Raw genomic sequence first — 59,719 nt, 5'->3', positions numbered from 1 at the left:
TCCCTCGCGGTTGGCTACGTACGGCGCGAAAGAAGTTCAACAAACTGTGCATACGAATCCGTTCGGTGTTTTTGCTCACGATTATTAAGTTCGCCATAACTCGCAACGGTGGTTGCCTGAGACCAAATCCGATTTTGGAAACTAAGCAGAGTCTAAGCCTGCTTAGTACTTGGATGGAAGTCCGCCTGGGAGGAATACCAGGCAGGTGTTGTAGTTTTTAAATCCTTTATATTAAGTTCACTTGCTTGCTTGCTTGCGCACTTACGACCGTGCAAATCTTTCGGTCGTTTTTTAACCCACTTCTCGTGATCCAATCGAGCTGACATTTGCACACAGACTCGTTGTGCGTGACAATTTATTTTCGTGAAAAATGTTTTCCTAAATTTTACACTTTTTAGAAAAAAATAAATTATATTTAATTACCAATTGCTTAATGGTGGCAGGCAATCATCTGACCCATAGGTGGCAGCCATCTCAAGCCAGAGGACGAGAGGACTCTAGCCGCCACGCATATAAAGGATTTATAGTGAAAAACTTTGTTTTTACGGGTTAATTTGTTTTGCGTCTCAAAGCGGCGCTATTCAGCCCGCTTCTCTCTCACACTCCGGGATGAATTGGCGTTTTCACGTCTGTAGAGGGTACTGTTTACCACTTCATTTGTTTTGCAGCCCTCTGTCAATTCACTGCTGGCTGAAAGCTTCCAAAAACAACGTCAGATATGCGTGTTTTGACCACACTTGGGCACGCTGTTCAGTGCGGGGTTGGTAACCCGAGTTATATTCCCGCCTCGGTCCAACATGTCAATGTATTATTACTATCCTTGTTTACCCAGAAAAACATCACTGAGTCTCATGACTTTCGCAGAAGGGAGAATTATTGATACGTGGAATCTGAATTCATTAATTTCTAACTTGGGGTTCGCAATCGCAACTCGCCCATTTTTATTTTTAAAGCGAATCGGTTGAACGATGAGATGGAATCTTCTTGGTTCTTTCGGTAAAGTCACGTAGAGGGGAAATAATAAAATGGAGCGTTGTCTTTCAGACAGCTCTGTCTTCACCTGAGGACGGCTGCTTGTGTTGTGGCCGAAACGTCGTGAGAATTTGATTTTATTTTATTATTTTATTATTTCCCTTCTACGTGACTTTACCGAAAGAACCAAGAAGTTGAATCCCCGCAGTCACGAAAGCTTTAAATCGAGATGAATTGGAAATTAACAGCATAAGATACATTTCGCATTTAGTTCGCATGACTTGGTGAAATTGTACATCATCCTTGCCATCGTCTGTTTTATATAAATTCAAGATAAATCCGGATTGCGCCTATTGCTGTTAATTTTAATTCGCAATTGTACGCAACAAAAATCTGGGTAATTGTGAACCCCAAGTTAGAAATTACTCAAATGTGATTACGCATTGCAATCATTGTCGATTGCTGAGCTTTTTCAGAGTAAATCAGCATAATCGTAAAAACGATGTTGGGCTTCGTGAAATGGATCGCTGAGCCGGGAATCTAACTCAGGTCACCAACCCGCAATGACAGCTTGGTCATAACACGTGGTTTTTGGAAGCTTTCATCCAGCAGTGGATTGACACGGAGGGCTGCAAAAAAGTTAAGTGCCCCCTACAGACGTGAAAACGCCAATTCATCTCGGAGTGTGACAGACGCGGGATTAAAACGGCGCCCCCTTGAGACACAAAAAAGCCTACAACACCTGGTATTCCCAGGCGGTCTCCCATCCAAGTACTAACCAAGCTCGACCCTGCTTAGCTTCCGAGATCGGACGAGATCGGGCGTATTCAGGGTGATATGGTCGTAGGCAATGCTTGCAGAGATCGAACGCGTATTTATAGCTGAACGAAACGAACATTTCTTCACGAATGTTTTTGGGGTTTTTTGTCGACGCGGTATCGCCAAATGTTGTATTTGTTGGAAAGATTGTTGCTTCACAAAGACCGTGGGCGACTGCGACCTGAGGAAGTGTTAATCCAGCAGCGGAGAGATCGCGGCTGGCTAAGAACAATAAACTCGCAGTGCACGAGCAACGCACGTGTTGCTGTTTACAACGAACGACCCGCGGCCTCGTCCTCGACTGGATTCTCAAGCCGCCTCGAGGCGCTTGGAACCCGGCAAAGCCTTCTAGGCAAGCACGGGGGGACGGCAAAGGCCTTGTGGGCCTAACTTTTTTTTGCTGAGGCCAGGGGGGCATGTGGTCATGTTTCCGCTTTGGCAAGCATCTGATCGAGGTGGGGGGGGGTAAATTAATGTTTCCTGCAGCTCGCCTGTCCAGAGAGATAAGTCGCACTGGAAGATAAAGCCTCCATGCCGGCAAAGGTTTGTCTCAAAGTTTCTGATTGCGTGCGAAGTCGATCCACACGCCCCGCTTTACGATTCCGCGTGTCGATTCTATTAAATAATCGATTCCCTCGTTTTGGGTTCCACGAGGGGCGCTGTGGATGTCTCGGTGCGCGTGGGCTGCGTTTGTACCTGGACTCCTCCACTTACGAACACTCGACTTACGAACTCTCAGAGATACGAACAAACCCTGTCCTGTATGGTCAGTTGCAGCGGGTTCACGATGCTATTGCCTGTTACAAGTTGACTTACGAAAATATGAAGATAGCAGCTGTGCAGACATATATTGGAAAGTCTTTCAAGGGAGCAGAGAGGAAACGCGAGCACCAAAGGGAATTAGCATCTACAGAACGTGAATAACCAGTGGCATCTACATCTGCAGAACGTGAATAACCAGTGGCATCTACATCTGCAGAACGTGAAGAACCAGTGGCATCTACATCTGCAGAACGTGAAGAACCAGTGGCATCTGCAGAATGTGAAGAACCAGTGGCATCGACATCTGCAGAACGTGAAGAACCAGTGGCATCGACATCTGTAAGACGTGAAGAACCAGTGGCATCGATATCTGCAGAACGTGAAGAACCAGTAGCATCTACATCTGCAGAACGTGAAGAACCAGTGGCAACTACATCTGCAGAACGTGAAGAACCAGTAGCATCGACATCTGCAGAACGTGAAGAACCAGTGGCATCTACATCTGCAGAACGTGAAGAACCAGTAGCATCGACATCTGCAGAACGTGAAGAACCAGTGGCATCCACATCTGCAGAACGTGAAGAACCAGTAGCATCTACATCTGCAGAACGTGAAGAACCAGCGGCATCGACATCTGCAGAATGTGAAGAACCAGTGGCATCTACATCTGCAGAACGTGAAGAACCAGTGGCATCTACATCTGCAGAACGTGAAGAACCAGTGGCATCTACATCTGCAGAACGTGAAGAACCAGTGGCATCTACATCTGCAGAACGTGAAGAACCAGTGGCATCTGCATCTGCAGAACGCGACGAACCAATGGCATTTACATCTGCAGAACATGAAGAACCAGTGGTATCTCCATCTGCAGAACGTGAAGAACCGGTAGCATCTACATCTTCAGTAGATTATACAACTTTTAAAGCCATTCCCCGTGTTTAGTGTACATGCCGTACAACATGTTTGGAATCGACAGGAGTAAAGTTGGACTTACGAACAAATCGACTTACGAACAGACCTCTGGAACCGAACTCGTTCATACATAGAGGAGTCTCTGCACTCTGTATCGGGTTTTTTAACGTAATAGCCTCAAGTAAACACGAGCACAAATGTGAATGAATACAGTATGTAATCGATTTCTACAAGAATCTCAAGGCTACGCATCATAAATGACAGCAGCACCATAAATAACACCATCAATACTGACATCACTCCACTGCCAATCAACAGCAGAATCCTCAATAGCACCATTCCCAACATCTTATCTAGGATTTTATATAAAATAATTATAAACGGTACATTAGTATCGGCTGATGGGAAGAAAGGGATGGGGTTTGAGTGTTGGGGAGGGGACATCAAATCAATAACACCACCTCGATTAACATCAGCAGGATACATTGTTCCTTGGTATGTGAACTCCTGCAGATCCCCAAAGCCAGAAACAGAGATCAATACTTTTATACATTTTATTGTTTTTCACTTGAATGAGTATCCAATTTACTCTTTTAGTGCGCTGCTTGGTGTGGGCGGAAAACGAGAGGTCTGATAATTGTTTTTTTACCCTTTTATCTGGCAACAAAACTGACACCTTTTTTACGAGGAGTCATGTTTGCATTGACCACAATACCTGCGGTCGGAATGCAAACAATAAACACAACTCTGCTAATGTATGCACTGTCCTTGAAATTGATTGGTCCACACCCAAGGCAGCTTTTCTTAGAGCCTAGTCTCACATGGGTTGGACCAGATGACGCCAAAAGGCACACAACTCAAAGACAATGCACCATCAGAGTATGAGAGCTCGGGGTAAGCATTTACACCATTGGAACCTCCTTTTGCTACTGGCAAAGGAGGTTCCAATGGTGTCAACGAGAGGTCTCTTTGAGAAGAGACGCCACGCATGCCGAGGGGATAACGCTCGCTCAGGTTGAGCCTCCCAGAAATTTGGTAGCATTAACTTAGTGGTCGCTGGCGCGTTTGTTTTCATGTGATTTATTAATTTGTTAAAAACTAAATAACATTGGCATTTATAGTAAATATGGAGTGTCATTTTTGAAGTAGGAAATATCAACATCGATAACACTGTGAGCGGCATGTAATCATAGTACTTAAGACAACGAACGCGACTCAGCACTGCTTTAAAGAAAAACACAACCTCCAAACGAAAACGCTCATGTAAAAATATCCTGTTGAGCGCAACGTGATCATTCATATAAAAAAACACATGTAAACCAATAGTAATGCCTGGGCTGAGTGGGTACCACACAGTGAAGGCCTGTACAGCTCTTGTGTCAATACACTGCAGGAGTAGGACCTTCCTTCATCGCGCTGGTGAATGTGCGGTGGCGAACGGCCGCAGCGTAGAGATGACAGCGTACAAGTACAGGGCCAGCGATGTTGCTGCACAGCCCTCTACCGCATAAGCCCCATCCCAACATATCTGGACTGAACTCTGCCTGACACCTGAGATCTAATGCATTGTGTCATTTGGTCATCGGCCAAATCGAATCTATTAAGGTTTATATCGGGTGGGGGGAAAGAAGCCGTGGCGTCGTGGTTCGCACATTTCGCTATAAACTACCAGGGTTCAATTCCCGGTTAACTTCCTTCACCAAACCCGCAATGACCAGTCTGGTCTTACAATCCCCATGAACGACTTGGTGTGGGAGGCCTTCATCCAGCGGTGAATTGATAAAGGGTTGTACGCATAGGCAACTTTAATAAGCCCATCTTTCATTGAAAATGAGTCACACACTTAAGAGCATGGCTTTAAAACACAGTATAGCATTATTCACCGTTCCTGCCTGACAGCAGGCACTTGTTTAAATATACACCATGCTGATGGGACTCAGCAAAATCTAAGCAGGTCCAGGGATGTTGTTGTTGCTGCTGCTGTGAAACACTAATTCACACGGCCGATGGTGCCGATGGATTTAAATGTAACTTTGTTTAAGTTCTTTCAGATTATAAACATCTCGGCATGTTGAAATTTACATATACTACCGTACAGCGTTGCATATCCACCCTAACCAATTAACCGCTCGTACCCACTGGTATTTGGCCATGGTTTGAGTGTTATTTTCTATACACGTTCACAAATGTGACCTTTTCTCGAATATTCTTACACCTCGGTCCCCAGCGAGTCAGATATGCGACACTAACATTAGTTTTATTTTTTTAACACGGTAATACTATCAAGATGGATTTGCTCTAATATTGAACTTTGTTTCTGAAAACATCCCAACGTGGAAGAAATAATGAGCATGCAAAATAAATATTTTTAATTATCACGTGTTAAGTAACTTTTGAGTCCTTTGCCAGATTTTACACAGGCAGAAACATTAAAAAAAACTAAACAAAAAAAACATATCATCAATAATACTGTAATGGCAATTTAACACTGTAAAAGGTAAGTAAATGCAATCATTCACCTTGGCTACCAAACACGCTACGAACGAATATAATTCATCATGAAATAATTCTCCCTTTTAGTGGTGGCTGGGTGGCCCTTCCTGTACACATCTTCTTCATAAGTCCATCACACCTCATCACAAAAATCCCCCTGCCACACTTCTCACCCATAAACGAGTCACCCCAATGCTCCCCGTTGCTCCACTGACTTCTAAACCAGTGCCAAATCAATTTCAAGATCTCACCGTCTTCAAAGATCCTCCGCAGACGCAACCCTGCCTACCTCTCCCCTTATCGCTACAGAACTCACCTCAACGCACTCTCTGCTCCACCAACGAAGGCTTTGTCCGTCAAAGTCCCCAGTTAACCTTCGCTCAGGGGTCGGCAACCAACATTAGAAGAGGAGCCGCAATGCATGTGCATAAGAGACAGTGGCCCTCAATAAATAACGGCACAAAGGAGTCCTTAAAGAGCCGCATGTGGCTACAGAGCCGCAGGTTGACGACCCCTGGTCTAGTACTTTCTTCTCCCATCCATCCACGCTGTCGACTCCATTCAAATGCAGGGTCAAGATTTTCCTTTTTTTCCCCCAGCCTATCCATCTGGAAAATAGATATGCTCACGGCTACCGTACAGCGTCTTGCGATGCGGTCACATTCAGACGTAAATTAATCCACATTTGATCGTATAATCTCACAGGTGCCCTGCGGCCACCATGGTTAACACTGCCTGTGAGTTAACCAGATATATGCGCTGCCCGCTTCACAGCGGACGTTAAAGATCGTGCGACATTCGAAAGCGGCACAACCCAAATTTCCCGAATTCGAACAAAAAATCGCCCGCAAATTACGTGATTGTGAGAAAACCACGTAACAACATCCTATAACTAGCAGCCTATGCCCGTTTGCAGGATGGTTCTGTGTTCATGTTGTGCTGTGCAGAGATGGTTACCACCGGTGGTCCGCTACGCTTGACTACCGCAAGGCAATGACATGGCTGAGGTGAGACGTGAGGCCAAGAGCTTTCAGCTGCTGAGGCACGTAAGCACCCTGTAAATGCAATTCACACGTGGCCACCTCCATCATTTCTTATTCGAGGACGGTGCGATGAAGGCGCTGGGCTGGAGCAGCTCACGCCTTGATGAGGTCAACGTGGCACTCATCTCGTGCCGTTTGGTGCGGGTGGCATCTCCCGGACGTGTGCGACGCTTGGATCCGACAGCGCTGACAAATACAATGCGCGTGAGTTTGTGTACAAAGGTACAAAATACTTGGTATAAAAGATCATCATAAAACGTCTGCAATGTCCATCCTATTTTTTTTTTCAAGGAGGCATTCCGCTTCACAGTCGAGCGGGAGGGGGGCGGTCGTGGCGCTGTCTTAGACGCGCAAACTTCCACGGTTGACGCTCTCGCCCTGTGGAGTGGTGGGGGTGGGTGGGGTGGGGGAGAGTGGTGAAAAAATAAACATCAAGATCCTCATCGTCATCGTCATCGGCGTTATTGCAAATGATCAACGTTGCCACCGCCGTTATACTCATCGCCGTTTTCATCATCACCACCATCTACCCACAGTGCAATCATCATATCTACATCACCATCTACAGTGGCATTGTGATGTTATTAAAAGTCAGTGTGTACGGGGAGCTCACGTTTTTCCCCTCCTATTATGAGGCAAGGCAATCAGTGAACTCAGTAAATATTTATAGATATGGCTAATTACCTTTTTGGGTCTTCTTCAATGTGCTGCTGTCTCTCAAGAAAACTTCTGAAACTACCTTCTTCTACGTCTTCAGTGAGACCAGCTAATTTTTATCTCATCAAAGCCATGCTTTGGTGGGCGACCGTAGCCACGGCCAATCAACGTCGCTGGATATTTCGATTTAAAGCTTTCGTGACTGCAGGGATTCATCTTCTTGGTTCTTTCGGTAAAGTCACGTAGAATGGAAATAATAAAATAAGAAAAATAAAACATAATACAATATTTTATTACGTTTTATTTTTATTATTTTAGAACCAAGAAGATGAGTCGCCGGATATCTTCGACGCTAATTCCGGCGAGCGATATTCCCGCACGCTCACCGCGTTGAGCCTCCGGGGACCGGCTCGCGCCGACGACGAGCGAGATCCCTGGTTGTGGTGCGGCACGGGCGGCGAGTACGGAGGCAGCGACCCCTCCCCGGGCTCCGCCGACGCCGCCGCCGCCGCCACGCGGTAGCTGGGCGGCCTCTCCTCGCGCGCCCCGTGACCCCTGCTGTGCGACCCCCGACCCGCGCGGACCGAACCCGATCCCGGGTCGCCAGCCCCCCCCCCTCGTCCCCGCCACCTGGGGGGAGTGGGGAGAGGGGTCCCGCTCGAGGTCCCTTTCTGACCCGCGCACGGATCGGGGCCGAGCGGGCTGCTCGCGATCGCCGCCGCCGCCGCCCCGGTGGCGGCCGTCGCGATGCTGCTGCCGGTAGCTTCCATCGCCGCCCCTGCCGGACGACTTGCCACCGGCGACCCCGTCGTGGTGGTGGTGGCGGCGGTGGTCGTCGTCGTCGGAGTGCCGCACCAGGTAGGAGTTTGTGCGGTAGCCGCGCGGCTCGCGGTTGCTCTCCCGGCGACTCCGCTCTCGCTCGTAAGCGCCGCTTCTGTCCCGACGGGGAGATTTTTCACCACGCAGAGGCAAACGCAATAATGCTGATCATCATTATCATCTCGTTTTTAGTTTTGTTTTACGAGGATGCTGCCATGGTGCGATGGTTAGCACACTGGATGGTTAAATTCGATCTCCTGGCAGTTGAAAAATTGGAGCAATTTTCCCAAGACCAAGGTTGAATGTGTTTATGTATTCCCGTTTCAGTCTGTCTGTCTCTAACAGAGGGGCACTCTTAATGCTCATGGAGGTAGAGGTGCAGGCCTGTATGCTTGCTCTGGTGTTGTAAGATCCCCTCCACTACGAAGGAGTTCAAGAGAGCCCCTCTAAGGGATATCTTGGCCTACTCTTCCACACTGGCAAAACGTCTTGGAACAGGTGGGAGCACCCACACTGCCATAACTTTTAAAATCATTGCTAAGGTTGCAATATACAACGCTCGTAACGCACAGGCCTGCCAGAACAGTGACGTCGCGTAACGAGGACGCTGTCAAATTAACTGGGAAGACAGTTTCACAAAGCATTGAATGCATGGGCCACGTGTTGGCGGTGCACGACGCAGTCCCCGTACATGTCCGTGGTTGAGTCCAGGTCGGAGTCGAGGCAGTCCCGCGAGCGTGAGCGGTGCCGGTTGGCCTGGCGACGACTGCCCGAGTAGGGGCTGGGGTCCTTATCGGAGTCCGGCTCCCGGTCCAGGAACTCGCGGCCGTCCCAGCGCTGCCCAATTTGATCGCGACAGGACCACCTACGAAACGAATAAAAACAACAATCAATAATTATCATCGCCGTATTGGGGGGGGGGGGGGGGTGGGGGGGGAAGGGGTGACCCAGATAAAATAAAACACGAATAATGCGAAACGTTTGTACAATAGGCTTGACAAACAAATGTATTGTTTACCTGTGTAAAATAGGTGGGGTCAAGACGTAGAATGTGTCACCCGTCTTTATTTATTTTGAAAGTAACGGTTTACACGCAGACACGTTTGCAATCACGGGCGCCCAAGTCGAATTTTCGCAGAGTTTCTGTTCCCCTCCATCACCGATGGGCGTATTGTACCGGGCTCGCATTTTGTTGTAATTAAAACATTTGTAAAAAAAAAAGAGTAGGCCATTGATCGACGGCGTCACGGATATAAATTTTCCACGTTCAGAAAAACGAAAACCCAATGAAAACCCAATTGGAATTATACATGGCAATCATCGCCCCCCCCCCCCCCCCCACGATAACTGTGAAAAATTGTTGGCAGGATCCTCCTGAACAATAGTCACGAGACTCTGTGTGACTTTCCTGGGTAAACGAGAGAAATAAAAATAACGATAACCACTGCAGCAGCAACGCAGTAGCAACGGCGGTGGTGACAACGGCGGTGACGGCAGCGGTGACAGTGGTGACAGTGACGGCGGTAGTGGCGGCGGTGGTGACAACGGCGGTGGCAGTGGCGGCAGTGACGGCAACGGTGACGGTGGAGGCAGTGACGGTGGTGGCAGTGGTGACAGTAACGGCGGTAGTGGCGGTGGCAGCGGCGGTAGTGGTGGCGGTGGTGACAATGGCGGTAGCAGTGGCGGCGGTGACGGCGGTGGCAGTGGTGACAGTGGCGGCGGCAATAGCGGCGGTGACAGCGGCGATCTTACCCGTGCCGGCTCGAGTCCCTGTACCCTCCCGCGGCCCCGTCGCGCTCGCGGCCCCGGGACGCGGCGTGCACCGAGTTGCGGGAGGCGGCCCCAGCGCCCGAGCCGAGGCTGAGGCCCTCGCCGAGGTCGCTGATGGGAGGCAGCGCCCGCAACTTGGCGTGGCGCAGCGCCTCCCGTAGGTCGCCGGCGCCGTTGTCGTCGTGCAGGGAGGTCAGCTCGCTCATGCTGCTCGCTGCGTCAGAGCGCACGTGTCCGCGCGTGCGTGTGTGGGGAGCGGTGGCGTAGTGGTTAGCGCGCTGCGCTACGAACCCGGCGAACTCGACTACAATCCCCGCTTATCGCCAACACCGGTGACGATTATCTGAACCGGTCCTAGGCCTCCCCTAGGTCGACTCAGCCTCAAATGAGCACCTGGTGCGTGGTGCTGGCCACCAACCCGCCTCGTGCGCCGTGCTGGCTTTGATAGGTGCTCGCTTACAGCACTCGCCCCAACAGCATGTTAAGGCTATACGGGGGATCTTTGTCTTTGTGTTCAAACCAAGTGGGGAGAGGTGGCATAGTGGTTAGCGCACTGCACTACGAGCCCTGAAGCCTGGGTACGATTACTGGGTGCTCGCTAACTGCACTTGCCCAAGCAGCCTGTTAAATATTACACATTGTAATCATTGTCTTTGCCGAAACCAAACCTGCTAAAGGGGTCAGAGTGCTTGGCTGCTAGAAATTTCCACGTGATAAACGGCTTTGTTTGAGCTATCATTTGTGGCCCAGTCGCTTATGAAAAAAAAAGCTGTATGGCTCAGTGGGCCTTACCTGGTAAAATATATTTTTAAAAACACTTTTGAGTTTAAATTTCGATTTAAAGCTTTCGTGACTGCAGGGATTCATCTTCTTGGTTCTTTCGGTAAAGTCACGTAGAAGGGAAATAATAAAATAATACAATTTAAACATAATAAAATAATTCTCACGACGTTTCGGCCACAACGCAAGCAGCCGTCCTCAGGTGTCTTTCCGACAGACCTGTTCTTCACCTGAGGACGGCTGCTTGCGTTGTGGCCGAAACGTCGTGAGAATTATTTCATTATGTTTTCTTTTTATTATTTTATTATTTCCCTTCTACGTGACTTTACCAAAAGAACCAAGGAGACTTTTGAGTTTATTCCGTTTCCCGCTGAAATGAATGTTTCGACAACACGTGGAGCGAGAGCCCACGGGGACCCCCTCTCACCTTTCTCCACCGTGTGGAGGCGCGACGGGTCGAGCTTGGCGAGCTCCTTCTCCACGTAGTAGAGCACCTTCATGGAGGAGCTGGAGCGATCGGCTTGCACGCGGTAGCCACTCCGCACTGCCGTGACACCACGCAGAGACAAAAGACGAAGATTCCCCCCCCACCCCCCCCCCCCCGACTGTGTCGCCTTTACAGACTCAGAATATTTATTTATTCTGGAGGAATCCGACGAGCTGTAAAACTCTTTTTTACAGATGTCCAGGAGGGGCGGGTAAGAACGTTACAACAACAAACAGTACAAAATCATGATGGTAGTGCAGAGTACAGGAAATGTAAACAAATCACCCAAACACATACAAATGAAACTAAACCATCCCCATCCTACCAGCCAAAGCCCACTGAGGCATTATCTTATTTTTCAAAAGCAACCTGGCCACAAATGCTAGCTCAACAAACTGGCTTATCATTTGGACATTTATCGCAGCAAAACAATCTGAATAGTTTTAACGCATGTTTCTACATGTGGAGGGAAAAACCGGAGGACCCGGAGAAAAAATCCACGCGACCACGGGGAGAACATGCAAACACCCGACCTCCTGCATACCAGGCAAGGAAGATAACATCACACCACCGTGGCAAAGACTGTTGGGGCAAGTGCTGTTAGCGAGTAGCACCTATGAAGGACGGCACGGCACACGAGGGGATGGGTGGCCAGCACCACGCCCGACTGCCCTTGTCTTCCCAATGGTCACGATCATACCCCACGTTTTCTGCATCGATCTCCCGACACAGCAGTTGAAACAATGGGGCAGATTTCTTAAATCCCACCCCCCTGCCTCTGTCCACCCAGCAACGATATAAACTGATATACTGCAATCAGCCGTAACTGTGATAAAATCGTGGGTCTTGGTTTGTGTGGAGTGGACCACGTGATACCGCGCTTAAGCCACCCGCGTCTGTCGCGTATCAACCCTCAACCCATCACAACTCCATTCGCACTCGTTCCGGCACCGGCGGTACCGGACTACACCACTCAGGGACGGCAATGCCCCCCATGAACACTGAGGGTCAGGGTGTGCACAGCGCTTGGACCAGGCTGCACCAGTGAAGCCACTTTTCCTAGTCTCGGTGGTGGCTGGTGGCTCAGATTTTCGGTTGCCCGGGTAAGGCTTGTGGGTATAAATAAAAATTGTAAAATGTGTATATCCAACTACTGACAAAGATCCCCCGTATAGACTTAACAGACTGTTAGGGGCAAGTGCCGTTAGTGAGCACCTATGAAGGCCGGCACAGCACGCGAGGGGGTGGGTGGCCAGCACTACGCCCGGCCGCCTTCGTCTCCTGAGTGGCGACGACGGCCACTCATTCGAGGCTGAGTCGACCCAGCAGAGGCCCGGGACCGGTTGAGTAAATCGTCAGCGGTGTTGGCCGTGAGAGGAGGATTCAAAGTCGGCACGCCGGGTTTTTCGCGGCGCCAACGGCTGCCCGCTCACACTCGCTCCTCCGTGATCACCTGACGCGTCGTGCTGCGAGCGCTGCGAGCGCGTGTTCGTGGGGACGTGGTAGAGCGAGAGGGGCTCGCGCGCGGCGTGGAGGCCGGACAGGCTCGGGGCATCGCTGGCGTAGCCGTACGTGGCCGCCTTGCCCGCCTCGTACACTGCGGACGGAAGGCGCGTCGGTCAGGGCCGATGGGCGATGGTCTTATCGGCGAAAATTCTTAGGTCGGCTTTATTTTCTGATCCGCTTCGCACGGTTAGGGTATCACGCTCTGCTTACCCCATCCAGCAGCGCCCTTCCCAGCGAACATGGAACATTTGGCAAACGTTGGGCCAACGGTTACAGCCAAATTGCAACATTGTTTGCTGGGTTATCACTACATTGCCGTGATATGGTGAAACTATGACGTCGAAGACATTAAATACACTTTAATGTAGCATTGTCCCTTTTGCAAATAGTGTGAATCATTTGTGCGTCCCGTTTTATCTTCAAACCGTATTCTTTCTCAGATTTCAGCAACAAAGCCGGACCCATGACTCGCTGGAACGATACATCGACGAATCTCCGTTCTTGAGCTCACAACAAATTACATCACATATGTCAGAAGCCACGCTTTTCTTTATCGGTATACATTGCTTGTCATCAGTTCACGTGACCCCTGCAGCCACTCGGGGTGCTAACATTCACCGCAATGTAAAAAAAGGAATTAATTATCGAATAAAAATCACGAGACCCGAATTCTGACAAATCAAGGAATTGTCAAACGAAGTTGCATTTGTCAATCCACTGCTGGATGAATGCCTCCCCAAGCCGCATCGGTCATAGCCGGTTGCGTGACCATACTTCACCACGATGGTCAGTGTGGGTTGGTGAAGGGGGCCGGAAACAGTTGAGACATCACTCGCTACTGATGTTAGCTGTGGCCGGGAATCAAACTCTTCATTGGGTTCATAGCGCAGCGAGCCAACAAATATTTGCAAATAATTACCGACATTCAAAATGTATAATTAATTGATCCTCACACCACCTGGAGAACCAGATTTTAGCTGGGACAGTTGGGAACCCGGAATCAAACCGAGGACCTCACCAGTGTGGGTCTCAGCAGCCCAGAGCTCAACTCTGGGCCACCCGGAGGTTCCTGGAGGCCATGGGCCGAGCTATAGGCCCGTGGCTCGCAGAACTCCTAGTGGGGCCCCTTATACCTTTGCAATTTAATTTTAAAAAATAGTGCCGTTGTGTGGCCCTCTTTTGTGTGAGGCCTGACCCATTCGCGATCCCCGCCCCCACATCCCACTGGGGTGCCCTGGCCGTACTCACGTGCCCTGGGGCAGCAGCATCGGCGGGGGCAGCAGGGGCAGCGCACGTAGCAGCAGCACGTGTGCGGGCAGCACTGGCACCAGCACACGGCGAGCAGAATGATGAGCAGCAGGCCACCCAGCACGACGAGCAGCACGAAGAGCCAGTCTGGGGGGAGGAGACACGCGGGGTGCGGTGAGGAGGAGGCACACGCAGGCACCTACCCAGAGGCACAGCCTCATAACAACATTGTCCACCCCACGTCATCATGTGGTTACTCACTCAACGTGCACGTGACTCTCAGTGTCTCGCTTGTGCCCACGTGTCTCTCAATGTGCCCACGTGTCTCACCGGGCCATGAACTGTATCTGTTGTTGCTCAATGTTAGGTTCTGACCACGTGCCCCTACTCGACATCTGTGAAAAAGAGCTTCATAGCTCGTCGGATTCCTCCAGTATGACTACATATTAAGATTCTTTGTGATCCTCAGTGTCGTGTCGATTCAGTCTCCTCACATCGATTAAGGTCCTTATGTCTCTTATCTTTGAGTCCCTCAATGTCTACGTGACAACTGATAGTTCTTTGAGTTTCGCAATTGTTCTGATGTCCAACCTTTGCATTTCAACTCGTCATCCTGCCATACCCTAGTGTCTACTTCCCAACTCGGCTTTCTCGTGTCGCTCGCTCCCCAATACATCACGCAATGGGTGCGTGTCTGCGCGTGTGCGTGGCCATTTCAATAATTTAACTCCAATTCTCATCTTGCATAGATGACCGAAATGTGCCCAATTCTGCCAAAACTTAATTGTAAAAAGGGATGATGATGATGTTGTTGTTGATTTTGTTAGCAAAAGCAAGGTTCATCTGGTAGTCAACCTTTGCTCATCTCAATAACGGTCTTTATTATTGCTTGTCGTTGTATTTTAATTCGTGAAGGATTTCATTGATGAGCAACATTTGCAGATGAATGAGGTCACATTGCCTGTTAAGAAGACTAATTGGGCTTGGGCAGGACGCGTCGCGAGGAGGAATGAGGGTCGGTGGAGGTGAAAGTTTGTTAAGAGTAGCAGCAAGGAAAGTAAAGGGCCCTAGGGTTACGTCCATCACGGAGATGGAGCAATGCAATCAGCCGGCACACAGGAGGAGCTCAGCGGATCGTTATATCGCAGCACGGCGAGAGACGGCGATGGCTTGGGGAGGGCCTTCGTCCAGCAGCGGATTGATCGTGGCTCATGATGATCATGATGATGATGAAGACGATGTCGATTAGCGTCTCGCACTATAACAAACATATGAAACAGAGAGTGTGTGCACACCGATCAATGTCTCCGCACGGCCGACACGCTGCAGGCAAGTCCTTGACCGAGCAATGCAGATGGAGACATTGTTCCCTGGCCAGCCTTTGTTTTCGTTCCCTGAAACTTTAGTCAAGTTCGTTGGAAACACACTAAAAAAAAACCACTACAATGCCCCCCTTACCAAGGGGAAGTGATAAAAGCTAAGCTTTCTGACATCGTTTACTTTAACCCCTGCCGGCAGATTCAACAGCGCACGGATCGGGAAGAAAGGGATAACGACTTCAAACGCGAGCTTTTCAGTGGGAAAACAGGAGCCAAAGATATTCAATGGTGTCCCCGGGCCAAATACAGCCCGCCCCGCTCACTTACAGCGCTCCGAGTTTGAGTTATTTCCACTGCGTAGGGTTTTACAGTTGTGCTGCACACACCCTCTGGTGTGTCTGCGGGGTTTGGACCGCGTGTTGTTGTTCGGCACGATTGTCTCACGTTTTGCCCCAGGAACAGAAGAAATTCAGTTGCTCAGAAAAATGAAGATCCTGTTCAGGAGCAACAGTGCTGAACAATTCAAATCTCGATTTAAAGCTTTCGATAAAGTCACGTAGAAGGGAAGTAATAAAATAATAAAAATAAAAAATAATAAAATAATTCTCACGACGTTTCGGCCACAACGCAAGCAGCCGTCCTCAGGTGAAGACCAGGTCTGTCTCCCCGACACCTGAGGACGGCTGCTTGCATTGTGGCCGAAACGTCGTGAGAATTATTTCATTGTGTTTTATTTTATTATTTTATTATTTCCCTTCTACGTGACTCTACCGAACAATTCAGTTCCTGAAGAGGCTCCCAGCATGCGGAGCAAAACGTCACAGGCATCATGCCGAAAAAACACGCGGCACAACACGAAAGCGAGTCGGTGAGCAGCCCTAGTTGTCGTTCGACAAGGCCGCATTTGGCAATCTGAACTCGGGTTTCAACAGCAAGCAGGCGCTGTAGGAGGCTGCTGCGTTTGCTCGCCCGTGTGTATTTTCTTTAATTTGCCGCAGCAGATCCCACTTATGAAAAACGCATTCCGGAGCGGCACACACATGGCTTCAATCGAGTCTGGCATGAGACTTGACTTTGTACCAGGTGCCTCCTCCTGCCTGAATAACGTGACATTATTTAGCATTCATCATCATCGGCCGTGTGTATATCCACTGCTGGAGGAAGGTCTCTGTTACCGTCCCGTAGAGCCCAGTGCTGCTACCATCCAACTCAGGCATGCACATGAACTGATATCGCCGTTCCATCTCCACGGTGGTCATCCTCGTAGACGCATTTTCTCCTTTGGCTGCCATTCCGTCACCAGTCTCGTCCATCAGCCATCATCCCATCACGCAATGTGTCCTGACCAACTCAATTTAGTTTTCTTAATTATCGATATGATGTCTCTGTTTGTGTCTGTTCAATTATCCATATGTTCCTCTTACTGTCTCTCAGTGTAATTCAAAGAGTGTATGTCTACACGCCTTTTTCTGCACTCTTCAACTTTTGTTCCATTTTATTTATCCAGTTTATCTGGCCAAAGACACTAAATCCTGCTCTTGTTCTCAATATTTAATTGTTTGGATCACGATCCATCTGCAATAACCGTCTTCCTAGACAAACAATAACTGCCACTTTTTCACTGGCACATGCGAACTGAGCCAGCATGGGGCCCTCATGGCACAGGTGGGTTTTTCCACTGGCTATTTTACATGCCGAGTCATAACCAATCCCTTATTCCTGCTGCCCTCACAATAAGAGGTCTGAATCTGGCTCAGGGCCAAGCAGGGCCAGGGGAGACATTGTCGGTTTTTCAAATGGTGTTTTTTTTCCGTTTTGTGTTTTTTTCTTACAAATTGGGATGTGCTTTCTGCTGTGCTGCACTTACAGTATTTAAATTCAGGTCTCTCTGGGAAAATATCTTGATGGTCTTACAACTCATCATTTCATCATTTGCCTTAATCTAATCTGCTTATGTATTCCATCATCTCAAGATTCATTGTGTGCATGTGTTAGATTCGAACTCACATATTTTACTGTTACCTGCAATAATCATAATCATTGTAATGGTCTCAATGTTAGCATGTGTGGTGGGAACTCCAAATAACCTGACAACATTGACAGTGAATAACAGGATGTTCAACGAATCACCATGATCATAGTTGTCATAAAAAAACACAATTTTTGATCAATTGTGGTAATTTCACTCTGCTAAATAACCTCGTGTAACTCCGTCATGGCAACTGGGTAAAACGCAAATGTGAAGCCCTGCAATTGCATGCTCACGCAACTACTGGCAAAATGGCCTCCGTTTGCCAGCAGTGGCCAGACGTCTTGGAAAAGGTGGAAGTGACCACACTTTAACCCCACCACATGTGACCTGCCACGCTTGTGGTGCAACCCGTTTATGCTGCTGGGTGGACAGAGGCAGGGGGGAAACTTCAGAAACTTGAATCATGGTTTAGAACTGCCGGCGACCTCTGGATTGCAAGTCCAGTGTGCTGACCATTTGGCCGCGGTAGCATCACGGAGCAAATGTCTACAGCAGCGTTACCGATCGTGTGCGAATTCATTTGGCGATGTTTTCTTTTACGCAGTTGTTGATTCGGTGAATAAGGTAGGATTTGGGGGTGTCAGGTGAGGGGGTGTGTGGGGGCATGGGAGTGAGGGGAGGAGGGAGCGGTTGCTCAATATGAAAGCTTTGTAAATCATCGAGCAGGGCAAGAGGCGGAGGGGAGGGAGCGTGAGGCAGTTGGTCAGTGCGATTCAGACAGATACCTGGCAGGTTTGCTATCTGAAAGCCTGGCAAGAGTTCAACCTTCTCAATTGTTTTCCCTACAACACACAGAGAGAGAGAAGAGAGCGCAACAGCAGAAGTTACTACCGCAGACTCCAGCCACCACCACCACCACAACAGAGGTGCCAAGCCCTCGTGTCGCCAACACTGTATTTTCTGTTTTAGCTAAAACATTGCCCAGGTCTCCCTTTTGCACGAGCGGCTGTGTTAGGGAAAGAAGCAACACAAAGAGCCAAAAACCTTGAGATTACCGGGTGGTTCAAAAGTCAGAGCGCTGAGCCGACACCGATGAGACCATGGGTTTGAATCTGGGTTTCAGCCACCTGTGATTAAACCGGCTTCTCAAGTGTTGTGAGAGTTTGTCACTGAATGACTGCACAAAAGAACCATCACGTAAAATTTGGTTTTGCACTTAATTCGCCTAAATTCCTAAGGATTACGAATATTGGTTTGAAAGTTACGAGCTGAACATTTCTCTCTGTAGCAGGACGGGTAGGAAAGTGATGCCCCCAACTGTATGGACCTAAGGTCACTTGCAAGTATCTCAGAAGTAGTTATGTGATATCCGCCTTCTTGCGCCATTCTCTAATATGGAGGGGGTGCACTTCCCCGCGAGTTTCATGAATGGATTCTTCATTGCATGACGCCGATAGCACAATTAGGGCCGTACAACAATGAGCTTCATGCTCAATTGATACAAAATAAAATAAAGTGAAGACACGTCCTTATGACACCCAGTGACAATAATCTGAAGTTACTCCCGTGTTTTTTTTATGCATACGCAGTCACGTTACCAAAGTGCTATTTATGGCAGTGTGTTCCATCCATGACTTCAGCTTTTTTTCTTCTCTTTAACGGAGTTTACAATTCACGTGGGACAGCCCAGTACCTACAGCCTGGGTGCGTCGCCAAAGTCGTTTTTTGGGGGGGGCGAGATCTTCGACGCAACTCAAATCCCATAAACGTCTGGAATTTTGGTTCACTCGGGATTACCAGGCAGGTGACACGGACGATCCTGTCGTGAGTTCGCCACTGGCTGCAGAGGTTCCCGATTCAAGCCCGGTGGCCGCTCTGTTTAACGCGACCAAAAATATTACCCGCCGTCTGCTTCTCAGTGAAGGATGTGAGTGTCGCGTGCCGTTATTCGAAAAAGGATTTCGCCATCTGTGCCAACGGGGTATGGTCCCACATTTTGGCGAATTTGAAAAAGGCCTGTACATTGCTTAATTGGCTAAAACCTAATCCGGTAGTAACTTCGCCCGTTTCTGGCAAACTACACCCGTGGGTGAAACAGAGCACGTTCGCGATAGCCATTACGCTCTGAGAATGGCATGAATACGGATGGGTGTTATTCGTCATTATGTTAAAATCAGATAAGTCCCACCTTGATGTGAATTAGTATTTAAGCCGAGTCGAGGTTTTCCCGCCTGCGTCATTCATAAATCAAACTTGTAACTTATAGTGAACACAGTACTGTACCTCTCAGCCATAAATCACACCCACATGGCAACTCGTCATGAAAATTTTAACAAAATTGCACAAACATCCATACGCAGGACCCTCTTGAGACTCGATGAGAAATTTGTATAATCAGAAAAAAAAATTGTTATTTGTGTAAATTGAATGAGCTCTCTCAAGCATTAAGCAAAACGAAATTTTCGAATATATTGCCCAACTATGCCAAAGCAGGACCCTCGCGAGTAAGAGACCTGAGACTCGGGGAGGTTTTTTTTTGGATAAGTAAAGAACATCATCATCATCATTATTATTGTGTATCAATAAAATGTAGCGTATGTCTATGAGCAAATCACTTTGAATGCACCCCAATCGCGTCAGATCTCAGAACTTAAGCAGGGTGCAGCCTGGGTAGTGCTTTAATGGGTGACCACCATGCACAACAGGTGTTACAGGCTGCTGCGGGCCTACATTATGGGGCAGCAGAGAGCAACGCAGCAAAATCCATAGTTGTACTGTGCGTCTATGGTCCCACATCTGCGCTCCAAACCGTCGCCAACAAATCGTTTGACCAGAACGGCGTGGGGAGAGGCCCTCGTCGAGCCAAAGATTGGCAACGTGCGGGCTGCCGCTACACGTGTGTAGATGTGTCACGCGTGTGGAAAGCTACAGTGCAGTATCAACAAAACACTGGTGCACTTTGCCACCACCGCACCCACACCCGTGGGAGTGGAGACACATTTCAGTGGCCAGGAAGGAACTCACATGGTATTGGAATGTCGGATAAGTGTTCCGTAAAAAAAAACAAGTTTTAATTGAACGCGATAATAGATCCCCGGTTTACATGAGCGAGACGGGACACCGCGATATGGGGGCAGGCCGTGCTGGAGCTGCTACGGGACAGCCCATAACAATCTCGAGATTCATCATCATAAGCTATGATCTATCCCACTCTGCTGGATGTATGCAGGTCAGGCTTACTGCGGTCCGCTATATATTAAGGTGTTATCGGCCAATTAATGAGTGTTTACATGTGGGAGAAAACCAGAGCACCTGGAGAAATCCATACGTGTAAGTGGGGGACACTCTATCCCACACAGATGGAACAGGTGGTGGAGTCCACATTTGCTGTACCGCCTTCTCTTGGCCAGCCAGGGAACGACATCTCAATGTCGAATTTCGCAACATTTGCGTGATCCACCAAACCCTCGCCTCTACAGTTCCATGACCAACCATGCCAAGTAGAAGCCCTGCTAGCCAGGGAATGCCCTACCCAAGTACTCTTCCTAAAAGTCAACATGATGTCATTAACTCGTGGATATTATCTCATTCATGTCGTTGTTCCTCCCGTCTCTCCGTGTGAGATCACAGTAAATAAATATCATATCAGTTTACATCGTTAATTTTTACCATATCACTTTTGTTTTAATCGTTGACAAGCTGAGTTGTGCTCTTGGGTAATTTGTTATTGATGTCTTGTATTTATTTGATAGAAATGGTTATTGGTTATTATGAATCAGTTCAATTCCTGGTGAGAAATATCCAAACCGATCCAATTATCTTTCTTAACAATCAATAGGATGACTCTAACCTGCGTATGCTCTCTTATCCAAATGTACCTCTCGTTGTCTCTCGGCGTATTTTCAAGGATGTGCCTGTCCATGCTTTTTCCCGGTGCACTTTGCAGCTTTTGTTGCATTTTCTCTGTCAATGTCGACGTTTCTTATTCACGTCACAACCTGTTTATAAACTGACGTCTTCAGGCACATTGGAATTGTTGACTTAATCATTAAGCTTCGGCTTTCCAAAAGAACGTACAACCTGCTCTTGTCTGCTTCTTTATTCCATCATTTCGATCCCGGTCCACCTTCAATAACTGTCCGAGGGTGGACACACCCTGACGTCATTTCCTGTTGTGTCCCTCTGCCAGATATCTCCTTTGTCATTCTCTCCATGTTTGTAATATGAATCGGCGACCCGATGTTATCGCCTTGGTTATGTTAGGGTTGGAATGCTGCCATGGTGTAATGGTCAGCACACTGTATGTATCTGTAGGCATGTACAGTGTGTTGAACTTCTTTTGCACCGTACGTAGCCAACCGTGCTCATCGAAGGTGCGAGGGAAGGACAACAAACTAAACACACAAAGCAGTTCTAAAGAAAGTAGTTTTCAATATAGATTTAAAAGTGGCTTCCTAATATCGGAAGGAAGAGCTTTCCAGACGGCCACAGAAATGCATCTGAAAGCGCACGATGCAAGAGGTCGCCAGTTCTATTCGATCTCCCGTTGTGGCAGTTTAAACTATGGACAAGTTTCTCAAATCCCCCCGCTGTATGAATGGGTAAACAACAGCAAATTTATCGTCAGGTCACATGTGGTGGGGTAAAATGTGGGTATTTCCACCTCTAGGTGTCATTTTATTGTTTGTTGCGGTTGCACCCAAATCAAGAGCCGAATGGCTCACAGGGTAAACCCTAATAAATGAAACTGAAAACTCTTCCAAGACGCCTGAATTAAGGCACGGTTAACATCAGTGGTGAGTGATACCTCAGCTGGCCCTGCTACACCCCCCCCCACCGCTCCTCACCAACCAACATTGACCAGCGTGGTGAAGTATGGTCAAACAACCTCAATGACCAAGACAGAATGGGGAGGCCTTCATTCAGCCATAAATTCACACAGCGCTGTAAAGTGTTATTATTATTATTGCAGATGTGATGGCTTTGATTGAGATATTTTTTTTTAAGAGTGGTATCGATTTTCTTTTGTCGCTTTTGGATTGCACTCTCATACTCACAGGCCCTTCGATTACACCCGTTGGGTTGCACTCCCTAATCCCTCACTTTAACATAGCCACTTCTGTGCCCTCTAATCTCTCACATTAACATCATACTAATCCCTCACATTAACATAGCCACTTCCGTGCCCTCTAATTTCTCACATTAACATCATGCTAATCTCTCACATTAACATAGCCACTTCTGTGCCCTCTAATTTCTCACTTTAACATCATGCTAATCTCTCACATTAACATAGCCACTTCTGTGCCCTCTAATCTCTCACATTAACACCATGCTAATCCCTCACATTAACATAGCCACTTCTGTGCCCTCTAATCTCTCACATTAACATCATGCTAATCCCTCACATTGACATAGCCACTTCTGTGCCCTCTAATTTCTCACATTAACATCATGCTAATTTCTCACATTAACATCATGCTAATCCCTCACATTAACATAGCCACTTCCGTGCCCTCGTCTAGGAGGCCGCTCTCCTAGCTTACTTTTACATGCTAATTTCTCACGTTAACATCACTAGCCCCGGCAACTTTATAACCCTTGAGCTACACCCATTTGAAACCTTTTTAAACAGTCTGCCTCAGCAGCAGACCATGCTTTCCCACCTGATGATGGACGTGATTTTACCGAAAGAACCAAAGAGTATGGATTCCTGCAGTCACGAAAGCTTCAAATCAAGAAAGAACATATTTGTATAATTCGAGGAAAAATCTAATTGTAATCCGAGTGACGGAGTCACTCCCCCACCCACTGTCCCTGCTAACAAAGAGGCCTTTGCTTCCAACGAAACCTTCATTCAGCCGGGTTCCCAGGCACACATACATGCACACACATTAACACAAATACATTAACACAAATACATACACAAAGACAGACGCACATACGTACAACAACAGCAGCCATTCGCCACTAACTGGTGGTTATGTCACTGCAGTGATTGTGCCAGGCTAGGTGCAGGTTGAGCCCAAGTGAAGTGTTGAAAGTTCACGGACAGCTCACGGGATAGACCCGGGGTGTTATTGGGTTAACTGCCTGAGATAAGTGACAGATGCACCACCTGTACTCCCAACTGCGCCACCTTGCTACATTTTATCCACCCAGCGCTCTGCTCGTTGTTGTGAGCGTCGTTCCTAAGCCTTGCGGTGTGTAAGAGCAACTGGCTTCCAACTACCCAAGTAGCATCCTTCATGAGCTTCTTCCCCATAGGCTGATCTTGACAATGCTGGTACCAGTCATCGGCAAGTCCACTCAGCTCCAGATTATCTTTAGCCGGTGCTGGGCTAAAGAAGAGATGGGCTGATGTGGTACAAGCAGGACGTGCTTGGACACGCGGTATCAGTTCAGATGTATCCCTCACCACTCACGCTAGCCGTGACTCGGGGTCGAACTCTGATTGCCGGACTCGCTATCCACGCACCAACGCTCGCCGCGCACACGCACTAAACCGAGATAAACTTTTTATTTCATCAAAGCAAGACCCACTGAGCTATGTAGCTGTTTTTCAGAAGCGAGCTGGCCTACAAATGATAGCTCAACGAAGTGGCTCAACATCACGTGGACATTCATAGCAGCCAAATACTCGAAACGCGTGATGTCGATTATAAATGTGGAGGGGAAAACCCGAGGAGCCGGGGGAAAAATCAACACACACTTCAATTAACAAAGACGTGCCGCATTAGAATTAATCTTGAAAATTACAACGAAATATGAAAAGGCAAAATTTTGCCCGAATTCATATTCCAATTAAAATATGTTGTTTCTGTCACAAAGCGGCTTTGCCAACTCGGGAAACGGATTACGTAAAATGTGTACACTCTGGTATATCAATCGTTCTATTTGTGAGCGTGGGCCGCGCTCACACCGCTGAGTTTTTCATTAACGCGGCCGCTGTTTCAAATCCTGCCCCCCCCCCGCCTCCTCCTCAGTCTGCCAACGAGCGCCGCTGCAAATCGAATTGAACAAGAAGTCGCTCCCGCTCTGCTCGCTCCCACGTGGCCCCTGTGGTGAAATCAACGCAGGGACACAATGGGGCCCCCCCTGCCCACCCACCCATGGCAGTGTAGACACCGAGGCATAAATAAGCAAAGGAAACAAGGAGCTTACGGGGGGACCGAAATTAGCTCAAGGGGCCCCGGGGTGGACAGAAACAACGAGTCCCGATTTATAGCGGGGCGCAAAATCCGGCAGCGAGTCGTCGGCACGCGTCCGAGACGTGTATTAAATATCAATTATCAACTCGAACGCGAATCCGGATAAATGTCACAATCAACGTATAAAACATTTCTGGCTTATATCTTGCATGTATCTCTCTCGCATCTCACTACAATCCCTATTTTTCTCGACGCTTGCCTGATCTCTCGTCCATATCTCTCGTGTCATTTCACTTGGCTTTTGCAAATTGAAAGGAGGGCCCTCGACAAATAATTGCTGCTCAGCACCGCTGCCCGATGGTCACCTCTCTTCCACCCTCTCGAACCGTTCCCCCCGAGTCACCCCTTCTCAACCCTCGTCACATGCCGCCCCCTCCCATCACATCCCCTACCCGTCACACATTTCCTCTCGGCCAGTGGCATTGTGTCGAGTTGTACGGGCGGTAACGACACCAGAGGGCCCACGTGGCCAGAAGGGCCCAGCCACCGGGCGAGGGCAAGAGGGGGGAAATTATTCACGAGGGACCCAGTCACACCTTGCTCCAGGGCCTACACCAACCGCACCACACCACTGCTCTCATCCCTGCAAAGCCTGACCTTTGACACCCACTATCGCCTTCCCTCTCATCCCCTCGCACACCCTTACTTCTGACTCCCTCGTGAGCCATCACCTCCCACTGCCTCCCATCCCCTCTGGTTCCATCACCTTTCACCTCGTTCCCCGTCTTACAAACAAAACAACGAGTCCGGATTCATAGCGGCGCGCAAAATCCGCGCAGCGAGTCGTCGGCACGCGTCGGAGGCGTGTACTAAATATCAATTATCAACGCGAATCCTGATAAACGTTGCAAGCTAATGAACATGTGAAACACATTTCTGGTTTATATCTTGCATGTATCTCTCTCGCATCTCAGTACAATCCCTATTTTTCTCGACACACAAACAAAACCCAGATTTCTCCCATCTCCTTCCAATCCCTCATTCTAATCCCTTATGTATTCCTTCCATTACTCCCTCAATCTCTCCTTCTCTACCTCCTTCCCTCCCTCACAGCAACCCTCCTCCATTCACGTTCTCCCTTCCTCCCTCCCTGCTTCCATCTCCCACTCACTCTCTCCCTCCCTGCCAGACTCCCTCTTTTCATCTCTCCCTCCTCGTGTCCCTCCCCCACATCCCGACGGTAGTCTAGTTGTTCCCAGGGAGACCAAGGGTCCCTAAGACTCACACTGCATCTCACCGCGTCTTCTTGTCGTGTTCTAAGTTTGTGTCCACGTCTCTGGGCCATTGTTTGCGTTTCATATAAAAAAAAAACACCTAACGATCGCCCACTCAGTGCTTTCACATCCCCGTGAAAATCTCTCACATGCATGCTGTAGTCATCATTAACACGATGATGAAGACACGCAAACACAAATGCAAAGAGATGCATACACACAAACTTATATACACAGAGAAACACAGACACACACACACAAAGCCATACACACAGAGAGCGACACAGCATACAGAAATGATGTATCTAAGGCTAAAGCATTGGATCTTTGTCTTTGTGTGTGTCTGTGTATATATGTGGGGAGCGGTAGTGTCGTGGTTAGCACGCTGCGCTATGAACCCGGCGACCCGAGTTTGATTCTCACTCACGGCCAACACCAGTGACGAGTATCTGAACCATTCCTGGGCCTCCCCTAGGTCGAGTCAGCCTCAAATACCCGGTGTGGTGTGTAAACATCGCCGTTCGGGAGACAAAGGCAGCCGGGCGTGGTGTTGGCCACCCACCCACTCGTATGTCATTCCGGCCTTCATTGGTGCTCACTAACAGCACTTGCCCCAAAAGTCTGGTAAGCCTATACAGGGGATCTTTGTCTTCATATGTGTGTCTAAAATGCAAAGTGGGGGAGCACAGGCAGTGCATCTGCCAGTCATCTGGGTTAACCCATAACACCTGGACCTGCCTCATGATCTCAAACCAGCAGCAGCCTCTGCCACTTCATGAGGCCTCAAAGGGCACCTAGCCTGGTGCAAGCACTGATAAATGAAAATTAAATAAATGAAAAACTGAAACTGATGTCATGTCATCATCACTTTGTGCAAAAATTGTGGCTGTTGTTGGCTAACAATCACTGACCCAACACTTTTGTAGCCTCATAAGAACCTCACAAACGTGTTCAGTTAGTACGGTCGCCTACACGGAACCCGATGATTTACGAAATGTAACCGAAGTAAGCATCACTTGGGTTTTTTCGTCGCTTCTAAATGACTGTGTTGAGCCTGCAAATCCATCACCGTGGAACGTGCCCATACACCCGTAAGCGGACGCTGTAAGCGCACCTCATAAATTATTTTCGCAGTGGCGTACAGCACAAAATGACAGCCTCGCCGTTCAAATGGCTTACACCCCCGTGTCCCATTGGTTAGCTGTCAAGCTGTAACGGCTCACACGTTCAAACGCGAGCTTGGACATGTGCCACTTGCAGGCCCTTCAGCACACACGCCGGATTGGTGGGGCGTGAGTGGTCTACACCGATTGGTGGGGCGTGAGTGGTACACACCGATTGGTGGGGCGTGAGTGGTACACACCGATTGGTGGGGCGTGAGTGGTAGACACCGATTGATGGGGCGTGAGTGGTACACACCGATTGGTGGGGCGTGAGTGGTACACACCGATTGGTGGGGCGTGAGTGGTACACACCGATTGGTGGGGCGTGAGTGGTCTACACCGATTGGTGGGGCGTGAGTGGTACACACCGATTGGTGGGGCGTGAGTGGTACACACCGATTGGTGGGGCGTGAGTGGTACACACCGATTGGTGGGGCGTGAGTGGTCTACACCGATTGATGGGGCGTGAGTGGTACACACCGATTGGTGGGGCGTGAGTGGTACACACCGATTGGTGGGGCGTGAGTGGTACACACCGATTGGTGGGGCGTGAGTGGTCTACACCGATTGGTGGGGCGTGAGTGGTAGACACCGATTGATGGGGCGTGAGTGGTACACACCGATTGGTGGGGCGTGAGTGGTCTACACCGATTGGTGGGGCGTGAGTGGTACACACCGATTGGTGGGGCGTGAGTGGTACACACCGATTGGTGGGGCGTGAGTAGTAGACACCGATTGGTGGAGCGTGAGTGGTAGACACCGATTGATGGGACGTGAGTGGTAGACACCGATTGGTGGAGCGTGAGTGGTAGACACCGATTGGTGGGGCGTGAGTAGTAGACACCGATTGGTGGGGCGTGAGTGGTAGACACCGATTGGTGGGGCGTGAGTGGTAGACACCGATTGGTGGGGCGTGAGTAGTAGACACCGATTGGTGGGGAGTGAGTGGTAAACACCGATTGGTGGGACGTGAGTGGTAGACACCGATTGGTGGGGCGTGAGTGGTACACACCGATTGGTGGGGCGTGAGTAGTAGACACCGATTGGTGGGGAGTGAGTGGTAGACACCGATTGGTGGGGCGTGAGTGGTCTACACCGATTGGTGGGGCGTGAGTGGTACACACCGATTGGTGGGGCGTGAGTGGTCTACACCGATTGGTGGGGCGTGAGTGGTCTACACCGATTGGTGGGGCGTGAGTAGTAGACACCGATTGGTGGGGAGTGAGTGGTAGACACCGATTGGTGGGACGTGAGTGGTAGACACCGATTGGTGGGGCGTGAGTGGTAGACACCGATTGGTGGGACGTGAGTGGTAGACACCGATTGGTGGGGCGTGAGTAGTAGACACCGATTGGTGGGGAGTGAGTGGTAGACACCGATTGGTGGGACGTGAGTGGTAGACACCGATTGGTGGGGCGTGAGTAGTAGACACCGATTGGTGGGGAGTGAGTGGTAGACACCGATTGGTGGGACGTGAGTGGTAGACACCGATTGGTGGGGCGTGAGTGGTAGACACCGATTGGTGGGACGTGAGTGGTAGACACCGATTGGTGGGGAGTGAGTGGTAGACACCGATTGGTGGGACGTGAGTGGTAGACACCGATTGGTGGGGCGTGAGTGGTACACACCGATTGGTGGGGCGTGAGTGGTACACACCGATTGGTGGGACGTGAGTGGTAGACACCGATTGGTGGGGCGTGAGTGGTAGACACCGATTGGTGGAGCGTGAGTGGTAGACACCGATTGGTGGGGCGTGAGTGGTCTACACCGATTGGTGGGACGTGAGTGGTAGACACCGATTGGTGGGACGTGAGTGGTAGACACCGATTGGTGGGGCGTGAGTGGTAGACACCGATTGGTGGGACGTGAGTGGTAGAAACCGATTGGTGGGACGTGAGTGGTAGACACCGATTGATGGGACGTGAGTGGTAGACACCGATTGGTGGAGCGTGAGTGGTAGACACCGATTGATGGGACGTGAGTGGTAGACACCGATTGGTGGGGCGTGAGTGGTAGACACCGATTGGTGGGACGTGAGTGGTAGACACCGATTGGTGGGGCGTGAGTGGTACACACCGATTGGTGGGGCGTGAGTGGTAGACACCGATTGGTGGGACGTGAGTGGTAGACACCGATTGGTGGGACGTGAGTGGTAGACACCGATTGGTGGGGCGTGAGTGGTAGACACCGATTGGTGGGACGTGAGTGGTAGACACCGATTGGTGGGACGTGAGTGGTAGACACCGATTGGTGGGGCGTGAGTGGTAGACACCGATTGGTGGGGCGTGAGTGGTAGACACCGATTGGTGGGGCGTGAGTGGTAGACACCGATTGGTGGGACGTGAGTGGTAGACACCGATTGGTGGGGCGTGAGTGGTAGACACCGATTGGTGGGACGTGAGTGGTAGACACCGATTGGTGGGACGTGAGTGGTAGACACCGATTGGTGGGGCGTGAGTGGTAGACACCGATTGGTGGGGCGTGAGTGGTAGACACCGATTGGTGGGGCATGAGTGGTAGACACCGATTGGTGGGGCGTGAGTGGTAGACACCGATTGGTGGGGCGTGAGTGGTAGACACCGATTGGTGGGACGTGAGTGGTAGACACCGATTGGTGGGGCGTGAGTGGTACACACCGATTGGTGGGGCGTGAGTGGTAGACACCGATTGGTGGGGCGTGAGTGGTAGACACCGATTGATGGGACGTGAGTGGTAGACACCGATTGGTGGGGCGTGAGTGGTAGACACCGATTGGTGGGACGTGAGTGGTAGACACCGATTGGTGGGGCGTGAGTGGTACACACCGATTGGTGGGGCGTGAGTGGTAGACACCGATTGGTGGGGCGTGAGTGGTAGACACCGATTGATGGGACGTGAGTGGTAGACACCGATTGGTGGGGCGTGAGTGGTAGACACCGATTGGTGGAGCGTGAGTGGTAGACACCGATTGGTGGGACGTGAGTGGTAGACACCGATTGGTGGGACGTGAGTGGTAGACACCGATTGGTGGGGCGTGAGTGGTAGACACCGATTGGTGGGGCGTGAGTGGTAGACACCGATTGGTGGGACGTGAGTGGTAGACACCGATTGGTGGGGCGTGAGTGGTAGACACCGATTGGTGGGACGTGAGTGGTAGACACCGATTGGTGGGACGTGAGTGGTAGACACCGATTGGTGGGGCGTGAGTGGTAGACACCGATTGGTGGGGCGTGAGTGGTAGACACCGATTGGTGGGGCATGAGTGGTAGACACCGATTGGTGGGGCGTGAGTGGTAGACACCGATTGGTGGGACGTGAGTGGTAGACACCGATTGGTGGGGCGTGAGTGGTACACACCGATTGGTGGGGCGTGAGTGGTAGACACCGATTGGTGGGGCGTGAGTGGTAGACACCGATTGGTGGGACGTGAGTGGTACACACCGATTGGTGGGGCGTGAGTGGTAGACACCGATTGGTGGAGCGTGAGTGGTCTACACCGATTGGTGGGGCGTGAGTGGTACACACCGATTGGTGGGGCGTGAGTGGTAGACACCGATTGGTGGAGCGTGAGTGGTAGACACCGATTGATGGGACGTGAGTGGTAGACACCGATTGGTGGGACGTGAGTGGTAGACACCGATTGGTGGAGCGTGAGTGGTAGACACCGATTGATGGGACGTGAGTGGTAGACACCGATTGGTGGGACGTGAGTGGTAGACACCGATTGGTGGGGCGTGAGTGGTAGACACCGATTGATGGGACGTGAGTGGTAGACACCGATTGGTGGGGCGTGAGTGGTAGACACCGATTGGTGGGGCGTGAGTGGTAGACACCGATTGGTGGGGCGTGAGTGGTAGACACCGATTGGTGGGGCGTGAGTGGTAGACACCGATTGGTGGGGCGTGAGTGGTAGACACCGATTGGTGGAGCGTGAGTGGTAGACACCGATTGGTGGGGCGTGAGTGGTAGACACCGATTGGTGGGGCGTGAGTGGTAGACACCGATTGGTGGGGCGTGAGTGGTATATGACAATTAGTGGGGTGCCATGAAGGGCTCAAACCCCACGGAATTCCAGGGGAAACTTGGTGGGGTTCAGTGAGAGAGCCCCTTTTGGCGGGATTAAGGGAATGGTTTGCGAAGGGGATAGCATCTGTTGAGGAGGTTCAACAAGGCTGGGGTATGAGGGTTGGGGTAACAGGTAACAGGTAATAGATAACAGATAACAGGATATGAGGGTTGGGGTAACAAGCTCTCAGCGTTCACTCTGATCTGTACTCCACGCGCTTCGTGTTGCTGGCTACAATAAAAGCCATTCGGTAACTGCACGTTAGAGTCCTCCTTTTTCATATCTATAAATACACTGTCACGGGCCCAACTAAAAAGGAGTGTTTTTTAATAATGAAACACGTTCAAAAATGCACTTTAAATAATGGAGCGAAAATACTTGTTTGATTTTGTGTCAAGGTGTAAGAGATGTGAGCCCAAGTTTTACGGCTCACAAACTATAACCAGCATCATCATCATCATCACCAGCATCATCGTCACCACCACCAGGAATCGAGAATGCACGTAGAATAATACAGAATAAACACAGAATACACACGGAATATACACGGAATACATACGGAATATACACGGAATATATAAGGAATATGCGCAGAATACACACGAAATATTCACGGAATATACACAGAATACACACAAAATATGCGCAGAATACACACAGAATATTCACATAATATACGCAGGATACACAGCGACGCGGCCTAGGAGAAGCACTTTCGCCGATTGTCACTGCGGAGGTTCACGGTTTGAATCCAGCGGCCGCCCTGGATATTACTCTGATGTGCGCAGTAGGGGGGAGAAAATACTACGCGACATCTGCAACTCAGTGAGCGGTAAAGTTCCCCTGACGTGATTCGCGAGAGCAGGACATTGTGTGCCGACGTCAGGGCTCCTCGTTTGACAAATGTGGACACTGACGCCGCTAATTACTCAATTTGGATTACGCACACACAGCGGTAATCATGGCCCCCTACTGGCAGACTAATACCGCAGGTCACTTTTACAAATTGCAACATATCTCAGTCTCTTGAGTTCTCGCCTGGTTACACTAAATACATTTGAGGAATATCGTGCCAACGTACGAAGAAGTGCCCATTTGCATCACCACAAGCCAGTGCAGAAAGAGACGTCACCCAACTACTTCTGAAGTCCCTTCAATGGGCCTCTTGAAGAAGCACGTGTTATATGCCCCGCAAAGAGTGTTCAATCAAACTACCTGCCGATGAAACTGTGAACATTTGCAATTATTCTCGGAGCTGCAAAAAAAAGTGAAGATTCTGAAATGTATCGTGATGGTTTTTTTGTGTGGTCACCGGTGATCAAGCTGAGACAAACAACAACAATAAAACATTTGTAATACTCTGCATTTATCCAGAAAAAAACCTCAGACTGCCTTTCAGGAGGGTCCTGCATCAGGATATTTGGCCAATTCAAACCAACTCACCACATGTGATCACCCAGCCTAATCACGGGCAGGTGAAAATAGAACGCGGAGTCAAACCCAGGTTCTCAACGATGCCAGCTCTGATATGGCCATGATAAACTCTGTGAGACAGCCATTCGCTTGCAAGAATGACATATTTTAGTTTCACCATCTTTTTTTTCAATGGCTACTCTCTCTCTCTCACAATAAAACACATTCACCTCCACTCAACCACACCATCGCACACTCCATACTCACCTCCACTCACCATACTACACACTCTCGGCTCCCCTCACCCCACCACACCAACACCCATCCCCCACCACACCATAGCCATGCGAAAGGAGAACTCACCCAGCACCCACAGCTCCATCTTGACCTCGTTGTCGCCGGTCAGGTCCGTGTTGGACACCACGGAGCACAGGTAGAAGCCCCCGTCGCCCCACTCCGTTTGGCCAAAGTACAGATCGGCGTCTTCATCGAGCGACAGGAGAGCAAGGGAGAGAGGCAGGGAGAGAGCGAGTGTTAGTTAAGAGTATAAGCGTGAGAGGGAGTGAGTGAGTGAGTGGTGGCGCAGTGGTTAGCGCGCTGCGCCACGAGCCCAGCGACCCGAGTTCAATTCCCGTTCACGACCACCAACACCAGTGACGATTATCTCAATCGATCCTGGGACTACCCTGGTGCGATGTGTATACAACACTACTAGGGAGTTTCGATTTAAAGCTTTCGTGACTGCAGGGATTCATCTTCTTGGTTCTTTCGGTAAAGTCACGTAGAAGGGAAGTAATAAAATAATAAAAATAAAACAATTCTCACGACGTTTCGGCCACAACGCAAGCAGCCGTCCTCAGGACTTTACGTGACTTTACCGAAAGAACCAAGAAGATGAACTACTAGGGAGACAAAGGCGGCTGGGTGTGGTGCTGGCCACCCACCCCCTCGTGTGCCGTGTCGGCCTTCAGAGGTGCTCGCTAACAGCACTTGCTCCAACAGTCTGTTCAGGCTATACGGGGGATCTTTGTCTTTGAAGAGTTTAGAAAGGAGAGTGCGTGAGAGAGCGCTAGGAGGGTGAGCATGTGAGCGAGAGAGTGTGAGTGTTGTAAAGAAATGAGTTGTGTGGGAGAGTTGGTGGAGGAGTGTTAGAGAAGAGTGAGTGAGGGTTAGGAAGTGCTCGAGAGTGACAGGCATTTGAGAGAGTGAAAGTGTAAGAGAGGTCGACAGGAGTGAGGGATCATGGGTGTGTGATGGTGAGACAGGAGAGAGAGAGAGAGTGCGGGAGAGTGGCAGTATTAGACAAATGTGGCCGGGCGTGGTACCGACCCCACGTTTGGCATGCCGGCCTTCGTTCATTCATCGCGCACAATCAGCGAAGGACCATTGCGCCAAACGTGTGACCTCTTGCGACAGCATTCACATAAACTGTTATTGCCATTCTAGATTTGAAGCTTTCGTGACTGCAAGGATCCATACTCTTTGCTGTGACGGTTCCACCTGAAGACGGAGGCTTTTGTTGTCTCCGAAACGTCGTGATTTAATTTATTTGTTTTCCCTTTTTAACCTACGTGACTTTACCGAAAAAACCAAAGAGTATGTTCTTGCCGACATACACCGGCGTATCATTGAGTTTGTTTGATCCACGGACCACACGGGGGGGAGGGGACCACGGGGGAGGTGCCATTCCTTAGACTTGACCCGACTGTACTTTCGTGCCCTCGCCCAGTAAACATGGAACGTTGGTCCAACTAAACTGAAATTCTAAAAACTAAACTAGTTTTTATTTCAGCACGTAAGGCCCCACTGGGCTGTTTCGCTCTTTTTCCGGGAGCGACCAGGCCACACATGATAACTCGACGTGGTGGCTCATCATCGCGTGGACAATTATAGCAGCGAAATTACTCTAAGCACGTGATGTTGATCCTCAATGTGGAGGAAAAAACCAGAGGACTCGGAAAAAATCCACGCGACCATGGGGAGAGAGACACGCAAACTCCAAATACACAACAGGTTTCAGGGTCGGGATCGAACCCACGACCTCCCGTATACCCGGCGGAGGTAGTTAACATCTCCTGGCCACCGTGGCGAAATGGTTCCAATCGTTGGTTCCACCCAATTGGAACAGGGCATGCGTTTGTCCATTCTCCACCTCGCCCAGCACGCTCCCCCGGGGCGAGCCGACCCACCGTTGACCACGGTGACGCTGCGCCTCTTGTAGTCGTCACCCAGCGTCACGGCATTGCCGTGCTTCGTGGCCACGATGCGGGCGGCGCGCGGCCCGTCGGGGCAGTCCACGTTCGAGTCGTAGCCGGGCAGCTTCGCCTCCACGTAGCCGCTCGTGCCCTGGCTCGCCGGCCCCGCGAACAGCGCCGACAGGCGGTCCCGGCAGTACGGCTTGAACTTCCAGAGGACGATGGGTGGCTGCGACGAGCCCCCCACCGCCGTGTAGTCGCAGCGGAGCGTGGCGGACGAGAAGAGCATGGCCACGTTCATCCGGCGCGGAGCGAACACCTGGACCGCCACGGCGGCGCCTGCGGGGAGAGACTGCGTTATCGGTTCTCCGAGTCACTCGACTCTTTGCAGTCATCCGAGGTTTGGAAAGCATTGGATGCACTTGCCGTCTGTCCCGTCTGTCCGTCTGTCCGTGATGCAGGGGGGCACGATAACTCGAGCGAAGAGGATCCGATGTGAATGAAAACTTGAGCACTGTGCAAAAATTGCGCTGCTTATAAGGAGACGAAAAACAGCTGTAAGGATTTGCCCGGGGCGTCCGTGCCCTTCGTGGTACCTGGAATGCTCCGATCTCGTCAGAGCTCGTAAGTCAAGCAGGTTTGAGCCTCGATAATGCTTTGATGGGTGACCACCATGAATTAAAACAGATGTTATAGGCTGCTGCGCGGCTACGATGTGGGCACCAGAAGGTAGTCTAACCAAATCCATTGTTGTCCTGTACTATGCTCTTTTGTCTATGCTCCCCACCTTGACCAACCCACAATGACCAGCGTGGTGAAGTTTGGTAAAAAAAAATAACACCACCACCCGCACAGCGTGGGCAGGTGTCATCCAGCAGTTGATTGGCAAAAGGGCTCTGCATGTGCACATACACCACCTTCAATAATAATAATAATGCCACTTTGAATTGTACGTGAGCAGTTCCTCCCTCCCTCCCTCCATATGCTCCATTTCCCATGCTCTCTCCCTGTCACATCCCTCCCTTCCTCGCACAATCTCTCCCTCCTTCCCTCTGGCTCTCTCATCCACTTAGCGTCTTTCTTCCTTCACTTCCTCCCTCCTTCACTCTCGACCTCTCCTTCCTCTTTCACTCCTTTGCTCCGTGTTCCTCCTTCCCTGCCTCCCTCCACTCCCTCCTTCCATCTCTCCCTCCCCTACTCCCTCCCTTCCTCATTCCCTTCCTCCCTTCTCCATCCCTGCCCCCACCTTTCCTCCATCTCTCCCTCCCTCTGCGCACGTAAGCTCCCTTCTGCTCGAGCCAAGAATACGTCTATTATTACATCTCGGTCTATTATCATGCGAGATGCGTAACACAGGCATCTCACGGTCACCAATCCGAGCACGCCCACCGCAAGCGCAGCCTCCGTCGTCAGACAGCATCGAGGAGGTGCAACCGCTCATCGTCTTCATCGGCGACCTTAAACGTGCTTGTGCAAATTCCACATTCCTGTGTCGAGGACGGTCTGCTCTCACCCCCCCCCCCAAAAAAAAATAGTACGACCACTGTTACAGATTCATAGAGCTGAGTTTCTCGTCATTGTCGCCAGCAGCCGTGGTCTATTCACTGCACCGGCCAGCGTGTGGACAAAGCGTGGCGAAGAACGGTCAAATAAACCCCCCGCCCGCCCGCCCGCCACCACGACCGCAACAGCGTGGGGGAGGAGGCCGTCGTCCATACCGGCAATGGATTGACAACAAAAGGGGCTAATTCTAGACTTGAAGCTTTCGTGACTGCAAGGATTCATACTCTTAGGTTTTTTCGGTAAAGTCACGTAGGTAAAAAAGAAATAATGAAAATAAATAATAAAATGATAGAAATAATAATAGAAATAAAATAATAAATCACGACGTTTCGGGCGCAACACAATGATGACGGACGCTTGTATTGCGCCCGAAACGTCGTGATTTATTATTTTATTTCTATTATTATTTCTATCATTTTAGTATTTATTATTTATTTTTACCTACGTTACTTTACCGAAAAAACCTAAGAGAACAAAATGGGCTTACACATTCTCTCAATCGCGCGCCTGCGCGTGCGTGCGTGTGTTCTCAGGCATTTTGTCCTCGTAATTAATAATTACTTTTTTTTTTAAACGTCCCGTTAGCCCAGTCTGGAGGTGGAGGAGATGACGGTGGAATGTGTGGCATGCGGATTGGGGAGGTGGTGGGGGGAGATTGCGGGGCCATGAGGTCACCACCCCCGTATCCAGTGCCGGAAGAAGCTAGTACAGGGCCTGTAGCATATGGTGTTATAAAGGGGCCCTAAATATAAAAAAACACAAAAGTATTAAAACACAAATTTATAACTTTCATAGTAAATTGTATTTTTTTATTCGCTATGCAGCCAGATAATACGACAAATCGCTAACCTTAAACACCCAGTCGTTCATAAAAGTTGAAGGCGGTATAGTACTCTAGTAATAGAGCAAGTGCAGAATCACTGAACCTGGATTGATAGCTTGAAAGCATTTAGCGCGGGGCCCTTGAAAGTGCTGGGCCCGTAGCTACTACACATGTAGCTACTACACATGTAGCTACTACACATGTAGCTACTACACATGTAGCTACTACACATGTAGCTACTACACATGTAGCTACTACACATGTAGCTACTTTTGCTACTAGGAGAATCCTGCACTGCCCATATCAGCTTTTGTACAACATTCTTCTGCGGTTGGTGCCAAGTGCTGTCAGCTACCAAACTACTCAGGCCACCGCGGTGCAAGACGGGGTGACGTGGTGAGGACCACGCCCGTCCGCCTTTGTCTCCCCAAGTGCTGATGATTTGACAAACTGTTCCGGGTACTCATTTAAGGCCGAGTCAACCTCGGGGAGGGGGGGGGGGGGCTCGAAACCAGCTCCGATGTCTCTCACCCACAGATGGGATTGAATTCTGGTTCATAATGCAGCGAGTTAACCACTAACACCGCTGCTCCCCACACACACAAAGATCCCGCTAAAGCCTTGACAGCCTGTTGAGTGGGTGGCCAGCACCACTCCTGACCGCCTCTCAGTGCTGATGTTTAAACACCATACCAATTACTGATTTTGAGGCTGAGTCGACCTAGGGGAAGCCCAGAACTGGTTCAGATATTCGTCACTGATGCTGTCCGTGAGCGGGAATCGAACTCGGGCCACCAACTTCAAATCTAGATCGTGCCACCGAGTTTGTAGTACAGAGCGCACATACACACACACGTGTACATGACGGCACAGAAAGAACCCTGCACAGCTGTATGTACGTGTATATGTGTATGTTGAACTTCGTTTGTACGTAGCCAACCGTGTTGTTGGAGCAACTGCTGTTAGACATCTAGGTGGCGAGGTGTTAACTCCCTCGCCTGGTATACAGGAGGGCATGGGTTCGACCCCAACCTTGACGCCTGCTGTGTGTTTGGAGTTTGCGTGTCTCTCTTGCCATAGTCGCTTGGATTTTTTTCCGGGTCCTCTGGTTCCCCCCCAACATTTAGAATCAACATCACGCATTTAGAGTGTTTGCCTGCTGATATAAATGTCCACGTGACAAGCCACTTCGTTGGGCTCTCATTTGTGAAAGCAAGTTCGCTTCTGAAAAACAGCGATACAGCTCAGTGGGCCTCACCTGGTAAAATAAAACTAAAAGGTTTTATAGTTTATAGTCAGTTAAATGTTTTGTTACCGTTCGCTTTTGAGGTAAAACCCTTTTTTTGTCATCACAATGTTCTGATTTAGTAAATGTCATTGTTTACCCCATTTACCTTTTGATATATTTTTATCGTATTCGTTTAAATTGTGATTTCAAATGTAATCAAAATAATTATTTTTTAACACAACTGTAATTGTAATTGTTTTACTGGTATTAAATTGAATATCGTTTAATAGTTTTTAACAACAAAAAAAGTCCACTATTTTGAATTCTTGAATTCATTTGAACAATATGGTCGTTATAATCGTTTTTAAAAATCCAATAACATTGTCCTTTGCTTCAATGAGTCTCAATATAATTTAAAAAATCCAATTTCAGTCGTAACATTATTTTAGGAGAAAAGAAATACCACAAAAGCCCTAAAAGATCTGCACAGGTGGATTCACATGCCTACTTACTGTCTCCTGCCATCCTCTGGCGATCACCTCGTAAATCAGTGGATGTGGACATTTCACAAATGTGGGTCCAAAGTACAGAGCTAGATTGGTGATGTAGAGCACCCACCCAGCCACCACAGTCCTTCGCTCGCCAGAGCCCAGTGAGCGACCTCCTTATCACTGTTTTGTAACCACCACGGACGGTTACAATTCCCGCTGACTTCAATCGTTAATACTGGTAGGAACCTCCTGGTTACACCAGCCCACAGGGGATTATTGTGTCCGTCCGTCGTGCAGGGAGAGGCTGGGAGGGGAGGGGCTGGGGAGGGGCTGGGTGGGGCTGGGTGGGGAGGGGAGGGTGGGGAGGGGCTGGGTGGGGAGGGGCTGGGTGGGGAGGGTGGGGAGGGGCTGGGTGGGGAGGGTGGGGCTGGGTGGGAGGGTTGGGAGGGGCTGGGTGGGGAGGGGCTGGTCACCCCGTGGTGCCCTTATAAAACTCAACGTTTAACCTTCTCACGCCGGCTTGTGCCCGCCCTCACAGTCGGGCATATTTGCGGAATACACCACGCCGCCGTTGACCCTGGCCATTGACCGAGCAACCCAACGTTCCTACCAGCTCCCTCCACAGGAATGTGTTTCCTCCACCCGTGTTGAACAATCGGCCTACCGGACTTCCTGTTTCATCTCATCCGTACTGCGCTCAACTAGCACACTGCAGGTCACTTCACTTTCTGATTCTTCCCTGCGCACTGCTACACTCTGGAATTCCCTCCCATCGTCTATTTGCTCAAGTTCAAACAATAATTCTAGATTTGAAGCTTTCGTGACTGCAAGGATTCATACTCTTAGGTTTTTTCGGTAAAGTCACGTAGGTAAAAATAAATAATAAATAATAAAATGATATAAATAATAATAGAAATAAAATAATAACCTTGCTCAATTAACGAAACGTCGTGGGCTCTTATTTATTCCAACTTTGATAGTTCTGTTTGTTGCTGGATTTTTGGCGTTTTTTGGGGCCGTTGGGCCTGTGATGACAAAGACGTAGACTAAGGTTTTTTATTGATTTAACAAATTGATATTTATCATGCGATCCTGTGTGTACATGTGTCCCGATGTATCGACGGTTAATTATGAACACTTTCTCACGATACATCACATCAACCCGCGCGTGTGAGAGAATCGATATTTTCGCTTTTCGTACGTGATTATGTAATGGGTTTACGACTTCACGTGAACTATCAAGCCATTAGCTGTGCAGCACTTAACTATCGATGTACTTTGTGTATCGTTGCGTGTGATATTTATTGTATAAATGCTTAGTGTAATCGGTTAAGAGATTAAAAATGTGTGTACACGCGTGTCATTGTGTCTTTGCTATGTGGTCACTTGATACCTTAGACACCCATGGATGATATTTGTTTAACCTCAATGGTTTATCTAATCGAATATTCATTTAATGAAAACAGTCATTGAAAGACTAGAGACCCTTCTTTGTGCAGTTTAACCCTCCTTCTCGCCCCGAACAAGACATGAATGTGCTCTGAAGAAGGACTTTACCAGAAACGTTGCCTGTTATACATTGATCTCTCTTTTAAGGCCACACTGTTGTTATTGCCTAATTTGTTGAGTTTTTTGCTGTTTATTGTGCTTGCATACTGCTGCTAACTCGGCAGCAGCAGCGCCAAATAATTTGTTGAACAAGACAGAGGCTCACTTGGTGGACTGACTTTCCAGCGTGGTTCTAATAATGCCGCTGCCAAATCCATCAGCCGTGGAAATTACTGATTTGGTTCATTGTCAAAAAAAACCCCCACGAGCTTTCGGCTTTTTCGGGGGCTCGGGACTCCACAGGGCGTCAACAGAGCCAGAGAGAGGGAGGGGGAGAAACATTATTTTTAAAACAAACAAACCAAGAAAGTGAATCATTGACACGGGGTGATTGTTGCTTCTGTACTTGTACACGCACGCAGGAGAGCGAGGTGGACTCACTCACGTGTATGCGACCCAAGGATTGTGTGGATCGCACAGAGACACGTGACACATCCCAACCCCACTGAGCTGCTGCAAGCGAGGTGGACGAGAGACGGCAGCACAGCAAGTGGGTGCGTGAGTCCGTCAGTTGTGCTTCGAATCGCATTGAGAGGCAGGAAGGTATCGACTTAAGAGGAGTACGCTTGGGCAAGACAGAAGAAACGATAACAGGTGGTCAAAACTAACTACGGATTGGCAGCTAAAAGAAAAAACGCCCAAGACTCTTAGAGTGTGTCCACCTCATCGTGGCTTGTGTGAAGGCACGATACGCACTGTGTCGTGGCAGTACCGTGAGAGATGGATTGGAGAGGCATTCGCCTCGAAGTGGATTGACAATGGCTGACGATGATGATTGTGCTTCCTTTGCATGCGATGGTTGGTTTTTTTGGGGGAGTTCTCTGAATTCCACACAAGAAGCAAATTCGTTATTTTGAAAGGAACTGGCCAAATATCATCGTGTAAAAAAAAGTATTGAGACTCTATAGGGCTGTATTAGTTGCATAACATGCATGCGTAATATTCACACTCAACGAGACACCCCACAGACAATCGCCCGAGTCGGGAATCCACCCAGGATTTATTTGCAGCGAAGCACAGCTCTTACCACCACGCCACCCCTGCCATCCAATGCGAATGCCAAAGTAGTACAAGTCTATTTATAAACACACTATAATCATTATATCCATAGGGTGGGCGATGCAAATAGCGATGATAATGCGCGCGTGTACGACAGTGCCTTTTAATTACCGTAATGATATGTCCGTGAGTGTGATGGGCAGCCAAAGTGCCAGGGTGTCTCGGTTACACTGGATACAAATACACTCATGCGCTACCTACGTACATCGGAACGGTACGTACAATACAAAGTGTACAGACAGAGCATACGTAGCACATATACATACACAGCTCGCACGCATATATTTCGTACATACAACCATATGTTATGGTTATGATGATGCTGTATTTTTACCCAGGAAAGCCTCGCTGAGTTTTTCAGGAGTGTGCTACAAAGTTGCCTGGTAAGGGGCAATGCTGCTTTGTGTATTCCCAGTTTGGTCATTTTTCGGTATTTTTGTTTTGCATTGGGATGTTGGCAAATCTACGCCACTATTTAAGGAACGAAATAGGAGGACTTCTCCACAAATCTGGCTGTCGCCTGATGAAGCTTGTTGGAATTACTGGTGAAACGTCGTACTCAGATTGTACATTCTGTGGCTTGGCTCTCTAACACGATTCGTTACTAGCTGTACTAGTAAACTACACCACTATACACTACACTATTATACACTACACTACTATACACTATACCATACACTACACTATACACTACAATACACTACACTCTATACTACACTACTATACACTACACAATACACTACACAATACACGACACTACTATACACTACTATACACTACACGATACACTACTACACACTACATTATACACTACACTATACACTACTATACACTAGTGCTGCACTAGTGACGAATTGTCATGTTCTGTTTACGTGACAAACCTTATTAATTGGCTGTTGGGTGGTGGCAAGTTTATATATTTACGCGATCTAACCCAAACAAAACCTATATCATGGATGATATTGGTCGCAAAAGCCGACGTGTTAAACTGGCAAATATAATTTACATTTTTGTGGGATTTCACGCTATGAGAGGAAACCGAAAAACCCGGAGGAAACAAACAATTGTGGAACAAGAGAACATATAAACAACAATAAACACACAATCACTCACACACACTCTGCAGAATAGGTGTAAAACTCGCAAACTCCACTCACACACAATCTGTAGAGCAGGTAGAGAACACACAAACTCCACTCACACACAATCTGTAGAGCAGGTAGAGAACATACAAACTCCACTCACACACAATCTGTAGAGCAAGTGGAGAACACACAAACTCCACTCACACACAATCTGTAGAGCAGGTAGAGAACATACAAACTCCACTCACACACAATCTGTAGAACAGGTAGAGAACACACAAACTCCACTCACACACAATCTGCAGAGCAGGTAGAGAACACACAAACTCCACTCACTCACAATCTGTAGAGCAGGTAGAGAACACACAAACTCCACTCACACACAATCTGTAGAGCAGGTAGAGAACACACAAACTCCACTCACACACAATCTGTAGAGCAGGTGTAGAACTCACAAACTCCACTCACACACAATCTGTAGAGCAGGTAGAGAACACACAAACTCCACTCACACACAATCTGTAGAGCAGCTGGAGAACACACAAACTCCACTCACACACAATCTGTAGAGCAGGTAGAGAACACACAAACTCCACTCACTCACAATCTGTAGTGCAGGTGGAGAACACACAAACTCCACTCACTCACAATCTGTAGTGCAGGTGTAGAACTCACAAACTCCACTCACTCACAATCTGTAGTGCAGGTGGAGAACACACAAACTCCACTCACACACAATCTGTAGAGCAGGTAGAGAACACACAAACTCCACTCACTCACAATCTGTAGAGCAGCTGGAGAACACACAAACTCCACTCACACACAATCTGTAGAGCAGGTAGAGAACACACAAACTCCACTCACTCACAATCTGTAGTGCAGGTGGAGAACACACAAACTCCACTCACTCACAATCTGTAGAGCAGGTAGAGAACACACAAACTCCACTCACTCACAATCTGTAGTGCAGGTGGAGAACACACAAACTCCACTCACTCACAATCTGTAGAGCAGCTGGAGAACACACAAACTCCACTCACTCACAATCTGTAGAGCAGGTGGAGAACACACAAACTCCACTCACTCACAATCTGTAGAGCAGGTAGAGAACACACAAACTCCACTCACACACAATCTGTAAAGCAGGTAGAGAACACACAAACTCCACTCACTCACAATCTGTAGAGCAAGTGGAGAACACACAAACTCCACTCACTCACAATCTGTAGAGCAAGTGGAGAACACACAAACTCCACTCACACACAATCTGTAGAGCAGGTAGAGAACATACAAACTCCACTCACACACAATCTGTAGAGCAAGTGGAGAACACACAAACTCCACTCACTCACAATCTGTAGAGCAAGTGGAGAACTTACAAACTCCACTCACACACAATCTGTAGAGCAGGTAGAGAACTTACAAACTCCACTCACACACAATCTGTAGAGCAGGTAGAGAACACACAAACTCCACTCACACACAATCTGTAGAGCAGGTGTAGAACTCGCAAACTCCACTCACTCACAATCTGTAGAGCAGCTGGAGAACATACAAACTCCACTCACACACAATCTGTAGAGCAAGTGGAGAACTTGCAAACTCCACTCACTCACAATCTGTAGAGAAGGTAGAGAACACACAAACTCCACTCACACACAATCTGTAGAGCAGGTAGAGAACACACAAACTCCACTCACACACAATCTGTAGAGCAAGTGGAGAACTTGCAAACTCCACTCACTCACAATCTGTAGAGCAGGTAGAGAACACACAAACTCCACTCACACACAATCTGTAGAGCAAGTGGAGAACTTGCAAACTCCACTCACACACAATCTGCAGAGCAGGTAGAGAACACACAAACTCCACTCACTCACAATCTGTAGAGCAGCTGGAGAACACACAAACTCCACTCACTCACAATCTGTAGAGCAGGTGTAGAACTCGCAAACTCCACTCACTCACAATCTGTAGAGCAGGTAGAGAACACACAAACTCCACTCACACACAATCTGCAGAGCAGGTAGAGAACACACAAACTCCACTCACACACAATCTGTAGAGCAAGTGGAGAACTTGCAAACTCCACTCACTCACAATCTGTAGAGCAGGTAGAGAACACACAAACTCCACTCACTCACAATCTGTAGAGCAGGTAGAGAACACACAAACTCCACTCACTCACAATCTGTAGAGCAGCTGGAGAACTTGCAAACTCCACTCACACACAATCTGTAGAGCAGGTAGAGAACTTGCAAACTCCACTCACTCACAATCTGTAGAGCAGGTAGAGAACACACAAACTCCACTCACTCACAATCTGTAGAGCAGGTAGAGAACACACAAACTCCACTCACTCACAATCTGTAGAGCAGGTAGAGAACACACAAACTCCACTCACACACAATCTGCAGAGCAGCTGGAGAACACACAAACTCCACTCACTCACAATCTGCAGAGCAGGTGGAGATCATACAAACTCCACTCACACAATCTGCAAACTCTACGCAAGAAAGTGCCCGGAGTTTGAAATTGAACTCAGGGCCTTCTTGCTGTGAGGGACGACGAATGACCACTTCACCACCCTGCCACCCAAAGTAAATAGACATAGCCTATATATGCATTCATAGTCTGCACACGTATTGCCTACTGACACATGCAGTGGTTACAAAAAAATGCCTAAAAATAGCCTGTAGAGAACATATACACATCCTAAATATCTACATATCCCGCACCACATACGTATAGTACATATGATGGCGTACACAGAGCATGTACATAGCAAACACCGGATATTATACATAGCCTGCACACAGTAGATACATAGCCTAAATAGTAAATATAAATAGCATACATACACAGCATACATACATAGTCTAGACATAGATAGGCTATATGCATAGCATATACACATAGCCTGCATCAAAATATGGGTGTACCATTCCAGTTGGCGATGGTTTACACCCAGGGGTGTGCCACGTTGGTCTAAATAGGTGCTCGCTAACAACATTCTTAGTCAGAGTCTGTGAATCTTTCCGAATATGTTGCGTATGCATATATGTACGTGTATGCCAGGTGTGTACTGTGTGTGTATAATCTATCAGTTGTGTTCGTATAGTGTCTACCAGGTGAGTATGTGTAGTGTCTACCAGGTGAGTATGTGTAGTGTCTACCAGGTGAGTATGTGTAGTGTCTACCAGGTGAGTATGTGTAATGTCTACCAGGTGAGTATGTGTAGTGTCTACCAGGTGAGTTGGTGTAGTGTCTACCAGGTGAGTATGTGTAGTGCCTACCAGATGAGTATGTGTAGTGCCTACCAGGTGAGTATGTGTAGTGTCTACCAGGTGAGTATGTGTAGTGTCTACCAGGTGAGTATGTGTAGTGTCTACCAGGTGAGTATGTGTGGCTCCTCTGCACGTGGAGTGAGTTCACCGCATGCACGCTCTGCTCACGTGGGGTGGCTGCGGCTGTGCGTCCTCGTTTCTCCTGCTGCGGATTAGAGCTCAGTAGCAACAGCTCCCTAATCCGCGCAGAGGATAGGCGGTGGGACGCAGGCATGGATGGTGAGCCTTCTGTCTGTGTGTTGTGGCCCTGGGTGGGAGAGTGGGACCTACGGTTGGTTCGTGGGTTCCTAGTCTGGGACCCTGTGTTGGTTTGTGAGACTCTGAGTTTGTTAGTGGCACCTTAGGATTACGGTGGGTCCGTGCGTTTGGTTCATGTGACCCCCGGTAGGTTAGTGGGAACCTGTGTTGGGCAGTGGATTCCTTGATGAGAGATAGGGTTTGGGTAATGTATCCTGGATAGATAGTGGGGCCCTCAATGGGAGACTGGCTTGGGTCACGGGACCCAGGGTTGGATGGAGGATCGCTGGGTGGGATTTGGTCTATCGCTTGGGCGGTGGGTGCAAGTGGCTCAACGCGGTTGGCATGGGCCTCGGTGCAATAAATTAAATGCCCCCCTTCCCTGTCCAGGTAGCATCCCGGGCTGCATGGTGAGACACTGGTTGATTGGTGAGTCCTTTGGTTGCTGTGAACACTTGTTAGAATTCCCATCAGGCACCAACTCAGTTAGCAGTCGTAGATTTGTATTGCATGTGAAAGGTGCTATCGACATTTTGTGCACTATTTACAAGTCAAAACATTTGTCATTAATGATTCCTTTCGACAGAACATAATTACAATAGGCTGACGATTTGGGCAATACACCTCCTTCAGAGCATGTACGTTGCATATTGTCTCGAGTGATTTATAAGGATGAACGATAGCCAATGGACACGATTCATGGTGACAAAGCAGCCAAAGGCGAGATAGAGTGCTGCATCGTGAATGACTTTTGGAGGCCTTCATCCAGCAGTGGACCGATCATGGCTGATGATTATCCATCACAGCTTGCTGACCGCATGAACAGCTGATCACCATTCTGACCCCTACAACAACCACCATGCTCGACTCAATGGTGAAGTCACCACAGCGGTTGTGCCAGGCTAGGTACACTTTGAGGCAATGTGACGTGTGGTAGACTCAATGGCAGGATATAAAAAGGCCCAGGTGTTATGGGTTAACTTACTGAGATTACCGGTGAATACACCATCTGTGCTGCCCGTTGTGCCAACTTGCTGCGTATTAACTGTCCGATGATTCTGCTCGGCGTTGTGAGCGTCGCTTCCCCACCCTCTGCTGCTGTTGCTGGAGGGCGACTGTTTTCACAACTGCCCAGTAAACGTCCTTCACGAGCCTCTTCCACAGACGGCAATGTTGACACCCCAGGTACCAGTCATCGGCAAGTCAACTCAGATCCACATCCTGTATCTTGTTGAGCCCGTGTAGCCCCCTCTATCCGGCCAAACGCAAGCTGCTTGGCCATGCGGTGGCTCGGGCATGCGGGCTACATGACCCAGCACCCGCCGCAGCCTCGCCTGCCGGAGGGAGGCTCACCAATGTGACCCAACGAAACACAAAAGACCCGTTGTGTAGCCATTCACACACTGCTGGGGCAAGTGCTCGTTTGCGAGAATATATTATCATTACACACATACACACCGACACATCCCAGTACCACGTATATTTCCTAATATCTGTTTGTTTGTTGTTTGTGTTACGAAAGAACGCGTTTTCATTACGTTCACGTCACTGCCCACTGTGAAACTCTACAACACAGAGACGCGCTCATCCCACCTCTAACCACAGCCCCTGCCTCCCCATCGTGCCCTTGTACCCAGAACAACAACAACAGCAGCAACCTGTCGCCTCCTCCACTCAAAACTAACGGAGCTCACACAACGCGTACGCTCGCAAGCCAAAGATCCCCCGTATCGCCTAACAGACTGTTTGCGAACAGGCGGCGGGGGGGTGTTTAAGACAGGCAGAAGACGCGCTCACCACTCACCGAGTAAACGCAGGACGCAGAAGAGGCCGGCGCAGAAGGCATTCTTCTTCATCTTGTGGTGGGGTCCAGAGATGGAGAGTGCCCCTCCTCCTCCTGGCCGGCTGCGCGCGATTGTGATGGGGAGGCAAGCGGTGAGATGATGGGATGAAGATGCCGAAGGGGGTGGTGGTGTGGGTGTGTGGGTGGACGGAGGAGGAGGAGGTTGTTTTTAGCTCGGAGCAACGCTGCTGCTGCTGCCACTACTACAAATGCTCTATATCTCCCCCCCCCCACTCCCCTTCACAATTGGCGAGGGCTTATGACTCACGCGTACAACACGTATACATTCACGCACGCGTGAACATGCGTGTACACACTCAAACGTCAAGGGTCCGTGGTTGTTTGGCGGCAAGTGCTGTTAGCGAGCACTTCCTATGAAGGTCGGCACGGAACACGAGGTGGGTGGGTGGTCAGCACCACGCCTGGCCGCCTTTGTCTCCCCACGTACAACAAGACAAAGATCCTCCGTATAGCCTTAGCGGACTGTTGGGGCACACGTGTACACACACTCACACGGAGTACACACATACACTGACCCGTAACAAAGATAAAGACAAAGATCCCCGTATAGCCTTAACAGACTGTAGGGGCAAGTGCTGTTAGCGAGCACCTATTAAGGCCGGCACGGCACACGAGGGGGTGGGTGGCCAACACCACGCCCGGCCGCCTTTGTCTCCCTAGTACCGATGTTTACACACCGCACCGAGTACTCATTTGAGGCTGAGTCGACCTAGGGGAGGCCCAGGGCCAGTTCAGATAATCGTCACTGGTGTTGGCCGTGAACGGGAATCGAACCCGGGTCACCAAGTTCGTAGCGCAGCGCGCTAATCGCTCTGCCACCGCTCCCCACGCTCACACGTACACACACGTACACACACACTCGTACACTCACACTCACACACGCGTACACACGTACACACACACATACACTCACACTCACTCGTACTCACACGTACACACACATGTACACTCACACGTACACTCACACATACACTCACACTCGTACACACACACTTGTACACACACGTACACACGCGTACACTCACGCGTACTCACACACGTACACACTCACACGTACACACACACGTACGCTCACTCGAACGAGCTCACAGTCACTCACGAGTAGGAGGAGCGCGTGGGCAGCACGACAGCAGCAGCAATCCCCAGGTACAGCTGCAGCAGGAGCAGCTGCAGCAGTCCCCAGCTACAGCTGCAGCTACAGCAGCAGGAGCAGCTGCAGCAGCAGCAGCAGTCCCAAGCTACAGCTGCTGCAGCAGCAGCAGGAGCAGCAGGAGCAGCAGGAGCAGCAGCAGGAGCAGCAGGAGCAGCAGGAGCAGCAGCAGCAGCAGCTGCAGCAGCAGCAGCTGCAGCAGCAGCAGCTGCAGCAGCAGGAGCAGCAGCAGGAGCGTCTCTCACCGGCACTGTCAGAGCCCCCGTCTCACTTGTTGCATTCACATCACGAGCCCCGGAGTGAGACGTTACGGGGAGCGGTGGCGCAGCGGTTAGCGCACCGCCGCGCTTACCGAGTGGCGATTCTGTAGACCGGTACCCGGGGCCTCCCCCTCGGTCGACTCGGCCTCAAATGAGTACCCGGCGCGGTCTGTAAACGTCGCTGCCGGGGGAGACAAAGGCGGTCGGGCGTGGTGCTGGCCACCCACCCACATTTCATTTATTTGGGCTATACCAAATAAATGAAACTGAAAACTGAAACCTCTCGTGTACCGCTCCGGCCTCCGTAGATGCTTGTCCCAAAAGTCTGTTAAGGCTACACGGGGGATCTTTGTCTGTGTACGAGTGTATGATGATGGTGGTGGAAATGCGCTAGCCACTGCGCTACCAATCTGGCCACCTAAGTCTATAAACATCATTGCCGGGAAGACAAAGGCAGCCGGGCGCGATGTTGACCTCTCCCACCCCGTACACGGGTACTGTTACAAACTATACTCTCTTGTTCTTTCGGTAAAGTCACGTAGGTGAAAATAAACAAGTATAACTCGTCCTCTGGCTTGAGATGGCTGCCACCTATGGGTCAGATGATTGTCTGCCACCATTAAGCAATTGGTAATTAAATATTTAATTTTGTTTCCCTAAACAGTGTAAAATTTGGGGAAAAAAAAATTCACGAAAATTAATTGTCACGCACAACGAGTCTGTGTGCAAAATGTCAGCTCGATTGGATCACGGGAAGTGGGTTAAAAAACGACCGAAAGGTTTGCACGGTCGTAAGCAAGCAAGCACGCAAGCAAGCAAGCGAACTTAATATAAAGGATTTAAAAAAAAATTAATTTTATAACAATTTTAAAAAATAAGTTTGATTCCTGGTCAGGGCTAACGTCAATGGGCGAACGAAATCTGAGCCCGTCCTTGTGCGTCGTGCCAGCAGCCAGCAAACTACAAACTGCACGCACTTCTGAAGGCGCCGCAGAGAGCGGGGGGGGGGGTGCGAAACGTTTACACCACACTCGAGCAAGGTCATGAGAACTTGGCAAAAGGAGAGGGGTGGGGGGGGAACGATTCCAAAGTTGTTCCGGCCAGACGGTGAATTCGCGCAAGAAGAGCGCACAAAGTGTTGCCCGTCACATCACCACGCTTCTGTTGAAGGAACGAAACAGGTGGACTTCGCCACAGGTCTGGCTGTCGCCTGATGAAGCTGGTTGTAATTACTGGCGAAACGTCGTACTCACAGATTGTGAATGTTGTGGCTTGGCTCTCCAACACACAACCGGTGTTGCTGTACTAGTATTACTACACTATACACTACACTATACACTACACTACACACTAGTGCTGTACTAGTATACTACACTATACACTACACTACTATACACCTCACTATATACTTCACTATACACTACACTATACACTACACTACTATATACACTACACTATACACTACACTATACACTTCACTATACACTACTATACATTACACTACTATACACTACACTATACACTACTATACACTACACTATACACTACACTACTATACACCTCACTATACACTTCACTATACACTATACACTACACTACTATATACACTACACTATACACTACACTATACACTTCACTATACACTACTATACACTACACTACTATACACTACACTATACACTACTATACACTACACTATACACTACACTACTATACACCTCACTATACACTTCACTATACACTACACTATACACTACACTACTATACACTACACTATACACTACTATACACTACACTATACACTACACTACTATACACCTCACTATACACTTCACTATACACTACACTATACACTACACTACTATGCACTACACTACACACTAGCGCTGTACTAGTGACGAATTGGCCACGTTCTGTTTACGTGACAAATCTTACTAGTTGGCTGTGTCGGGTGGTGGCGGGTTTAACGACACATTTATATATTTACGCGATCTACCCCCCCCCCCCCCGTATCATGGAGGATAAAGAGTTGCGAGCTACAACAAGTGGTGGTGGCTGTCGGCACCTGTGAAGGAGATGAATCGGCGGTGACTCCGGTAGTCTCTAGGAGTCTGATCCGGTCGACTTCATTCAACCCACAGCAACGCGGGTGGACGAATTACGGTCGCGTGCTACAGGAGGAGGGTTAGTTAGTGTGTTAGTTAGTGCGGTAGTTAGTGTGTGTGTTTGTGTGTGTGTGTTTGTTAGTGTGGTAGTTAGTGTGTTAGTTAGAGTGTTAGTTAGTGTGTGTTAGTTAGTGTGTGTGTTTGTTAGTGTGTTAGTGTGTGTGGTAGTGTGTGTGGCAGTTAGTGTGTTAGTTAGTGTGTGTGTGTTAGTTAGTGTGTGTGTTTGTTAGTGTGTTAGTGTGTGTGGCAGTTAGTGTGTGTGTGTTTGTTAGTGTGTTAGTTAGTGTGTGTGTTAGTGAGTGTGTTAGTTAGTGTGTTAGTTAGTGTGTTAGTTAGTGAGTGTGGTAGTTAGTGTGTTAGTGTGTTAGTTAGTGTGTTAGTTAGTGTGTTAGTTAGAGTGTTAGTTAGTGTGGTAGTTAGTGTGTTAGTTAGAGTGTTAGTTAGAGTGTTAGTTAGTGTGGTAGTTAGTGTGTTAGTTAGTGTGTTAGTGTGTTAGTTAGTGTGTTAGTTAGTGTGTTAGTTAGTGTGTGTGTGTTTGTTAGTGTGTTAGTGTGTGTGGCAGTTAGTGTGTTAGTTAGTGTGTGTTAGTTAGTGTGTGTGTGTTAGTTAGTGAGTGTGGTAGTTAGTGTGTTAGTGTGGTAGTTAGTGTGTTAGTTAGTGTGTGTGTTTGTTAGTGTGTTAGTGTGTTAGTTAGTTAGTGTGTGTGTTAGTTAGTTAGTGTGTGTGTTAGTGTGTTAGTTAGTGTGTGTGTTTGTTAGTGTGTGTGGCAGTTAGTGTGTGTGTGTTTGTTAGTGTGTTAGTTAGTGTGTGTGTTAGTGAGTGTGTTAGTGTGTTAGTTAGTGTGTTAGTTAGTGTGTGTGTTTGTTAGTGTGTTAGTGTGTGTGGCAGTTAGTGTGTGTGTTTGTTAGTGTGTTAGTTAGTGTGTGTGTTAGTGAGTGTGTTAGTTAGTGTGTTAGTTAGTGTGTTAGTTAGTGTGTTTGTTAGTGTGTTTGTTAGTGTGTTAGTTAGTGTGTTAGTTAGTGAGTGTGGTAGTTAGTGTGTTAGTGTGTTAGTTAGTGTGTTAGTTAGTGTGTGTGAGTTAGTGTGTTAGTTAGAGTGTTAGTTAGTGTGTTATTGTGTTAGTTAGTGTGTTAGTTAGTTAGTTAGTGTGTTAGTTAGTGTGTTAGTGTGTTAGTTAGTGTGTTAGTTAGTGTGTTAGTTAGTGTGTTAGTTAGTGTGTTAGTTAGTGTGTGTGTGTGGGTATTTGTGCTGTGCGAGAAACACCTCGCACAGCACTGTTGCTGGCCTGTATTGCGCTCTCTAAATCGACGACCCCATCCACTCCACTCTTCACTCCCCGACCCCCTCGACTCGTCCTCGCATTACCCAAACCCCCTCCTCATCCTCCTCATCGCCATGGTTCGCTCCGTTACCACGGACACGGCCTCCGCACGCTTTCATCACCCAGCCATGCTCGGGTATTCATTCAGTCGGAATGCGCCAGCGCCGTTCGTTGTCGGGGGTGGACTGACGACTACAGAAAACAATCCACACGGACGTCTCATCTTTCTTGTTTTTGATGTCAAACCCGCTGCTGGATGAAGGCCTGCCCGACCCCCTTCTCGGCGAATTGGGGGTTGTTTGACCATACTTCACCATTGCGCGTGGGGGAGAGGGGTGGGCAGGGTGGACCGGTTCAGATGTATAAGCACCCCCCCCGCCCCCCTTACAACTCCCAGTGAGGTTAGCCGTGGTCCCGATTCGAACTCATGTTTCCAGGATTGTAGCGCGCTGTCTACATCACTGCGCCTCCGCTCTCTCTGGATAATACATCCACGCTGGCGAAAACTAAAGATTATCTCGTCGAGCCCAGGGAAAACGCCACCACGCCTGGCCGCCTTTGTCTTCCCAGTGCTGACGTTTATTATTTCCACACCGTACTAAGTACAGGGTGCTCGGGGTGGTTTACGACAGATTAAAGATGCCACATTCATTCCACTAATGGAACAGACCGTTGCTAAAAAATAATCTCGTACAATTTTTCTTCTATTTATAATTTTAAAAAATAAATAAAATGTCTACTTAAACGAGCCAGTGGTGGGAAATTTCCATGAAATGATAAAATCTTTATTTATTTTTGTATTAATGTAATTTTACTCTCATCCTCCCATTTTATTTAAATTGCGCACTCGGCGTGGTTTTGTGATGATGGAAACTAATGGCACCCTCGTTTATACATCCACCGTATGTGTAGACTGTAGTTCATGGGGTGCGTATATGGAGCGGTGGTGCAGTGGTTAGCCCACTACACTCTAAACCCCAGTGCCTTGATTACGATTCCAGGCCATGGTCACCTTGTGCACCGGTTCTAAGCACCACCGTCCCTCCCATCCTTGTCTATCAAGCCCATATTTGATAGACAAGCAGTGGATACTACTAGTCTAATACTAGTACGTCTCCTTGAGATGTCTCTCCACATTAAAGAGTATTTCTTACACAAGCCGTCGGTCCTCACGGCTGTCTAGGGAGTGCGTCATTCCAGCAGCATTGATTCGTCACAAGCGAGACTCTCTGGATCGGTGTCTCTGCACCGCACACTGCAGATCACAACACTTCTCTGTCCGATTCTTCAACTCACTCTGCTCCACTTTGTAATCATACTCAAAGTACGGTGAGTAAAAACAACAACAACAACCCTCGTCACAGACACGGCGTTGGGATGCATTCATCCAGCAGGGAATTGAGAGGGGTTCTACATTATTGTATGTGACAGCGTATGTGTGTGTGTGGGGAGCGGTAGTGTAGTGGTTAGTGCGCTGCGCTACGAACCCAGCGACCCGAGTTGAATTCCCGTTCACGGCCAACATCAGTGACGATTATCTGAACCGGCCATTGACCTCCCCTAAGTCGACTCAGCCTCAAAATGAGTACCTGGTGCGGTGTGTAAACATCGCCAATCGGGAGACAAAGGCGGTCGGGCGTGGTGTTGGCCACCCACCTCCTCGTGTGCCGTGCCGCCCTTCATAGGTGCTGCTCGCTAACAGCACTTGCCCCAACAGTATGTTAAAGGCTATAGGGGGATCTTTGTTTTTGTATGTATAGGAGCGGTGGCGCGGTGGTTAGCGCAATGTTTGGATTCCGCTTGAGTCCAGCACAGGGTCGACTCACATCGCAAGGGGTCACCGCGAGATGGCGATATCATGATACACCGCATGATAGGGCGATACTGGATGTGATTTATTTGGGGGGGGGACGTCGTTGTTTTGTGATTATGGTTCGTTTAGTTATTTTTAAGTGTGTGCGTTTTTTGTTGTTGTTCTGACTAAACATTTGTGAACTAACAAGCAGGGTAATTGAAACGCGCAAAAAGCACTCAGCCGTTGTGCATTGTGAAAAAAATAAACATCAACAGTTCGTCTTGTTGGTTGCGATCGAAACGTCGTGGGTTTATTGCTTTTATTTTACATTTATTTATATTTTCTACCTCTATTAATTCCTGCAGTCACGAAAGTTTTAAGTCAAAATCAACACTTCGTCCATAATGCATAATGGCTGAGTGACCACGTGTTGTTTGAAACGTATGGTTTTCTACTATGAAGATGGATTTTTTCTCTCCGCGATTTACATAATTTGACATTAAGTTACGTGTGTAAACAAATAACTGCTATAATACTCATTCAATGAGTGCTTTACCTCACTTTCTTTTTCCAGGGCAAGAGTATAATCTTTGTCGAACTTTTAATTAGGACACAATTACTGTTTATCTGACAGCATGTGCGTTACAGGCATTCTGCAGATTGTAAAGATGCAATGTTTATAATAATTCCTATTGCGGGCTTATGTTGAGTGAACTACAGTTTAAATTCAATTTACGAGCAAATTTTTTTTTATTCCGACTGTAATTATTCTACAGAAACGGCACACAACCAATACAATAACAATCTAGATACGGCGACAAAGCTACGGGACACTGGTATCGCGATGATGGCCTTATCGTGGAATTTGATATCGTAACGTATCATGACAACGCGTGTATATCCTGGAAGGCTGCATCTAACGATTTAAAAAAAAACAATGATCGGGGCAATGCGTTTACGTTGGATGTGCATCATCAATGACTTGCTGTGCTAAAGAACGGTGATCAAGGCAGTACACATGAGGCAGTACAAGCGAGGCAGTACAAGCGAGGCAGTGCAGACGCGTGTGCTAACAGGCGCGGACCAAGGTTTGCAGATGCAGGAAAGGACGTTGCTTTCGGCAGATCCGACCCAAATAATTCAAGCACATAAACAGAGCACACGACCCTACATTTGTATACAGCACAACTCTGTATATTCTGGGACATTTTTTGCCAGTAACAAAGCATGCAAAAATAAGAATATGGTTTATCCTTTCTGGTAATAAAACGGGTGTTAAGATGCGCAAACACCAAATCTAAACCTATTAGATTTCGATTTAAAGCTTTCGTGACTGCAATGATTCATCTTCTTGGTTCTTTCGGTAAAGTCATGTAGAAGGGAAATAATAAAATAATCAAAATAAAACATAATAAAATACAATTCTCACGACGTTTCGGCCACAACGCAAGCAGCCGTCCTCAGGTGAAGAACAGGTCTGTCGGAAAGACAGCGTCTGAATGAACACCACCAAGCTTGGCAGAGGCTGCCAAGGCTGCTTGCGTTGTGGCCGAAACGTCGTGAGAATTATTTTATTATGTTTTATTTTTATTATTTTATTATTTCCCTTCTACGTGACTTTACCGAAAGAACCAAGAAGATTATCAATATTATTGACAAGTAAAGGCGCAGCTAATTCCAGGGTCTTTCCATCACGTGAGATGCACAGCTATCATCAACACCACCATCACCACCACCACGTCGAGCGTAAGAAATCGCCACCACTCCTGCACCCCCGACCATCTCCGCTACCCTCTTATCCCAGACGAGACCTCTGGACAGCCGAAACCTTCTTAACAGAACACTGCGGCGACGAAACCTGGGGCCACGACCACCTCGAAGCCAGACGACCGCAAGATCCGTCTCATTCATGAAGTAGACAAACGGGTCCGTGCACGCGTTCATCACCGACAGCACCATCACGGTCTCGTTGATGGCGTTGACGGCGCGCGCGGCTTGGCACGGGTCGGCGCACGACAGCCGCGTCCAGGCGACCACGTACATGCCCAGCATGAACATCTGCAAGGGCACGAACGTGAGCAGGAACGTGGTGACCACGGCGGTCACCAAGCGCAGGGCACGCGCGCGGCCGCGTCGGTCGCGCCGCATGCGTTCGGAGCGCAGCACCACGCCGACCACGCGCGCGTAGCACGGGATGATGACGGCCAACGGCGCCACCGTGGTCGCGCCGAACGAGAGGAAGAACGCCACGGAGGACCTCGCCGTCGAGAAGTCCGTGGTCAACGAGAGGCCGCAGTAGGAGGCGCCTTCTCGGCCCGGGTCGGGCCCGCGGTGGACGATGTTGGAAAAGTTATGGGCCACGAGGAGCGACACGAGCACCCAGCCGAGGAACGAGCTCACGAGGGATGTTCGCCGCGAGCGTAGGGACGTGAAGTCCAGAGGGTGCGCGGTGGCCAGGTAGCGCTCCACGCAGATGAGAAGCACGAAGAGCGTGGAGCCGTACACGCTGGCGCTGAACAGGGACAGGGACAGGCCGCATGCCAGCTCGCCCAGCCGCCAGTCGTAGCCGTGGATCACGTAGAGGGCCCACGGGGTCGCGCAGATCGACGCGAGGAAATCCGCGGCGCTCAGGTTGAGCATGAAGACGCACGCTTGGGAGCGCGACGAGGCCATGGGCATGTGCTTCTTGTTCTTCTGATGCTGATGTTGATATTGCAAAGCCATTAGAGTCACCTCGACCAGGTTCGCGAGTAGACCTAGGCCTCCCACGACGAGCAGGAGGACGGAGAAGACGGGAGCCGTGAAATCGGGGAGAGGGGAGCAAGGGGAGTCCCCGAGTCCCGGCGGCGAGGGGATGTAAGGGATCTCCGCCGTGCTGATGCACGTGGACGCGTTGGAGTCACGGAAGAGCATTTGCGTGCGGCGGTGTTGATGATGCTTGAGATGACAAGAGCTATCCTTGAAGGATGAGTCGACTGTTTGAAAAGCGAAATGTCTCAAGTCAGATGGTGGTGGCGGTGGTGGTAAACGATGAGTATATGAGAGCGGTCCTTGGAGGTTGAGTGTGGACTGTACAACAGTTGCCGAGTCTGGCAGAAGGAAGGACGCGATGGCGAAGTGTGGTAGCGTTCAGGGACATCGGCCGTGACGACCTCGTAACCTCGTCGGTAGGCAGGTGCTGGTGACCGAAAAGACAAGGTTTGGTGTCACTACTGGTGGATTGGTTAATTTCTATATGTGACAATGAATTCGTGCAAATGAGATCACGATTGATAACCACAGCGGCATTCACTATCGTAATCAACGCCACAATTAACGACCATCAATGCAGACTCTTCTGCATTGGCTGTTTTGTGAGCTATATTGTTAATTTTGGTGGGTCCTTTAGTGCATAAACTGTCAATGCGATGATGGTGATTAAACGGAGGAATTGCTTCTGCTCATGATGATTATTATTATTCTTCCTCTGCTGTTTGTGATGCTTGTTACGTTTTTTACCGCAGCTACTAATGATGATGATAATTTTTCTGACACCACCGCTGTTTTTTTATGCCGCTGCTGCTGCTACTACGGCTGTTGGTGATGATAATAATGACGACGATGATGACAATTCTGCGACTTCTACCGGTGAAGTGAATACGTGCTTTTGACATTACCACCGCTGCGCATGATGTTTCTGCTTCTGTCGTAGCTGTTGCTGATTCTGCTACCGCTCAAGATAATAGATACCTGTGATCCTACTGCTGTCGATGTTCATGTTGCTGCTGCTGCTGATGATGATGATGATGATTATAATGACGATTCTGCAACCGCTCCAGTTAATTAGATGCCTCTGATACTACTGTTGCTGATGATGATATTTCTGCATCTCTAGCTACTGCTGTTGCTGCTGATACCGATTCTGGCACTGCTGCTGGCGTTGATGAATACGTGTTTGACGGTTCTGGTTGCTGCTGATGCTGCTGATCGTGCCGCAGTAAACCCACAATTGTAAACAATGCGAGAGCGCGAATTGCTTTTTTGTCACTTGGCTGACCCCCAGGTCATTGTTCTGCACGAGATTCTACCTACCCTGCTCTCTCGAGCACTCAGCTGGTTCAGCAAAACCGTCCTTGAACTCGACGGTGCGTGGACCACGCAACAGCCGCGATCCGCGCCAACCCTCCAACAATGCGAAGTCGAGCTGGAGGGCCACGGGGTTTTGAGTCGCGGTGTGGTGAGTGGGTTAGAATCGGGGTCACGGCGGGCAGAGGGTGGATGGGAGGGCAGGGGCTCTTAACACCCACAGAACACCCCCCCCCCCCTCCATCGCCTCCATCTCACTCACGAGGCTGCGTGGAAAAAATCCATGCGAGGTGGAGAATGGGCTCGTAATGGGGACCCATGGGGCTGGTGAAGTGTGAGCGTGAGCGGCTTTTTCAGGGACACAACAACGAGAGAAGTTTAAATTGACAAACGATGAGCACACGACAAATCGTCACCGCTGCGGTGGCGAGATGTTAATTACCACGCCTGGTATACACCGGGTTCACGGGTTCGATCCCCACTCTGACGCCTGCTGTATATTTGGAGTTTGCGCGTCACTCTCTCCGTGGTCGTGTTGGATTTTTTTCCAGGTACCTCCGGTTTTCCCCTCCACATTTGGAAACACGCGTTTGGAGTATTTGGCTGTAATAAATTTGTCCACGATAAGCCACTTCGTTGAGCTATCAATTGTGGCCAGGTGGCTTCTGAAAAAAGAGCTACATAGCCAATTAGTAAGGTTTGTCACCTAAACAGAACATGCCAATTCGTTACTAATACTAGCTTCATGATGACACTCGTTGTAATTAGTGGCGAAACGTCGTACTCAGATTTTAAATGTTGTGGATTTGCTCTCCCACACACCGGTGTGCTGTACTAGTAACGAATTGGCCACGTTCT

General features: G+C 49.0%; 1 protein-coding gene and 1 non-coding gene across 2 annotated transcripts; both read right to left on the bottom strand.

Moving 5' to 3' along the window:
• Positions 1-1,702: 1,702 nt before the first annotated feature.
• On the bottom strand, positions 1,703-1,821 carry LOC144943078 (5S ribosomal RNA). Its single transcript, XR_013639448.1, has one exon. It is a non-coding gene; the product is annotated as a 5S ribosomal RNA (ribosomal RNA).
• A 1,846-nt stretch (positions 1,822-3,667) lies between these two features.
• On the bottom strand, positions 3,668-57,709 carry LOC144942884 (uncharacterized). The gene is made up of 13 exons (XM_078869886.1): positions 56,671-57,709; positions 49,205-49,352; positions 48,046-48,146; positions 34,795-35,139; positions 32,969-33,088; positions 18,345-18,401; positions 14,269-14,415; positions 12,968-13,111; positions 11,455-11,571; positions 10,230-10,461; positions 9,169-9,342; positions 8,045-8,592; positions 3,668-7,379 (listed from the first exon to the last, which is right to left on the bottom strand). Exons 1-13 carry the CDS (start codon positions 57,707-57,709, stop codon positions 7,306-7,308), a joined length of 3,246 nt encoding a protein of 1,081 aa, XP_078726012.1. The 3' UTR covers positions 3,668-7,305.
• Positions 57,710-59,719: the final 2,010 nt, after the last annotated feature.

The sequence above is a fragment of the Lampetra fluviatilis genome, chromosome 29 (assembly GCF_964198595.1).
Source record: "Lampetra fluviatilis chromosome 29, kcLamFluv1.1, whole genome shotgun sequence".
Classification (NCBI taxonomy): Eukaryota; Metazoa; Chordata; class Hyperoartia; order Petromyzontiformes; family Petromyzontidae; genus Lampetra; species Lampetra fluviatilis.
The sequence above is the reverse complement of the archived record's forward strand: the minus strand, read 5'-3'. Positions and strand labels throughout refer to the sequence as shown.

Bases quoted from the DNA above. Each gene is read 5' to 3' on its own strand.
- LOC144942884 (XM_078869886.1), bottom strand. From the start codon at position 57,709: ATGCTCTTCCGTGACTCCAACGCGTCCACGTGCATCAGCACGGCGGAG. The intron at 14,416-18,344 runs GTATCTGTCTGA...TCCTCCCCCCAG, and splicing joins TCAGATAGCAAACCTGCCAG to ACTGGCTCTTCGTGCTGCTC. The intron at 7,380-8,044 runs GTGAGCGTGCGG...ACCACTCCACAG, and splicing joins GTCCCCGGAGGCTCAACGCG to GGCGAGAGCGTCAACCGTGG.